The 72089-nt window shown below is 35.1% G+C and overlaps 7 protein-coding genes and 1 long non-coding RNA gene across 9 annotated transcripts; 6 read left to right on the forward strand and 2 right to left on the reverse strand.

Moving 5' to 3' along the window:
• Positions 1-1277: 1277 nt before the first annotated feature.
• Positions 1278-2456, forward strand: LOC111902005 (cytochrome c-type biogenesis protein CcmE homolog, mitochondrial). The gene has a single exon (XM_023897873.3). It carries the CDS (start codon positions 1401-1403, stop codon positions 2205-2207), a length of 807 nt encoding a protein of 268 aa, XP_023753641.1. The 5' UTR covers positions 1278-1400; the 3' UTR covers positions 2208-2456.
• Positions 2457-9133: 6677 nt separating this feature from the next.
• Positions 9134-11059, forward strand: LOC111902004 (uncharacterized). The gene has a single exon (XM_052766828.1). It carries the CDS (start codon positions 9394-9396, stop codon positions 10519-10521), a length of 1128 nt encoding a protein of 375 aa, XP_052622788.1. The 5' UTR covers positions 9134-9393; the 3' UTR covers positions 10522-11059.
• Positions 11060-13820: 2761 nt separating this feature from the next.
• On the forward strand, positions 13821-14673 carry LOC122195505 (uncharacterized). Its single transcript, XR_006185749.2, has 2 exons — positions 13821-14237; positions 14345-14673. It is a non-coding gene; the product is annotated as an uncharacterized LOC122195505 (long non-coding RNA).
• Positions 14674-14970: 297 nt separating this feature from the next.
• LOC111902012 (uncharacterized) lies at positions 14971-19624 on the reverse strand. The gene is made up of 5 exons (XM_023897883.3): positions 18663-19624; positions 16932-18556; positions 16699-16851; positions 16376-16625; positions 14971-16014 (listed from the first exon to the last, which is right to left on the reverse strand). Exons 1-5 carry the CDS (start codon positions 18730-18732, stop codon positions 15200-15202), a joined length of 2913 nt encoding a protein of 970 aa, XP_023753651.2. The 5' UTR covers positions 18733-19624; the 3' UTR covers positions 14971-15199.
• Positions 19618-21053, forward strand: LOC111902003 (uncharacterized). The gene has a single exon (XM_023897871.3). The coding sequence runs from the start codon at positions 19734-19736 to the stop codon at positions 20859-20861; it is 1128 nt and encodes a 375-aa protein (XP_023753639.1). The 5' UTR covers positions 19618-19733; the 3' UTR covers positions 20862-21053.
• Positions 21054-24777: 3724 nt separating this feature from the next.
• Positions 24778-26241, forward strand: LOC111902000 (transcription termination factor MTERF4, chloroplastic). The gene has a single exon (XM_023897869.3). The coding sequence runs from the start codon at positions 24876-24878 to the stop codon at positions 26019-26021; it is 1146 nt and encodes a 381-aa protein (XP_023753637.1). The 5' UTR covers positions 24778-24875; the 3' UTR covers positions 26022-26241.
• A 13674-nt stretch (positions 26242-39915) lies between these two features.
• LOC122195402 (uncharacterized) lies at positions 39916-42366 on the reverse strand. Its single transcript, XM_052766530.1, has 3 exons — positions 42293-42366; positions 41565-42186; positions 39916-40609 (listed from the first exon to the last, which is right to left on the reverse strand). Exons 1-3 carry the CDS (start codon positions 42364-42366, stop codon positions 40499-40501), a joined length of 807 nt encoding a protein of 268 aa, XP_052622490.1. The 3' UTR covers positions 39916-40498.
• Positions 42367-55408: 13042 nt separating this feature from the next.
• Positions 55409-57172, forward strand: LOC111901999 (uncharacterized). 2 transcript variants are annotated; one of them, XM_023897867.3, is made up of 2 exons: positions 55409-56685; positions 56797-57172. In XM_023897867.3, the coding sequence occupies exon 1, from the start codon at positions 55554-55556 to the stop codon at positions 56679-56681; it is 1128 nt and encodes a 375-aa protein (XP_023753635.1). In that variant the 5' UTR covers positions 55409-55553; the 3' UTR covers positions 56682-56685; positions 56797-57172. The 2 variants fall into 2 exon arrangements, with proteins under 2 accessions (XP_023753635.1, XP_023753636.1); XM_023897868.3 differs by having other exon boundaries at positions 56803-57172.
• The last annotated feature ends 14917 nt before the right edge of the window (positions 57173-72089 follow it).

Raw genomic sequence — 72089 nt, forward strand, 5'->3', positions numbered from 1 at the left:
TTGATAACAATATCAAGGCCCCATATAATTCTTTTCAAGTTTTGCATATTCATTCAAATAATTGGTAAGCATAATCGACTTTGATCTATGAAATGAAGCAAAATGTATTAAAATCAAGGTTGAAAAATGTTGATGATCAATGTTTCTTGTTGACTGATACAAAGTCGGAGTTGATCAAAGATGTGTATTTTCTGCTAAAGTTAAATCACTTGAAGCCTTTTTGAGTGAGGCTAATCTTGATAAGGTGGCTCGTAAGAAAGATATCAACATTAAGACGAAGCTTATTATGGATATAGTCAAACAACTCGACACATAGCATGAGCGTGGGGTAAATTTAGTGGCATTTTATGATTATAGTAAGATGTACTTTTATACCAAATGACAGATTACAATTCACTAACCCAAAGTGATTAAGAGAGAGTGATAGTGAGACAATGAGAGAAAGATAGGAGATTAGGGTGGGTGGGGTTCTTTGAAAATAATAATACAAAATCATTTAAAAAAATAAAATTACAATATATCAAAAAGACAAAACTTAGGCAAATTGGTCTTTTTACAAACATCTTTCTATTTTAATAAAATAATAGGCCTCATAATTAATGCATATATTAGGCCTCATAATTAATACATATATTATTTTTCTTTTGTCATGTGTCACCATATTATGTCTCATAATTAATGCATGCTACTTATCAACCAATTGATTTTCATTTTAAATTTTAAATTTTAAATTTCCCACTCTAATTACATTAAATTAATAACATTAGAATAAAAATTAATACAAATTATAAAGTGATATAATTTTACATATTTATTTAAATCAATGATTATAATTTTATATAACTAAAAAAAATCTCTTAATTAATAATTTATTAAAAATAAGTGATTAATAATTTTGAATTTTTACTATTAAAGTTTAATTAATTTTGTAACGGTGGTTCTCACGGATTATAAACTAGTTTAACAGTATATTTGTGATAATATTTTAGAAATGGACCAACCTTCACGACTAATGCACCTAGATGATAATCGTGGAAGAAAAAAAGACTTGGAATGAAATTGTCTAATCGAAACCACAAGGACATTTTATGTAATTTAGTGTTTTTCTTTTTAGTCTTTATTTTATGATATTTTTTAAACCTACAAATACAAATATTATAATCTACTACTAAAATAACTTCTAATACTAAAAAAGAAAAGAGCAACTCTCGAACGTTTGTCTTTACTTTATGATTTAATAAAAAAAAAAATCAGCTTAAAGTGAACCTAATAAGACCATTCTTTAGTTATATGAAAATACGCGGTAGAGGAAGTGTTGGATCTGTTATCGGCTGGGGGAGTAATTCCATCTCTCTCGATCTGATTCTAAAACCCTAGAAACTCCTACGCAATTTCAATCAATGGCTTCTCGGCTTAGCTGCAGATTCGTGTCTCGTCTTCTTCGCAATACCAACCCTAATATTCACCATTCAAATCCCCGTACAATCTTTACTACAATTCCCAATTCTCCATATCCACCTCTGATCTCACCTCTCTTCGAATCTAAACTTTCACCATCCGATCACCTCCGCTTGCTGTCCTCCGCCTCCCGTTTCTTTTCTACCGCCCGGCGCCACCCAACTCGCCCAACCAAAATAGACATCGGTGCCCGTGCTCGCCAAATGCAAAACCGGCGACTCTGGACCTACGCCATAACCTTCAGCTGCATCGCTGGATTCATCATCATCGTACTGAACCAATTCGAGGACCAATTAGTCTTCTACGTTACACCCACCGATGCTTTATCTAAATACGCAGAAAACCCTAACAAAAACAAGTTCCGTCTCGGTGGATTAGTCCTAGAAGGCAGCGTAGCTCATCCAGCGGCGTCCCATGAGATCGAGTTTGTTATTACCGATCTGATTACTGACATGTTGGTCAGATACGAGGGGCAAGTGCCTGATTTGTTTAGAGAAGGTCATTCGGTTGTTGTTGAAGGTTTTGTGAAGCCAATTACAGAACAAATCAAGAAGGAAGCCACAGAAAAGAGTGTATCTGGAAAGGCGAGAAGCGTTGAGTGTTATTTTTCTGCTAGTGAGGTGTTGGCGAAGCACGATGAGAAGTATATGCCTGCTGAGGTAGCTAATGCTATTGAGAAGAACAAGAAGAAGCTTGCCGAAGAAGCTACAAATCAGATTGAGGGACAAGAGGCAATTCCAACCTCATAGATTGATTCATCATTGGGTATGTGTCACTAATTCCGACATTTTTGCAAATTTATACAATTATACTGCAATTGAAGTATATTAATGAGGTTAAATTGTTAGTCACAACAAAGAGAGGGGTACATGAGGATTTTTGAATTAATTGTTGTAGATTTGATGATATTTACTGCTATTGTTTTGGGAATGGTATGTCTGCCATTGGATTTTGATAAAGCTGTTGAATAAGAAACATTCTTGAAAGTGTTTGATCTATATGCTAAGTTTAGTTAATTTTAAAAAAAAATGGCATTTGGGAAACTTAGCTAGCTGATGAATTATGATCCATATTACACAGTTTGGAAGTTGAACATATAAGAGTTCTGATAAGCTTTTGAATAAGAAAATAACATTCTTGAACTTATTTGATGGAAGACTGGTATGTTGGGGATGAATGCTATGTTTGGCTTGCAAATTGATGAATACTTGATTTTCAAAAATGGTGTTCTGAGGACTTAGTCGGCTGATGAACATTGATTCATGATATGTTTTTTTTAGTGATAAGGTAAAGCTTGAAGATAAGCTTTGTACTCTATAATATCTGGGTTCCTTCATATTTCCCTAAAAGCTATTGCAAAGTTGTTGTCGTTTTGAATAACTACGAATATAAAAGATTATGTAAATGATATAACAAAGAATTGCAATCACTCATTCAATCAATCAACAATGAAGGAAAGTTCTTCAAGGAGGAATCCAAGTAAACAGTCATTATAGATGCCAAATCTCATGTTACATATTTTGTAAAATAAATGGAATTTTGGATAATATTGCGGCACTAAAACTTTTGGTAAGTCAAGAAGGGTTATTTACCTTTTTAATTTAATTTCATTTCATTTTTAACTCCGTTAAACTCATAACAAATGTCATTGACTCGAAAATGAAAAGAAAATGGGAAAGAATTGGTAGGGAGAAGAGAATGAGAAACTTAATAGAAAATTAAAGTTGGTCATTCTAAAAAAAATTACACAAATAAATATGGTAAAAATGTTCACTTTTTTTTTTTTCCTAATTTTATTATATTTAAATACTGCAAAACCAGATATGTATCATTTTTTTTTATCAAGATCTGTGTATATTTTTGGTCCTAGATTTTACTCTATTTCTACAACTTTGGTCCCAAAACATTTTTTCTTTGCAATTTTGGTCTTTAATTTTGTGAATTTTGTAACATTCATCTACTTTTTGTTATTTAAAAACTAAAAGATGATTTTTAAAGCATTTATGTGTATTAGGCATAAAGGAAGTGTATTTTAGTCCTTTAAGTTTGTGTAATGAAATTGCTTCAAAAGGTTGTATGTTAAGCTAAGCTAAAACAAGCTTATAAACATTAATAAATGATGTATTTATGTCAAAATAAATATTAAAAGAGTAGAAATGATAACTTTTTAATTTGTTTCTTTACTAATTCAACTATTTTATGGTATACTAATTAATAGTAACAATTCAAATTGCCAAATAAACGATAAGTTAATAAACAAATTTTAAAAATTTATGAAATATTCATCAAATCTACAATATAAAACTTAATCAAACTAGAATAATACGTCGAAGAAATTTTCGATTAACATCCATGACAAAAAAACACCAACTATAATCGAACCGAAAAACTGAACTAATTTTCTTTAACCAAACTGCAAAAAATCCAAAAAAAAAACAATTTAATTAGCCTGAAAATCATTATGTTTTTTTTATCCAAAGTATGGTTTTATTATTATTATTATTATTATTATTATTATTATTTTTTTTTTTTATAAAATGGGAGACCGTAAGGTCGGACGCACTACCTCCTAATAAACCCTTTAAAGTAACTTGTAAACCCTAATTCACAATTCTTAAACATTGAACAACAACCTTACCCTAAACTATAAACGCTAAACCCAAAACATATTTGAATGTTAAAAAATATTTAAATTGATTAGCATAATTTTTACCACAACGTATTTTATTTTTCGTAACCCAAACCAAAAACACACTTTAATTTTTTATCCCGAAAAGATACTTATGTCAATTAAGTCCCGATCAGCATGTTTCATTTTGGTTTGGTATACATTAAAGAAATCGTTGAATTGATATTAATGTTTGGTCTTATTGTTCCAAAATCACTAATTGAAACTAATGTTTGGTGATACTTCCCAATATATTATGTCTTATTTTTAATATGACATGTTACTTAAAACAAAATAATCGTTGAATTGAAAGTAATTATTGTCTCCCGAATAGAAACTAATTGTTGAATCATAAATGTTTCAGAATAAATAATTTCCAAAATAAACTATTAGCACCCGTCGTTTACCGCGGATAAACGTCTATATTTATTTATTACTAGGTGTGAGCCCCATGTATTACATGAGTGTATTTAAAATAATTAAATATGTATAAACATTTGAGAAATTTGAATTTATAAGAAAAATGAGAAAAATATTGAATTACTAAAATTAAAGTGTTTTTTTTTTCTTTTAAATTTAAACAAATCATTTAAATAAAATAATCAAAACAAATTAATCACATTTTATTTTAAAATTTTAAAATTATAAGGAAAGTTCATTAATGAAATTGATATGCATTTATTATTAAATTTAAATACCATATGGAATTTAATAAAATAGGAAAACCACAAAATTACATATGAAATAAAAATTAATTCAAAATAACCATAAAATGACATGTGGTAAAATGAATGAGAGTGTGACAAGTGGCAAAAAAAACTTTCATTTATTAGAGAAGATTTTAGAGCGTAGTTAATAGATTTATTTTCAACTTTTGATGTCTCCAGATTTTCAATTTTTTTAACCTTTTTATCAACATTTTTTTTTATTGTTTTTAAACTTATTTACTTACGTGATTCACGTTTTCTTTAGATTTTTATACGACTTTTTATTTTCATTTTTTCACTTTTTTTTTATTTTAAATTTTCTTACTTACTTTTTTAAAATTCTCTTTAATTTTGTTTATAACGTTTCAAAATTTGTATTTATGTTTGTTCAAGTTTGTTTTTTATATTTATTTCACAAAAATTATTTATAATGTTTTTTACAAAATAACATTTCTAACTTGTAAAAAAGATTTTTTTTTTCAACCGATTTCATATTAACCTGTATAATTCAATTTATTATTTATTTACTGTTTACTAGAACTCCATTTTTTGTTAAATCTGAAATGTTTTTATGATATAACTATTTATAGATTTCGATTAGGATATTTAAAGAAAGGGGTTGACTAAATAGACACCCCATTTGGCTGATTAGACAACCCATAATGATTATATAATGATTATCTATTTTATTACACTTTTTTAAATGATATTTTATAATAGCTATTAACAAACATATTTTTTTTAATCTTATACTGTTATGCTTTTTTTGACAAACATTTTCGTTTTTTTTATAGTAACAATTTTTTGCTTTTTAACTTATTAATTTCCTTTACAAAAATAAAAGATTATTATAATTAAAATAATAATGTATTATTTATAAAATCATGAAAGTTCATGTTTTTAATAATTAAATATTGTTTTGTTTACCTCTTACACCTCATTTAAAAAAAACACCATTATTTTATCCTTACGTCATGATACATATTATGATTTAGTTTATACCCATTTTATATATTATTTTAAGAAATTTTTAATATATCATCGTGACAATTCAAAATTTTCATATTTCTTTTATATAAACTGGATAAGTAATTATTTTTAAATTAATTTATATTATATAAATAATTGCTTTTGTTTATAAAAATTAAATAATACATATAAGAAAAAAGCGATTGAAAATAAAGCATACTTGATTACAAACATTTTTAGTTTATATATAAAAAACTGATGGTAAAATAAATTCATCAAAAAAGATTTTTTTTTTTTATTAAAAAACATGCTAAGAAAAAATGAAGTAATTTTTTTCCGATAAATGACAAAAACGATTAAACACTTAAAACTAACCACTTTTTCTTTCTTTCAAACTAATGAAATTACTTATTGATTTTTTTTTATTGGATAATATTTGTTTTATTTGAATGAATATTTATTTAAAAAATATGTGTAAATATACATGAAAAATTGGTCCCCGTGGATATATGTACGATCAATGCATTTTCTATTAATAATATTATTAGTTCTCATTTAAATATGACAAAATTTCACAATTAGTCCCTGTGGTTTACAGAATATCGCACTTTGAGGACTTCCTAGCAAAAAGTCATGCGACTGGTCCTTGTGGTTTGTAAAATTACATGAAAGGTCCTCCTGCCGTTAAATCTAACTTTTCAGCAGTTAGATTTTAATGGAAAAGACTATTTTACCCTTGTACCAATATTGCAATACACTACAAACCTTAAGAACCATTCGTGTAATTTTATAAATTTAAAATTTTATGTATATATAAATTATAAATATAAATTTCGTATATATATAAATTTTATATATATATATATATATATATATATATATATATATATATATATATATATATATTCAATAACATGATAATTTTTTTTAATCTTTTTGACATTTTATTTTCAATTTTTAATTTAAAATTTTAGTTATTTATGGTTTTTTAAGAATTTTATTTATTTTGATTCAAGTAAATAAACTTAAGTTCGATAAACCATATCAAAATCTTTTTTTTTTTCTTACTTATGAAATAAAACGTTAATGTTTTTTTTGTTGTTACGGTTTATTTATTTAATAATTTATTTTTACTTTGAAGTTCTATAGTTAATATCGTTATCAACTTTACGTTTTCATTTATCATTATTATTATTTCAGCTTTTGTTGGTTTTTTTTAATATATACTTAGTTATTTATTATTCTTCTATTGTTTTTATTTATTTTGATTCAAATAATGAAAAATAGAAAAACAAAAAAAAATCAAAACCCAAATTTGTAAAATACTCTAATATATTAATACATTTTACACTTTTCATATTTTTTTTGGTGTTTTTCGCATTTTTTTTTATTAATTTTGGTTATTTATGGTTTTCGTAACTTTTTTTTTATTTTGATTTGTGTAATTAAAAAAGTTATGCTTATTTTCTTTATTTATATTTTTAAATATAACTATTTTATTTATGTGAATCAAAATAAAAAAAGCTACAAAAACCATAAATATCCAAAATTATAAAGAAACAAAAAAAAAATCAAACACCAAAATTGTAAAATACTCTAATATATTTTACACTATTTGGAAAAGATCAAAATAAAGTTATCAAGTTGATGAAAAATAAAACGGAACAACGAAAAAAATAAAAAATGAAATAATTAAAAAATAAAATTAGGAAATAATTAAAAAATAATATGAAAAAAAATAATACTAGAAAATTTAAAAAAATACGAAAAAACCAAAAAAAGATGAAAATGTAAGATGTATTAATATATTAGAGTATATTAGAATTTGGTGTTTGACTTTTTGTTTTTTGTTTTTTGTTTTTCTATTTTTCATTACTTGCATCAACATAAATAAAACCAATAGAAGAATAATAAATAATTAAAATTATAAAAAAATAGAAAACAAAAGGTCAAATAATGATAATAAATAAAAATATAACAAAATACCATAAATAACTAAAACTATAAAATAAAAATAAAAAACAAAATCTCCAAAAGATAAAAAGAAATTATCAAATTGTTGAACTTATATATATATATATATATATATATATATATATATATATATATATATATATATATATATATATATATATATAAAATTTATATTTATAATTTATATAAATACAAAATGCAAATTTATAATTTATATATATACATAAAATTTCAAATTTATAAAATTACACGAATGGTCCTTGAGGTTTGTAGTGTAATGCAACATTGGTACAAGGGGAAAGTAGTCTTTTCCATTAAAATCTAACAGCTGAAAAGTTACATTTAACGACATGAGGACCTTTCATGTAATTTTACAAACCACATGGACTAGTCGCGTGACTTTTTGCTAGGAAGTCCTCAAAGTGCGATATTCTGTAAACCATAGGGACCAATTGTGAAATTTTGTCTTTAAATATTTAATTTTTTTTTGTTTTTATTTCTTGGATTATAAATATATTAAAATATAGAAAGCAATGGTTATAAATAAGAGAAGACGATGTATTATTATTTGGTTATAACAAATAAAAATTAATTGAGAAGTAAATATATTAATAATTAATGTTATTACAATAAGTAATATTTAAATAATAATAATAATAATAGTATAATAATAATATTAAAAAATAGAAAAAATAATGATTGCTCACTTTTTAAATAATTGTTTTTCCAGAAAACAATGTAGTATAGAGGACTAAAAAAAGTTGATTTTGAATAGAGGTGTCTATAGGGGTGCTTATGAGTCGGTTTAGTTCGGATAATATGGAATTGTGAACCGTGAAGATAGAACGGGTATCTCACTTGCGGCGGCGGAGGTAGCTAGTAACAGGGATGAACATAATAATCGAAAAACCGAACCAAAACCAAATTAACTGATATAACTGAACCATTTTAAAAACCATTAGTTCGGTTTCTAATTTTTGTTAACCGATAATTAGCGGTTTGGTTATGGTTTTATAGGTTAACCGAATCATTATTAACCGAACCGTAAACTTTATATTTTAATATATAAAAATTATATAAAATAATATATTCAAACTTATTTAATACCCATTAAATTTTCAAAATATAATTATTAATCCTTACTTATCGGGAGATGAATGAACAATCAAACCATCAAAGGTGATCACGTAGATACACACAATCTTTCAATCATACATTGAAGAAAGTGTCCGGTTTAAAAATTAGTATAATACCAATCATTATTGGATTATATTTTCTTTTTTATTTTCGATTCGATCGGTTCAACCGGCTGGTTATTAATACATCAAAAACGCATATAAGAAGAATAATGTGTTATACTGTAAAATCATTATCCCATAATCTTTTTAGGTTATATGAAAATTATAAAAATAGGAAGTCCAGGGGATTTAAAAGTGAAGTTGAAAAACCCTTCTTCTAGTAGAGATGTTCATTAACCAGGGGTTTTGTTTTAGGGTTCTTCAAGTGAAAATCGATTTTACAGATTTTAGCACAAAATCCGAAACCTCAAATCGCATACAGGTCGTACCCTAAATCCACAGGTCAGTGATTTCATTATCCTTACGATTTCTATCCACAATGTTGAATCTCGCCCGCAGAAACTTAACATTTTCTTTGTTGAAAACAACATCGGTTCATAGACTGTTTCCTCGCTCATCATCTTCGTCACCAGCAGCATCAGATAGCTCGTTCAGAGTTTCTTACCTCATAGACTCATGCGGATTCCCTCCAGACAAGGCAATTTCAGCTTCCAAATACTTAAAGTTCAAAACCCCAGATCGAGCAGACTCCGTGATAGCACTTCTCAAGAATCAGGGGTTTACAGAAACCCAAATTTCTCAATTACTCCGAAAGAACCCTACGGCTCTCACATGTCATCCCGAAAAAAATCTTTTGCCTAAATTCGAGTTCTTAGCTTCTATAGGACTTTCGGAATCTGATATTATTAAGTTATTAAATGGAATACCCAACTTACTAGGTAAAAACTTGAAGAATTACATAGAACCTACCTATAGTTCACTTAGAAATCTGCTTCAATGCAAGGATAGAACACTTCGTGCAATCAGAAAGTGTGCCTTGGTCTTGGATGCGGATTTTCAAGCAAATATGATTCCAAATATGCAAATGCTGCATGATGTTGGGGTGCCTGGGTCCAAAATATTCCATCTATTGAATTACCAGCCTAGAAATTTTTTAGCTACTACAGAGCAGTTCAAAAAGGTGGTGGAGGAAATAGTGGAGATGGGTTTTGATCCTTTGAAAACAGCTTTCGTGTTAGGGATTCATACACTTATGTCAATGAGCAAGTCGACTAGGGAGAAGAAGATGGAGATTTATGAGAAATGGGGTTGGTCTAAAGCCCAGATCTTGGTAGCCTTTAGGAGTAGTCCAGTGTGTTTGATGATGTCGGAGGAGAAAATTGATAAAGTGATGGAGTTTCTTGTTAGCAAGATGGGGTTTGAGACATCACTTATTGCAAAGAATTCTGTTCTTGTTTCATTGAGTATGGAGAAAAGGATTATTCCGAGATGTTTGGTTTACCAATATTGTTTGGACAATGGATTGATGAATGATAAAAATTACTGTGGTATTGGTTGGTGGTTGAAGGGTACAGAGAATGCATTTATCGAGAGATTGAAAAGATATGAGCCAGAAGCTTCAAATGCTCTCAAATTCTATCAGGAAAAGTTGGATCATGCCAATTAAAGATTGTAATATGTTCTTTGAATTATTTATTCTTTTTCTTGCTATTGGAGTTATGGTGTGCATAAGTTTTAAGATGCCTCTTCTTGAAATTGTTGGTGTAAGTTGCAACCTGTAGCTCTTAAAAGCAAGCCTCAAACAAAGCAAGGCTATCCTCAGACATTGATTTTACAATTTGTGGAGTTTTGTCTTCAATATATGTATCAATATCATACATCATCTTCAACGAATTTGAAAGGTGTAAAGAGGTATTGACTTAATTTGTTGTTGTCAACTACACATGTTAAGGATACTGTGTATGCATGAGCAAATTATTTATTCTGATGCAGGCCAGCCAATTGCACTCTTTCTGGGTGATATATATCGGGGGAAGCTTGATTTAGCATCACCAATAGCTGTGAAGTTGATGATTATGATTATGTATGGATTGCAAATGTTCAGTCAAAACTAAAAACCTAAAAAACTAAAAAACCAAAGTCTTGTTTGATTGATTGACGACTTATAGCACATAAGAAGATATGGCCTTATTATTGGATGTCAATACCATGAAGGGTGTAAAGTAATCATGTTTTTCATTTTTATCATAGTCACCTATTATTTTTAAGAAATATTCAGAAAAGTCTCAAAATTTTGTAAAAATTAACGATTAAGTTCCATTTTTTTTCGAATAAAAAAATTTGAAGAAACCAGTTAGTTTATTAACTTTATCCCATTTGACCCAGGTAATCGTCTACGTGCCATGCCAAGTTGGAAGGTGTTGACATGCCAGCTGAAGTGTCATTTAATGTCACACCAATACATTATCTTTAAAAAAATCAGTTTTTGTGGGAGAAAAGAGGAGGTGTTCAAACTTAGGACCTCACATTCATAAAACACGCCCCTTACCATTTAGGCTAGAAAGTCTAACAATTTATCATTAACACTTAGGTATAATGTTAGTTAGCTCATTTCCTTATCCATATAAAAAAGGGTTTTTAATTGGGAAGTGATTTGTACACAATATTTTCTTGCCATATACAACAATTCATGCATTATATAGTTGTACAATACAATATTTTAAAACATCAATTGTTATGTACGGAGAAAAAATATTATATACGGATCAACTTCCTTTTTAATTAAGAGAAAAGAGACAAAGGGGGACTCAAATCAAGACCTCCCTCTCCCAAAATAAACCCTTAATCAACCGGGTTCCAGTGGCACTAGTTGTAAGACATTGGAGGGTTTCCATGACATCTTTATATTTTGTATGCATGACTTATGTGTTTTATGTAACTTTTATAGCTAATATGGATTATGTGATTATATGAATTGTATGGGGTATGTTTTGGGAAACTCACTAAGCATTAGCTTACAGTTTGTTGGATTGTTTCAGTACTTCTGAGCCTAAGGGCAAAGGCAAGACTTGATGGCGCGACATGCACTCTCTCAGACGTTTTTATGGGACACTTTGATATTTGAAATAAAAATGTTGATGTTATGAATTTGAAAATGATTGCACTTGAGATTTGGTGGTTTATTGGGAAATGTTTTGATTATTTAAAAATGAAAAATTTCTTTTGAAAATTTGGGTTGTTACATTGTGTCGTCAATACGTGAACTACACTGAAAACTTTTTATCGACAGAAGCTACAATAATCTCGACTGTCACTTTTTTTTTATCGCAGATGAATGAATTGTTCAATCGCAGGTGAGAGCAACACAAAAATATCAAATGTCGACACAAACCTTTTGTCGAGCACCTTAATGAGGAGGTCTTCGATTTCTCCCGATGATATCTTGCTCCTGTCGCAAGATTTTGATGGGCTATGATACTAATTCAAATCATAAAACACAAAACAAAGTGGAATAACTCTCCAAACTTTATTAAAAAAATATCACTCAAAACTCAAATTGGTTAAATCTGATACATAACTTTTATTCTATGAATGTATTTATAGGCCTAGACTACCAAACTTGTAGAATAAGACTAGGAAACAACTTTCCTTGTATAGGACCAAACCAACTTGCTTGAGCCCTACTCAATTGGTCTTCCTTGTGTCCTCATCGACTTAGGAATTCTAACATAAACCACTCACAACCATCTCACTGGACCAATCCCGAGGAAAATCACAACACTCAAGTTCCTCACGATTTTAAATCTATCTTGAAACTTCTTAAACGGGTCTTTTCCGGAGTCTCTCGAAAACCTCTCTAGTACGCTTAATATGTGCCGCAATCAATTATCGGTGAGATTTCGGTGTTATCTGGGTTGCTTAAGGTAATGGTTAGTCTATGACATTGAATGGGAATCCATTCCTGTGTGGGTTTTGTCCAAGCCAAATACCCCCACAGACTCAGGTTCTTCAATCAGTTTATCAGGCAAAACCAATGACGTTTAATTAGTTGTCGGATAATGTTTTTATTCATGTAGATTGACCGAAAAAAATAAAAGTTTGTGATCCTTAAGACCTTAACTGATTGCATCAATTAAGATGGTTGGAAGGGAAAAAGGTAGACACGAAAAGGTTAAGGATGATGTTAAGAATGATCATAGCAAAAAGGCGTAAGATTAACTTATTTCCTGTGATTTTGTAGTTATGGGCAATTTGGTCATTTTTTTATTCTTTTTCAGTTTTAACTACTTTAATATAGAAAAAATGATTATGAAATATTAAAAAAACAGATTTAGGTGTATATGATATTTTAAACGATTAAAAGGATAAAGTTGATATTTTTATTTTATATTGGAGAAATATAATATTTTAAAATTTAATAAGGACTACAAAATTCACTCTTACATTTTTACTTAGATTCGAGTAGACCTGAAAATGAGGCGGGTTTGGAACGAATCGATATTGATCCAAACCCATTAAACAATTGTCAAATGTTGATCCAAACTCGTTCCGTAACCCGCAGGGTTTTAAGTAATTAAACACATATCCTTATCCGCCAGATCAATGAATTTTCAACCTTTTACCCGACTCATTTACAATATTGAGATTAGGCAATAACTATGCATTACAACAAATATAACATGAATCACTAAAACTAGACAACATTCATTCCGAAACAAACTTCAATTATAACTGAATAAATAATGTTTCCAAAACAAAAAGATATCTACCATTGCAAACATGTATGAAAAAATGTAGACATCAAAATGCATCTTTAATAAACTTAAAGTTCAACATATCCACTCACTCACACATCACCATGGAAAAAAAAATAAACACCTATATATTAAATTATTCGAAGTAAAATTTTAAGTGACTTTTATAGTTAAAACAATATTTTTTTGTTTCCTTGAGGGTAGTAATCTTATGTAGTTACCAATGCATCTATGGCTTCACATATTTATTTTTAGAGAAAATTACACGGTTGGTCCCTATGGTTTGCTCTTACTTGCACGCTTCGTCCCTGGAAAGAATTTTTAACTCGGACAATCCCTATAACTTTATTTCGTTACCCGCCTAGTCCTTCAGTTAACTTTCCGTCTTATTTGGGGTTAGGAACTACTCACGTGAGTGGCACGCTGGGGGCATTTTTGTCCTTTCAACCCTACAACGGACTTAAAACTACTTCTCCTTCCTTCTTTTCTCAATCGGTGCTTCCAGTTCTCCTCTTCTACTCCATTTCTTTTGCTCGTGAAGATTGAAGATCCACAAAATTGATTATGGTGAAATGCAAGTGTGGAGCTGTAGGGATCATACGAACTGCAGGAACAAAGAGAAATCCTGGTAGGCCTTTTTATGCATGCCCTTTACAAGTATTGAGTTATCAATTTTTTTGGTAATTTCTAGGATGAACCCTAGTTTGTGCTAATCGAGGGTATTGAAAACTTCAGGGACCAAGAAGTGGATTTATTTCGTGGGTAGATGAAGAAAAGCATACGTATGAGGCTGAAAGCCAAAATCTTGAGCTTGAAATCCATAATGAAGAACTTCAAATCCAAAATCGTGACCTTGAAATCCAGAATGAAGAACTTGAAATCCAAAATCGGAACCTTAAAATGTTGTTAATTGTCAGTTGGATTTTGTTTTTTGGGATAATTGTTTACAAGTTGTAGTATTAGGTATTTCAGTAATGGTTTTTGGTTGAAGATAATCTAATGAAAGGGTAATATTAGCATGTTTGTATTGCTGCATTTTAATGAAATGGTATATTTAGGTACAATTAATAGTTGCACTTTGTTGTCTTATAAAAGATTACAATGGATTATTACCATCTTGTATTGCTGGAATTGGGAGAGAAAGGGTATCTATTGGTACAATTAATAGATGCAATGCAACTGTAATCTTTTGGTATTTTTCATTTAACATATGACAAAAAACATGCCAAATGAAATGACCAAAAAACATGCCAAATGAAATGACCAAAAAACATGCCAAATGATCCATTATATAACATTAAATGAAATGACCAAACACATGCCAAATGAAATGTCCAAAAACATGCCAAATGAAATGACCAAAAACATACCAATAATTGATCCATTAGATAACATTAAAACAAAAGCATTACATAAGAGTTTAACCAAAAACAAATGTCTAAGTACCAACTGCAATTGTTTTGGTGATACTAAACACAATACAGTTTAATCAAAATACAAACATCACATGACATAATAGTTTAACCACAATACAAACATCACATTACATAATAGCTTAACCAAAATAAGAGCATCACATGATAAAAGAGTTTACAATGGATCCTTCTCTTTTCCTTTCTTCTTCTGTTTTCCTTTCTCATTCTCTTTTCCTTTATCCTTCTCTTTTCCTTTCTCATTCTTCTTTTTTCCCTTTTTCCCAACAGTTGGTAACTGCCCTTTGCAAGCCCTGGCATTGTGTCCTTTGTTGTTACATTTGGTACATGTAACAGTTTTTTGTGCTCTAGAAACTGTATTCCCTTTGATAATATCCTCTTTTTCTGTAGTTGACTTCCTTCGTTTCTTTTTTGGTCTTCCTATTGGGACATGGTGTTTTGGAGGCAACAAAGTAGTTGGACAAGGTGACTTAATCCACAATCTTCTACCATTTATCGGATCCACTTTGAAAGAGTACATGTTCCTCCAGGTTGATAGCCAATAACATTCATGAACAAAGGTTTCTGGAATACCAATTGCACCATTATTTCTCCTCATGTCCCAGATTGCAGATACAGCATGTTTGCATGGCATTCCAGTTATTTCCCACTTCTTGCATGAACACGTTCGTTGATTCACATTCACTACACACTGATCTTGCCAAGGTCCACTCACTTGGTACTTCCCATTTCCACAAAATGATGCTGTATACTCCTCTGCCTGATCTTTGATCTTTTTCAATAGCTTGGTAGCTGTTGGAGTCAAAGGGCCTGTTGCTTTGTCAATTTCTTTTTCAACATTCACAATCCTCTTCATGATGTACTCCCGGATGAACTCTAAGCAATTGATAATTGGTGTGTCACGTCCGTCTATTATTTTGCTATTAAAGCACTCGCATATGTTGTTTATCACAATATCAGAATGTGCTCTCCCTATTAATTAATAGAATACATGTATAATTGGTTAGCAAACATTAGAGTATTGTTATGAACTCACTTAATTTAATGAGTAACCACAACAAGAACACAATGTAAAGAACAGAATGCAAAAGAAAATAATTCCAGGTTAACAGAAAAGATCGATATCTCAATTCCTATCCCACTACCCTCTTATACTATCAGTCATAACAACTAAATAATATAAAATACCCATAATGCCCCTGTACCAACAAGATGCTCTTTATTTGATGATTACCCCAAACTACCCTTTATCTAAAATAAGGTGACCAGAGTGGGTGCATAACAAGTATACAACAATAGTTATCATATATTATAATATATAACATGGTCAAACCTGTAAAATGAGAACGTGCCCAATGTTGAGGTGGTATTTGTTTAAGCCACTCATAACATTCTTGGTTTAATTTTCTAACTTCTTCCATTTCTTTTTCAAACTCTTGCACAGTATATGTTGTTGAACAATTCCAAAGCAGTTCTTTAAACTTATCCCCTCTCCAACGTGACCTCATATTTTCGTGTATGTGGCGAACACAATAATGGTGCTCTGCACAAGGAAACAAATCTGCAATGGCAGAACTTAAACCCTACAAGAAAGATACATTATGTCAATGATTTCTTTTCCTTTAGATATTAGTATTCAAAACACAAGAAAATAACCTTTTGCCTGTCTGATATAAATGTAAAATTTGAATTTGAAGCCAACCCTAGGTCATCACCCAAGTGAGTTAAAAACCATGTCCAAGAGTTCAGTGTCTCAGCTTCAACCACAGCATATGCTAAAGGATATATTCCATTATTCCCATCTAAAGCCTGTGCAATACAATCCAATAAATAAAAGTAAAAAATAAATCAAAATATATGGTTCAACCACAACATAAGAGAAAATGTACCACAACAGATAAAATTTGACCATGGAAAGGTCCTTTCATGAAAGCCCCGTCTACCCCAAGAAAATCCCTCTTCCCTGCTGCAAATCCTTGCTTCAAAGCACCAAGGCACACGTACACGCGTCTGAAGGTTCTTGTCTCAACATCAGGATTTGGTTCACTTTCGACATCAAGCTTGATAGTGGTGTCTGGGTTTTGAGTCTGCACTTCTAACAAATAATCTTGTAAGATCTTGTACTGAGTGGCATAATCACCCCTGATAATTTTTAAGGCTGCTTCTCTTGCCCTAAAGGCTTTCATCTTAGAAATATCTACTTTGTAGATACGTTGAAGTTGTTCCCTTAAAGCCTTGACTGGAATTTTTGGGTTTGCTTCCACCAGTTGTAGAATTTGCTTTGAAAGAAACTTGTAATCACAAGCCCTAACCTTTCTTGTTTGAAGACATTTATGTTCACTAACATATGTTTTAACTGTCCAATCCTTGTCGCGTTTCCACTTACTGGCTAAAAGAACCCAAGGACACTTACCTTCTTCATTGACTACTTCTTGACCGGTCCCACCACCTAGGCTTGTTATGGTTCCCCTGCATACAACCCTTACTTTGTTTTTATCATTCTTCTCAAAATCCAACTCCCTTCTTGTATCTATTGCATGTTGGTTAACCATATCTTTAAACTCCTTTGACGAATTAAATTTCTGATATAAATAGAAAGGCTCACTGACTTGAGCATTTTCGTTCTCATGCGCCCTTCTAATAGCTTTAATCTTTTTGTTTCTTTCTCCTTCGATCCCATCATCCGATGAAGAGTCGGACAAGAAAAGTTCCATATCTATAACTTCAAGGTCTGCTTCATTCCCATCTTCTGTAATTACATGATTCTTTCTTTTAGAAGCACCTCCAATCCACTCAACATCTGGGTCAACATTCAAGTGGAATTCTCTCATGTCAACTTCAACATCATCAATGATATTGTCTTCGTCTAGAAGAAAGTCACCATCTTGACTCTCACTATCATCACCACTGTTGATCTCATCACCACTGCTATTATCATCACTACTATGTTCAATTTCAGTTTCCATGATGTTTGCATTATCACTTACCATGTCCACCTTGTCAATTGAAGGCTCATTTCTAGTAGGTGAAACAGGAGGGTTGTTTCTATTAGGCTCAAATGTCAACACATCATTAGGCTCAACTTGTGTATCATGCCATTCCAAAAACAATCTTTTTGGGGTACAATCAATCTCAACTATACGTACCTTAGATGGGTTTGGTGACATCGAGTATGTGTGTAATTTCGTTTGCCCGTGCTCTGTATACACCTCTATTAGCTTATGTTGGCCAACATATTTTGCTAAATGCCTTACATCATCATCTGAAGCTAAAGCAAACAAGCCAAAATCCAAATCGCACAGTGGCCTTCGAAAATGATAGTACATCTCCACATGTAGATTTTCATCGATATACCCAAGTTTCACCATCATGTCATCAATATCGTGAACACAGAAAGTCTCGATGTCTATTAAGTCAACGTAATGTCTCTTTCCGTTTACATACTTCCTTCCAGGAAAATCAGTAAACTTTCCACCATGGTTTAATAGCATGCAAAACATGGTCGGATGATCACCTATTAAGGAAATGCCCCAAAAATTTTGATTAACATTTGATTAGGGTTGTAGGATTTCACGAAGAAAATGCAAATAAAAACGAGATTAGGGACTAGGCGGACTTACCATATTGAAGACGAACTTCTGCTTCACTGATCATCCGTCCTCGTGCTTCACTTAAATTCCAAACCGGCATTGTTGATTATTTGGAAAAGCATACAAAGTTTTAGCTAGCGACTAGGGTTTTCGTTTGAGAGAAGAAAGGGAATTCGTCTGACAAGTGTGTGTTTGTGTGTGTTTTGGTTTGACGATGATCGGAATCGTAAAACCATCGGTCTGTATTCTAAATGGCGCTAATATATTGTAGGGTTGAAAGGACAAAAATGCCCCCAGCGTGCCACTCACGTGAGTAGTTCCTAACCCCAAATAAGACGGAAAGTTAACTGAAGGACTAGGCGGGTAACGAAATAAAGTTATAGGGATTGTCCGAGTTAAAAATTCTTTCCAGGGACGAAGCGTGCAAGTAAGAGCAAACCATAGGGACCAACCATGTAATTTTCTCTTATTTTTATTAGGACTTGACTAGAATTCAGCTATTAGGATCAGGGAAGTGGAAATGAAACAACAGAACTCATTGAGTCTTGTACAAAATATGTACGGGTGATAAATATATAATATATAAATAATAAATATATATTTTAAAATTTTAAACGGGACGGGTTATAAACGGATCGGATCGATAGTGTTCCATACTCGACCTTTTTAATAAAATGGTTAACGGGTACGGGTCATTAACGAGTAAACAAATTATAATCCAAACTCATTAATTTTGCACGAGTTTCGAGTAGATCATGGTCAAACCCCCTTCCATTGTTAGGTTTAGATTCAAGTCTCATCATGAACATAAGTGAATTTAAAGTGTAGTGTATGAGTAGGTTAGATTGTCGTTTAAAAAAAATGTGCAAAGTTGAAAGGGGATGTTTGACTTATTTTTTTTAGAGACAAATTTTTTTTTGGAAAAATTAAAAAAAATGTTTTTTTTTTTCAAAAAAAAAAAAAATAAGCCAAACAATAAATTAGGGTTCTTCAACTGGAAACCGATCAGAGGGAAGAACAATCTCCACAAGCTTTAATCGCATACAAGTAACCTAAATCCACAGGTCAGTGATTCCTCCATCGTTACGATTTCTACTCGCAATGTTCAATCTCATCAGCAGAAACTTGTCCTTTTCTGCGTTCAAAGCAACGCCGGTTCATATACTGTTTCCTCGCTCATTATGTTCGTCAACAGCTGCATCAGATAACTCATTCACAGTTTCTTACCTGATTGACTCATGCGGATTCCCTCCCGACAAGGCGATTTCAGCTTCCAAATTCTTGAAGTTCAAAACCCCAGATAGAGCAGACTCTGTGATAGCATTTTTCAAGAATCAAGGGTTCACAGAAACCCAAATCTCTAATTTGGTTCGAAAGTTCCCTACGGCTCTCCGCTATCATCCCGAAAAAAACCTTTTGCCGAAATTTGAGTTCTTAGGCTCTATAGGTCTTTCGCATTCTGATATTTTTAAGTTATTTACTGGAAGACCCAACTTACTAGGTAGAAGCTTGAAGAATCATATAGAACCTACATATAATATACTTAGAGATTTGCTTCAATCCAACAATAGAACAGCTATTGCAATCAGGAGGTGTGCCTGGGTCTTGGATTTGAATTTCCATACAAATATGTTTGCAAATATGCAAATACTGCTTGATGTTGGTGTACCTGGATCAAAGATGTTGTATCTGTTAACTCACCAGCCTAGAGATTTTTTAGCTCCTACAGACCAGTTCAAAAAGGCAGTGGAGGAAGTAGTGGAGATGAGTTTTGATCCTTTGAAAATAACTTTTGTGTTAGCAGTTCATGCACTTAGGTCAATGAGCAAGTCCACTTGGGAAAAGAAGATGGAGACTTATGAGAAATGGGGTTGGTCTAAAGCCCAGATCTTGCTAGCTTTTAGGATTAATCCATGGTGTATGATGATGTCTGAGGAGAAAATTGATAAAGTGATGGAGTTTCTTGTTAATAAGATGGGGTTTGAGACATCCATTGTCTCAAAGAACTTTGCAATCTTTTCATTGAGTATGGAGAAAAGGATTATTCCAAGAAGTATGGTTTACCAATATTGTTTGGACAATGGATTGTTGAAGGATAAAAAAATTTGTGGTTTCAGTTGGTGGTTGCAGTGTTCGGATAATATATTCATCAAGAGATTGGAAAGATATGAGAAAGAAGCTCCAGGTGTTTTGAAGTTATATCAGGAAAAGTTAGATCATTGTAATTGAAGATGGTAATATGTTCCAACATAACATATAGAAGCTTCAGTAGTTGGATACTACCATTATCCATGTGCATGATTTAGATAATACAGATAATGAATAGAATGTATTCTTTTGATTCTCTTCTTCTTTTCAATGGATAAGTTTGTATCAAATGGTTCCTAATTCCGCCTTTGGGCCATTGAATAACTTATAGTATTTTTCTATTCTAAATTGGCATATATATATATATATATATATATATATATATATATATATATATATATATATATATATATATATATATATATATATATATATATATATATATATATATATATATATATATATATATAAGAGTTCCAAGTAGCATCGCATTGCTAGTTCAGACTAAGATTATAAAACCTTCAGAATAGTTGAATCTTTCATAGGAAAAGTTGTCATCTCTATCTTCAATCACCCAACCCCTCTGGTATACGATCTCAGCCCCTTGCATTTCATCATCCGTATCATAGTTAAGTGTCGTAAAAAATAACAAAAAGTAGATTGTTAGTTAAGTGTTCTAAAAAATCACAAAGTAAGTTACAAGAAAATACTATCAAAAGTTTTCAAGAGACACACCATTAAGGTTAGTGTTGGACAGTATAAATGCAAAGAAATATGCTTTAAATGAGACTGAAAGGACTAAATTCATAAGGAGTTACGGTTATGAGATTTTTAAGGTCTAATCCAAATTTTGAGATTAAAGGGGTCGTAAATCATTTTGAAGTATAAACCATTAGATCCCATTACAAAACCACAAAACTAATATTATAGTTTAACAACACTTTAACTAAATAATAGGATAAATTGCACAAAATACATTATATTTTCAATTTTTCACACACACAAACACACAAAAAAAAAAATGAATTATGTTGTTTTTTGATATAATTTAGTTACTAAGTTTCTAATTTTTGCAATGTTGAATACTTAACTAGTCAACCAAACGATGACATAACATTATTTGGTTATGTGGTACTGATGTAACATGATGACATGCCAAAATTAAATAAAAAGCGGCACAAAAGACATTAAGTTCTCACTTTTTTCAATTTCAATATTAAGTTTTCACTCTTTTTTTCAATTTTGACATTTTTTTTTGTTAAGAATCGAATATCATTTTTCAGTATCATCCATTGTTGACATTTAAAATAGTATGCATAATTTTTTTTTCTATATTTTTTAATTGCAATACAAGTTTTCTATATTTAAACCGTAGTTATATGTAAAAATGTCTATTATTATATAATAATTGTATTTTTCATTAAATACAAAATTTCGAATTATAGACTTTGCATAAAACCCAAAATAAGTTTTCTTGGATTATCCGAAAAGTGGTTTCATGTTAGTCCACAGTTGAAATTACCGATTTTGAAAAATGTTTTCATACTCAGTCCTTGAAATATCAAAGTTATAATTTATATTCCATAATACTTTATCTAACATAAAGTACAAATAAAATAAAATAAATCAACTAGACCATTTTCACAAGATACAAAATGTGAGATTACATATAATAATAATAATAATAATAATAATTTTCACGTCGTTATTCGTACCCACAACCCCGAAAAAACATGTCAAATCCATAAATCTTGGGACGCAACAATTTCTAATACCAACGAAGACGTTCCATGTTGACCACTTGCGTACTGGACTTTCCACGCCACGTGACAATTTCTCCGGTTCCAGTATGTGCAATCAATGCTTCTTAGCATACCCGGAAAACCATGTCTGTCTTAATGCGACGCATATAGTTGTTGTATATGATTCAACCTAAGTTTGTGCAAATAAATGTCATCGAAGGTTTCGACAACACCCCTTGTCAATCTATACAAACTTTCTCTTGCAGTTCTCTCAGACATTCTCATATAACCGTCAATCAAATCAGACGACTCACCCATTGCCATAAGCTTAATTGCAACAACACATTTCTGCAACCTTGTGAATCATCGCTTACCTCTAGCATCATATCTCATTTGGAAAATTCATACCTAAACGTATATTTAATATGTAAAAGCTATATTTGAAAAAAGCAATGTATTTAAATAATGTAAAAGCTATATTTGAAAGAAACAATACATGTTTTCCAATGCGTTGACTATACGAACAAAAACATTTTTCTGCAAACGAAACATTCTGTTGAAATCACGTGGCTGGTAGACACAATCATTCGTAAAATAATCGCGAACTAAACATATGTGCCCTTCTTCGCGATATCTGTTTAACACCGCACGCCTGGTTAATAAAGGAGCTGAATTTGGTTGTAGTAGCACGCTTGTGCAATACTCGTACATCATAGAGACAAACATATCATCATCATCAGTATCTTCGATTTTTTTTTTGTATTGTTTTGAAAGTATATGAAATAGAGAGAAAGTGGTGATTAAATTTATATGAAATAGAGAGAAAAGTGATGATTTTATAGGTAAATATTTTTTTTAAAGAATATTACTGTTTGTCAACGGTAAAATAAATAAATTGAAAAAATCGAAACGCGTTATCGTCCCTTACAATCATAATGAAGCACCACATAATGACTGGGGGCGGTGTTCCCGTGGTAACGTCGTGGATATAGTGCCACGTATGCAATAAGGCCGCTCCACGACTGAGAGCAAAGTTAAAAAGTAAATGTCAATAAATTAGGGGTTTTGTTTTTGGGTTCTTCAAGTGAAAACCGATTAGAGAAAATTACACGGATGGCCCCTGTGGTTGTGGTTAGGGGTTACTTGCACGCTTGGTCCCTAGAAAGATTTTTTAACTCGGACCGTCCCTAAAACTTTAATTTGTTACCCGCTCAGTCCCTCTATTAACTTCTTCGTTTGTTTAGCTGTTAGCATCCCCCACATCAGGGGCATTTTTGTCCTTTCATCTTTGGATGGGCTTAAATGTAAATTTCTTCACCCCATAAGTCGTGATCTGCTAAACTCCACCGGACCCCTCCCTTTTCCCTCTTTAGTCCGTTCAAGAAAGGTACTTCCCTTTCCGATTTCCCCTCCTTCGAGTTGCTTTTGGCGATAGGACTAGTGAACCAGGACAAGCTCGCCGGCAATCGACTGCCACTCTTCCTCCCTTGGCATTATCTGTTGTTGGATCATAAAAAAGGGGGAAACAACGAGGAGTTTGCCTCCACCCCTCGCCACTGCGGTCGGCGACAGCAGCCACCTGCTGCTTCCATTTTTTGACTGGTGTCGTCGATCAGTCACCACCAGATCCTCCCGATTGCTACTTTCTTCGTTCATATTCTGCCCTCGTCGTTGTTTCATCCGTTCGTCCCGATCGGAGCAGCACCCCTGAAGTTGCGATCTGCTAAACTCCACCGGACCCCTCCCCTTTTCCCTCTTCATTCCGTTCAGGCAAGGTAATTCCCTCTCCGATTTTCCCCTCCTTCGAGTTGCCGTCGACGACATGACTAGTGAACCAGAAGAAGCTCGTCGAAGATCGACTGCCACTCTTCCTCCCTTCGCATTACCTGTTGTCAGATCAGAAAAAAGGGGGAAACAACGAGGAGTCTGCCTCCACCCCTCGCTACCTCGGTCGGTGACATCAGCCACCCGTTGCTTCCATTTTTTGACCTGTGCCGTCGATCAGTCACCACCGGATCCTCCCGATTGCTACTTTCTTCGTTCATCTTTTTCCCTTATCGTTGTTTCATCCGATCGTCTCCGATCAAAAGCACCAATGAAGAAATTTACATTTAAGCTCATCCAAAGATGAAAGGACAAAATTGCCCCTGATGTGTGTGATGCTAACAGCTAAACAATCGGAGAAGTTAACAGAGGGATTGGAAGGGTAACAAATTAAAGTTGACGGCCTTGAGTTAAAAAATCTTTCTAGAAACCAAGCCGTGTGGAAGGAACCCGTAACCACAGGGACCATCCGTGCAATTTTCTCAGCCGATTAAAGTGAAAAACCAAAATCCTAAGCTTTAATCGCATACATGCCGTGCCCTAAATCAGCAGGTCAGTGATTCCTCCACCATTACGATTTCTACTCACAATGTTCAATCTCATCGGCAGAAACTTGACATTTTGTGTGTCCAAAAGGACCAAAACAACATCGTTTCATAGACTGTTTCCTCGGTTGTCATCTTCGTCACCAGCAGCAGCATCAGATAACTCATTCGCAGTTTCTTACCTCGTAGACTTATGCGGATTCCCTCCAGACAAGGCGATTTCAGCTTCCAAATATTTGAAGTTCAAAACGCCAGATCGAGCAGACTCCGTGATAGCATTTTTCAAGGATCAGGGGTTCACAGAAACGCAGATTTCTTACATGGTTGGAAAGTTCCCCCTGGCCCTCGCATGTCATCCCGAGAAAAACCTTTTGCCCAAATTTGAGTTTTTAAATTCTATAGGACTTTCGGATTCTGATATTATTAAGTTATTTACTGCAAGACCCAGCTTCCTAAGTAGAAGCTTGAAGCATCATGTAGAACCTACCGTTAGTTTCCTTAGAAATTTGTTTCAGTCCAACGATAGATTACTGATTGCAATCAGGAGGTGTGCCCTGATCTGGAATTCGAATTTCAAAGCAGATGTGATTCCAAACATGCAAATACTGTGCGATGTTGGTGTGCCCAGATTGCAGATGTTGAATCTATTAACTTATTATCCTAGAGATTTTTTAGTTACTACAGACCAGTTCAAAAAGGCTGTGGATGATGTTGTGGAGATGGGGTTTGATCCTTTGATCTCAAGTTTTATGGTAGCTGTTCATGCAGTTAGGTCAATGAGCAAGTCCACTTGGGAGAAGAAGATGGAGACTTATGAGAATTGGGGTTTGTCTAAAACCGAGATCTTATTAGCCTTTAGGATTAATCCATGGTGTATGAAAGCATCCAAGGAGAAAATTGATAAAGTGATGGATTATCTTGTTAATAAGATGGGGTTTGAGACAACTGTTATTGTAAAGAATCCTGGTATCATTTCAATGAGTTTGGAGAAGAGGATTATTCCAAGATGTTTGGTTTACAAATATTGTTTGGACAATGGATTGATGAAAGATAAAAATTGTTGTAGTTTCGGTTGGTGGTTGCAATGTTCGGAGGAAAAATTCATCAAGAGATTGGAAAGATATGAGAAAGAAGCTCCAGGTGTTTTGAAATTCTATCTGGAAAAGTTGAATCATGCGGATAGAAGATGAAATTCTATGTGTATTCGGAAAAAGAAAATTAAAATTTTTATTTTGTATTCTTTTAACCCTGATTTTTTTTTTTATAACTCCTGCTTAAAGTTGCATTGGCAAATGAAATTCTATGTGACTTTGGGTCGTTTTTTGTTGTAATGTAGATGCATGTATGTTGTTTGTTTTGGTATGCTCCTTTTTCGTTTATGGATGTAATGGATAGCTTATGGGTTTTGTATGTTCTGTCAAATCCTTGTAGCCAAGTGTGTCAAATCCATCCACGGTTATCCAAAAAAACGTCGAGACAATGACATGAATGAGGACATAACAGAATAATTAATTATCAATTTTTAGTAATCACTCAATCTGATGTTATCTTCTTCTTCAAAGCAGTTTCCCCCACTTTCCTTTGGCCTAGCTAGTGATTAAACACAATATTTTGGTTTACCAATTATTGATAAGCAACAAATGGTGTGTTTAAGTAACATTAGCCGATGCTTCTTTGATTCACAATTCCTCATAATCTTCCACCTCCAACCATTGCACCCATGTCTTCGATACCAGACGTTGGCGAGAGGATTAAAGAAAGTATGGTCATACTTTATGAAGAACAAGAACAAAATTAAGAACAACCCATGTTCCTTAATTCATTTCAATCTCAATAATGGGAAAAAAAAAAACCTCTTAACAATATGTATAATAGTTATAAAACTACTCCTAATTGATTATGGATTTATTCACATTTAGGAGATAAATCCTAAATAATGAAACAAATACTAACAATAATTAACTAATCTTTATTTTCCTTTCAAAGAAATGCAAGACCTTGTCTTTACAATCTGGGTTGAACCAAATTCAAAATGAATAATAGATAAAAGACTTAAACTAAATTAAAAGGACCAAATTCAAAATTAATAATAGGCGAGGTGGTATTTTCACCGTATGTAGGAACACCACATCATGAATGCGATGAGTGTGAAGTGCTTCAAGATGCGGATCTTCTTTCAAGTGTGGTTCTATTTTTTTTTTTCTCTTTTCTTTCTAGCTTTATCATTCATTTATACAATATAATGCCTTTGGGAAGTGAGGGTGGCAATTTATAGGGTTTTAAAGAGTAAGGAGAAAACCAGGTGACGTTCAGATGACAAAGTAAAGTGAAGTGTGAAATATGAGTACACCCTCCAGCCTAACAACAATAAATATTTCGTTTAAATCCATGTTTAATGCTTAATTGACATATTAATTGACATCTAGGATGTTACTCAAACATATAACCCCTTCAAATTAAATAAATTAGGCCTATAACTCTCATGAAGGATTTCCAATAGTTAAGTCATTCATCTAGAAGTAAGGCCTACAAAGAACACTGACCTTTATAGTCATATTCAATACGAGTACAATCTAATTGTTAAGTGAACCTTTTTTTTTCTGATCATAAGGCGGGGGTACTTCTTTTTTCCCTTCTAGAAAGAATGAAATACATTCAAGACCATCATTTTAATGAAACATGCTCCTCAAATTTAAGGATTCACGTGAGGGATCAGACCCTATTAAGTTGACTAACATTAACAAAGGCTTGATTGACATGTGCGACGAGGAGATGGAGATTTCAGAATAATCTACAAATAAGTAAGTAAAAGCTTGACTTACATGCTCAACTTAAGCTAGAAAAAACTAATAAAATCAAGCGTATGGAATGGTGGTGGAGGGGCTTGAGGCTTAAAAGTCAGAAGAGAACATTGTGCAAAGGGTACGCGACCATAAAACACTGTTCTCCTTTTTCTTTTTTTCTTCGCATTAGGAGTAGCTATAACTTTGCAATTGTACTCAGATCAAACATGGCAATGAGTGTCAGTGTGCTCTCTAGGCTTTACTTCTTGACGACTGATCTACATTCTCAACTGATGGAAATCATCCTATATGTCAACTAAGCATTAAATATGCCAACTAAGCAACCAGTTACTATAAGGTGTGACTTGAACAAAATATATATTGTGATGGTATCAGGTGTACAAAGGTTTTACTTCACTAGCATTTTTTATACTAACCAAACGTGAACGGTGTTTTTTTTAAAATATATGAAACTTAGTTACCTTTTTAAGACATTTTACCGATTGGGTAATATAAATTGATAATATTAACCTAATCAACTGCTTACCATGAGATGTAACTTAAATGATATTTTATATACATAAATCTTAATTTATTGATAATTTTTTGTAATTAAACTTAAATTTTAATTTTTTGAACAATTTTAAAACTTAATTAGTCTCATTTATTCCAACCGATTGTACGGCTTACTCGCATTCAAGCATTCAAGTCAAACCTTAAACAAATCTCATTCAAATTGGAGATGGTGTAAACCACCACAACGATCAAAACTATGGATGTCAAAAAGTCCAGTGGGATCCGGATCCCATATGAGGGATATTTGTTTAAAAAATCTGGACGAGGGCGGGGGAAAGGTTTATCTTCGTTTTAATTCCGAGGGTGGGGGCGGGGATGGGTAGTCCCATCCGGAACCCCGAATGGGGTCCCCATTAATATATTATTTACAATAACATATATTAATTATATAAATATAATAAATAATAACAATGATGGCTAGGAGCGGGCAACACGCTTGCGTGTTTTTTAGACGTGACAATCAAAAAGCGGCGTTATAACGACTTGTACACCGCCCCCATCTCATGTTATTTGATGTTTTGTTAAGAAATGTTATCATGACTATGAGAATTAACTAATCAAAAACCATTACCTCACTCTCTCTAACTCTCTTTGTATCTCTTAGACGGGAGGATATGAGAGGGATGTTTCCCTCACTTTTTGTGGGCCATACCCCCATTTTCCTCACTTTCCTTTCCCTCACCTAAAACCCAAGGAATGGGTGGGAAGCTTCCCTCACTATTTTTTTATTGTTTTTTAAAATATAATTCATACATATATTATACTCATTTTGTAGGGAATTAAAAACCATGAATTTTGTTATATTTTTAGTAGGTATATAATTTTATAAATATTAAAAAAGACAAAAAAAAAGGAAAAAAAAAACTGTCCAATAGCATGAAGAGAGAGAGTGCGGCACCCCCTCCCCCCACCTTTTCCCGCGGGTTGCTTCCCTCACTCAAGGGATGGTGTTCCAGAGTGAGGGACGCTTCCCTCACCCTTTTCCCGCTATGAGGCCGTCCGACCTTATTATAATATTTGTACACCAATTCTACATAAATCAATTTTTTTTTTGAATAGTGGAATTGCATTAAAACGAAACTAGCGAGACGCTAGACAAGTTACAACATACAAACAAGAGAGATAGGAGAATTACACCAGTCAAACCAATTTAAAGAACTAAACATCCCTCTATATTTCAACCAATTGAAAGAGATTAACTGGATATCATCGACTGTCTTCATTGGGCTGCTCCTGAAACTTTTGAAAATTAAAGCGTTTCTAGTCTTTTAAATGCTCCATAAAACCGAATATAGGAGGGCTCATAGCAATCTCTTCCTTTTCTTATTCAACACCAATGTCTTTACCACCCCCAACATGTCAGAAACATTCATAGGAGCAGATTTCAATAACATCGACCAGTTAGAGAACCAGCTCCAAACCTTTTTTTGCAAAAATACACTTAAAAAACAAATGCTCGACATCTTCTGGTTCAATACCACACAATACCAATACCACACAATACCACAAAGCGGGCAAAGATACGATGGCAAAGTCACAACTCTAACAAGAAGGTTGTCGGCAACTGGGATCCTATTTAAACATAAACGCCAAATAAAATCAATTCACTTTTAGAGGAGCCCAACCCTCCTAATGAAAAGGCAACGTGTTTGAGACCTCTTCCAGATTAGCCATCAACTTCCGCAAATTTTAAACTGTAAAACCACCCGTCTCGTTACCTTTCCAAACCTACGAATCATCTATGCTTGTCAACACCACACCAACAACTTTTTTGTTTAAATCTGATAAACTTGTTGCCTCCCTTCCTCTCCTTAGATTTCTCGACCACTACCCATGAATTCCATCTAGACCTCTGTTTTGAATTATGTTATTGACCATGCAATTTTTCTGCACTTCAATGCGATAAAGTTTTGGAAAAACATCTTTCAACACTACACCGTCACACCATTTATCCTTCCAAAAGTAGGTTCTATTTCCCACTCTAAGACTCCTTACAAACAAGTCTTCCAAGTTAATTCCCCAATGTTTCATATCTTCATTTAGCTTGGAAATAACAAGCCACACTCCCGGGAGACTAGCTTTGGCTAATGGCTTGCCATCAATACAAGAGACATTATGCCAAGCTTTAATGCAATTCGTCCAAAGACTATTCACTTCATATTTAAACCGCCACCACCACTTGATTAAAAGAGCCAAATTCAATGACCGGAGACTCCCAATACCAAGACCTCCTTTTCTTTTCGGTTTAGTCAAAGTGTTCCATGCTACCCAATTTATCTTCCTTTTATTTTCTTTTTCCCCCCATAAAAACTTTCTTCTAATACTTTCCAAATTGTCAATTATTTTTTTCGGCGCCTTGAAAAAAGAGAAATAAAATAACGGAAGACTACCCAAAACAGATTTAACAAGGGTAAGTCTTCCCCCAAACAAGAGAGTATTCGCCTTCCAATTCGATAATTTATTTTTAAATTTATCCACAATTGGTCTCCAGTGCTTGGTAAGTTTCATATTGACTCCTATCGGGAGCCCAAGATAGGTAAAAGGGAATTTATCGGGCTCACAACAAAGAATGTTAGCCAATCTACTAACCTCCATCTCTTGTACACCGATCCCAAACACTTTGCTTTTGTTGAGATTCACCTTCAACCCTGAAGCAGTATAAAAACATCTCAAAAGACGATTGAGATTAACAAAGTTCATCTCCGACCAGACATTGGTAACCTTTAGGGCTAATCCAAGGTGTATGATGAATTCAGAGGAGAAAATTGATAAAGTGATGGATTATCTCGTGAATAAGATGGGGTTTGAGGCATCTTGTTTCATTGAGTATGGAGAAAAGGATTATTCCAAGAAGTTTGGTTTACAAATATTGTTTGGACAATGGATTGATGGATGATAAAAATTACTATGGTTTCACCTCGTGGTTGACCTTATCTGAGAATATGTTCATGAAGAAGTTGGAAGGATATAAGATAAAAGCTCCAAGCGTTTTGAAATTCTATCAGGAAAAGTTAGATCAGGGGAATTGAAGAATGTAAGATGATCTAACACATAAAAGCTCCATTAGTCTAAGCCTTTATGTAAGCAATATAGGTTTGCAAAGGAAACTATGGAGATATTTGCTCCTCTTTCAATACACAAAGATCTATCCTCACAACTTCTAAAGTCCCTAAATGAGGCAACGGTCTACAAAAAAACCCTAAGTTTAAAGAAACTAGTAAATATCCTCACAATTATTTAACTAGGCTATATTGTAACATCCCGATATTCAGGTGCATCTCTTAAACCCTTCTTCTTTTCCAAGTTGTCAAGTTTAGCCCTTAAAAGAAAGTTATGGAAAATGAGTACGCTGGGCGTATTGAAGAGTACGCTGCACGTACTCATGCGCTTAAGTTGTCCGCGGACTCGCCTAGGTACGCTGGGCGTACCCAAGGTTATGTCGGGCGTAACCGGCCCAGATACAAAACCCTAATTGTGGCTTGAGCCCTTTATAAGGAATGTGATGGCCTTATTCGTAGCCACCATTTCATAGAATGAAACCCTAAGAAAGAGTCTACATTCGTTCTAAGCTTGTGGGGGTGTGTTTTGAGCTCGAAGTTCCTTTGTGTGTTTGTGAAGAAGGAGAAAGGACCTTGGTGGAAGATAGTCTTGGTGTGCAAGCCTTGGATCTGAGCTTTTCAGAGGGGGAAACATCACTTGGAGGTAAAAAGCTCAGAACTTTCCTCTTCATTTTTGGTTTTGTGTTTCATGGTCCAATTCCTTAGGGTTTTGTCCCAAGATGGAGACTTTTTGAGTAAATGGTCTCCATAAGCCTTGATCTGCCCCATTTCAGCTTTGGATGTGTTGTAGATGCATAAAAATCCAAACTTGGTCGTCATTATGGAGTCATGCATGAGTTATGGTCTTTATGAGACAAGGGGATAAGAGGTTGGAAGAAGTTATAACCTTTTAGCCATGCAAAGGCCTAAAGGTTTCGTCTTTATGGTTTAGAAGGCAGTAGAGTGCCTAGATCTGTGATTTGGACCGTTGTCTTAATCAATTCAGACCAAAACTTTGGAGAATGGGAAACTAGGACTTACGCTGGGCATAATCCCAGTACGCGCCGCGTAAGGGGTCGAGTCCCCCGATTCTGGTTAACCGGAGTACGCCCCGCGTACACGAGTTGGTACCCCCCGCGTACTGCTTGTTGTTGACTTTCGTTGATTTTTAGGGTCTTAGTCAACAGTTGGACTTTTGGGACCATTGAGGGGTAAAATGGTCTCTTATCCTTTTGAGAGGACATAGGAAGGGATTAGTCTAGCCTTGAGAGTCGTTAATGATTTGAAACAATTACTTTATGTGATTAGGCGGGGCTAGGTCGTTGTTTCGAGATTCAGGGATTAAGCACGTGAGTTACTAGACATCAGATGAGGTGAGTCTTCTCACTATACTGTACCTGGAAGGGTACCTATGTGTGACCGGAAGGTCTTAAATGCTATGAGATGTATGTGCTATATGCTGATATGTGATATGTATGTGTTATGTATGCTATGTATAATAAGGACCGGAAGGTCAAGATGATTTGGACCGGAAGGTCAAGATGACATGGACCAGAAGGTCAGGAGGTTACGGACTGGAAGGTCGATACGGGTAGGACCGGAAGGTCTACCGGGATTTGGGACGGAAGTCCCCTGAGACACTTAGACCGGAAGGTCCCACAGAGTTATGGCCTGGAAAGGCGTATGTGTTGTATGTGGTATTTTAGGGAACTCACTAAGCATTTATGCTTACCGTGTTATGTGATGTGTGTTTCAGGTACTAGCAAGGATTGCGGGAAGGCGTCAGCATGATATGTACACACTGATGAAGATCTATCCACTTGAGATTCTTGGATATGTTTTGTGATGATAACATGGGATACATTATGTTTTGATATTATCTTGTGAATAAAAGTATGTTTTAAAAATGAAAATTTGTTTTGAAAATTTACGTTGTTACATATATTTTTATCATTATTATGCCAAGTAGAAAAGAAACACAACCCTGATAAGTACCGCCAAATTTCCAATGCAGTTTGGTTGTTCCTTATTAATTCATTTTAATCTCAATAATTGTAAAATAAGCTTTTTATAATAGGATTTTTGTTTTTTTTATGCGTCCTAAGGACACATATAATAAGCATTAATTAAAATACTAGGTGTAAAACTCATGTATTACACGGGTTGATTAAAAAAATTAATATTAAGATGTAAAAATTATATATTTTTTAAAGTAATACTTTTAGATAAATAAAAAAAATGATAAATAAGTAAGTAATTTAAGAAAAAATTATGTTGAATATCAAGGTGTAACATAAAGAATTTTTAAGTAAACTATCAAAATAAATACACACAAAATGATAAATAAATAGGTAACTAATATACATTTGCTTTTAACTGTACAAAAAATGGTCTGTGATATTTTTATCAAAATTGACCGGTCAATATTTTTATAATAATACATAAAAAAATTATACAAAGGACACAAATCCACATGTTTATTAAAAAAGATAATTGATAAAATTCGGAGGTGTACATCGACATTACCCCTCCCCCCCCCCCCCCCCCCCCCATGCGTCAGATTGTGGATCGTAGTCACACTCATTTTATTTCCTTATTTTTGTGATTATGAACACATCTATCTTTGAAACTATTACCATCAGCTAAAAGTCAATAAGTAAAATAAAGGCACAAGTGCTAAAGTTAATTGATATTGATAGTGTATAATATAGTTAGATAAAAATCAAACAAATGATAGAAATAAACAATTTTTACTAAAGATAGTTAAGAAAACACACACAAAATATACAGATGCACTAAAGATAGAACACCATTGGATTCAATATTTGCTTAAAATAGAAACTAAAATGAAAATAAAGTTTGTTTTTAACTCTAAGACACCCTTTTTCGGTTCTGGTATTTCACGTTTTGAGTTTCATGTTATCCGTTTTTAGATATCTAGTAATCTATGATGGTAGTTATTGCAATTAAATTTGAATTTAAAAATTATTAATGTCAATTTCGCTTGAAATTCTATCAACCAATCTCAAAATCCAAATGATTTGTCAATCTTTTTTACGAACGCAAAAGCAATTTAAATTATTACATTATATTCTCAGCCTTCAGGTAGGAGTGAATGAACCATCATATCATTAAAATAATGTTCTATAGAGCTCCAATGGACCTATATATCCAACACCAATTTTATGTTAATATAAAAAGTCACGATTTTAATGGTGCAATATTCATACTTTATTTGTCCTTTATTGATATAAATATAGTGAAGAATTTTTTTATTTATAATAATTACGTTAAGAAAATCATATAATGAAAATGTAAACAAAGAGACATTTTACTACCTGAGATAGAATAAGAGGACCACTTAGACTCAGCATACAACCTTTTTGATTTTATCAAATCAACAATATATGTTGTGGATTTTTACATGGCAGCCTACAATAAAATAAACTAAATCATGATAGCAAAAAACTGGAAAAAGGAAAAAAAAAAGTCAGATGTATAATAAAAATTAATCAAATTATGAAATTCCTTCTAAGCTAATAAAAATTAATTTAAGGCATTAGTATAGAGTTGAAAAATAGAATTTCCTAATAATACATATTCATCAAATGCTTGAAAAGACATAAGATGTGATGAACAAATAGATTACTTTGCCACAAATCCATAAAAATTGTTGTTACTGTAAGGGCCCATCCCTTCATTGAATATGCAAATTAATGATTGAGAATTGTGTGCCATGGTAATTACGAAACATTGCTATATGATTCCCTTTTGAGGCATTTGTATATTCGACGAACGCATTTAACAAAGAATGATGTCATTGCAGCAGCAACCTGATTACATAAATTAATATGCGCTCCATTGACAACCAATATCGAATGTATCGACCATCCTTACACATTAGTTGACAATAAAGATACGAACCAAAATAAATAGTGATAATTAAGCCTACATTTTACCACTGTCATGAAATTAAGTAGTAATAAACACAAAAGCAAACATTTGAGCAAAAAATCAACGTCAAAATGGTTTTAAAAAATGTCAAAAACATATTAAACATTATAGAGAGATTGTCACAGTCAAAGACATACACTAGTTGCAGCCCGATGAAAATATAGATCATTCTTCTTTATTCATGTATGTTCTTGGGCATCATACCAACAATTAAAATCCATTAAAGGAAGTGAGCTAAACCATGAAATCATCTATTACCCGTACTTACCAAACAATAAATTTTGGTTATCAATACAATTAAAATCATAAAAATGTGATCGACATATAAGTTTTTTTTTTTATCTCAGGAGAACCTCCTAGCATTCTTTAATCGACAACATCACCCTTCATCCATTCTCTTTTGGTTATTCAATATCGAACTAAACAAAAACTAATAAGACCTTTAGGGTTATAATACCAGTATAAAGATTACAAATTTCTAAAAAAAGGACTCCAACCCCCAAGACTGAAACAATAGCAACACCACTAAGCCAACCACCAACAGTGAGAAAAGCGAACCAACCAGGGGCAAGAAAGTCAAGATAACGAAAACAACCAGGGACCACAAAAACCAATCTCCCCAAAGATTCTAGAGGCAAAATAAAAATGCCATGGACATAATACACAAAAACTCCAATGCATCCAGGGGTAAATTGGTCTAAAAAACATAAAAGTAACATTTTTTTTTTACAATAGATAGCTAGTTAGCTACAGAAGCAACATGCCTCCTACAGGAAAAGCCGCCTACTTTTTAAGAAATTGAGAGGGTAATGACAACAGCCGAGCAAAAAAATATACAACAGAAACCCTCCTTCCACACATAAATTGAAGTATCCAAGCCAATATATAACTTCAAGTAAAACCAAAAGCAATGACAAAACATCGACCCATCAGCAAATAACCAAAAGAAAGCATCAACCAAGTGGGGAGGAACACAAGAAGATTGACCAGCAAAACGTCACATCAGAAGCCACCAAGTAGGGGTAAAAAGGTCTAAAACTCCTTCATGAACTTCCCACGTCCACAAGCTCCATTCAAACAAACTAAGAATTGGAAACAAAGAAATGAATACAAAGAGTAACCAATGGAATTTAAACCTCGTGATAACCACATATGAATCCTCTTTAAATTGAACCATATTCCGGCTGCCAAACAAATGAATAGCATAATTGATTATGCAGACTGTGATTCTAGACCTACAACGTGGAAAGCGGACAAGGGCTGGAAGAGGAGAGAGCAATCAAATAAAAAACCTAGATGAAGAAGAAACATACTTGCTAATATCAAGGGTGTCATTTTATGAGTGTTGATTCGTATCATTGAAAAAAATTGCATCATTATGGCATTCTATATTTAAATTCATATAATGGGAAGATTTTGAATAAATGGAATAGTTGTGAATTTGGATTGTATCTAGGCTTGATTTGAGCCTAATCAAAGCTATAAAATTGTTGTGTACAATCCCTTAAATTTAGGAACTTACATGTAGCCTTCACAATAATTAATATAATGAGGTGGCATTTTATTGAAAATGAAAAACATAACAAAATGACATGTAGAATATTAATTACTCTAAAATTTTCATAAAATTACAAGTGTCCAATTGAATAGCAATTTGACAAATGTCAAAAAGGATTTTGATTTATTAGGGTAGATTAATTAATTAATTAGAAAAAATATTATCATAATTAAATGAGATAAGTATTAATTATGTGTAATTAAGTATAAAATAATTAATATTTATCTCATTTAATTCTTATAATATTTTTTATAATTAATACTTTAATTAATGCATATATATATATATATATATATATATATATATATATATATATATATATATATATATATATATATATATATATATATATATATATATGCCTTAGGACACATATCAAAAAATCTCATAATAGAATTATATATTCGTAGTTGGTTAGAAATTTATTAGGAGTAGAATCAGAGGATGTTTGTTAGTTGTTTTGAACTAAGCTATATTTTTCTTTTATTAAGCAAGTAAAAAGGAAACATAAAAGCCATTATAACCTCCTAATATTAATGACAAACTCTAGGAGTTGATGGTTTTCAATGTCACAAATCAAGTGGATAAATCATTATTAATACTATTTTAAAATGCGTTGGGGTTGGAGATGTTTTTAGACATATTGACATAAATTTTATGGTAGTATTATTTTTTGAAAAAAATGTGTTAGGTTGGAGATAAGTTTAGGCTTACCAATCCAACAAAAATCTATTTTTTTCCATAATTTTTCCATTTTTTTAAAATCCAACATTATTTGTGTTGCACGCACAATTTTTGTGTACATGAAATACTATAAAGTGTAGACTATATTACATCATAATGGTACAAACTTTCATGTGTCACTTTTGGTTTTTAAGTTATAGATTTATATATTTTTAGTTTATTTAACCATATAGCTATCTTTTAATACGACAATATTACCTTTAAATATTTGTTATATAATAAATCGATATCATATAATCATATATAATTCATTTTTTATACTTTGAATTTGTGTGGTATGAAAACAGTCCTCAATCTTATATTTTGGATTGTCAACCTTCCTATCCCACCTTACCATATTTGTTTCATAACGTGGTATATTGCTGTTGCTTATATTTTGAATTTATTTATGGTTTGAATATGTTTTTTAAAAACTTAAAACATAAAAGAATATATTAATTAACTTGAATTAATTATATTCAAAATTAGAATATTATGTTTAATTAATGGGACTTGGTAATAGTACAATTTATAAAGTCACTAAGTGTTAAACCCGTGTATTACACGGGTTGATTAAAAAAATATTAAATATTAAAATGTAACATTAAATATTTTTAAAAATAAAATTTCGAAATAATAAAAAGGAAGAAACATATTCATTGTAATTTATTGTCACATTTATTACAATAAATATAAATACTTTACATATATAAATATAAGTATTATATGGTTTTTTAATTTTAAAATTTGAAAAAACTCCATAAAATGATATGTGGATATTATTTATTCTAAAAATACTACAAAATGACAAGTGTCAAAATTAATAAGAGATTGACAAATGGCAAAATTGATCTTCATTTACCAGGTAAGATATTATAAAATCTATCTTCTCTAATAAACAAAACATTTAATCTGTCACATGTCCTTTTTCTACCATGCTAACCTGTCACGTGTAATTTTATGAGTAATTCTTATAAACATTAAATTAAATTAAAGTTAAATTGTAATCCCAATTTTTTTTCAACTTATTATATTTTTTTGGTTTCATATAACATTTAAATGTAAATTTAAAATTCCATGTTTTCTGGAAACAATAGTAATTCATGTTTGAATTGTTTGGTAACAAATGTTATCTTATTTTGACTATTTTCAAGATTTTAACGAGCAACATGAATTTCTTGGTCCCCATTTCTAATTGAGTTTACTATTCAACCTTTGGCAACTTCTTTTGCGAGGATTGTGCTCCCCAATTTCCTAGATTTTCCGGTCTATCAGCAAGATCGGCTTAAATAACGAAGGTAATCTCACTAAATCAACTCCTAATTCCCATCGGTTTCCACTGTCTTATTCTCTAGAAATCTCACGTTGAAGATTGAAAGTAGTCGGGAACGACGCATTAGAAACAAATCCAACCTCAAATGGATAGAAATAGATAATTGATTCCTCAAATTTTGTCACTATACCATCTCAATCAGATAAATTGTTTCCCAATTTTTTATTATTTAGGGTAATGTTTGATTTTGACTTTGGATTGGACTGCCAAACGGAAAATGACGGTATCCTGAGGCCTAGGACTAGGTGGAACATCGTTGTTTCATCCTCTCTGATTTATGAACCCTAATCCTATGGTAAGTAGGCCTGGCAATCGTGTCGTGTTCGGGTTGGCGTGTCGCGGGTTCGCGGGTTGGCGGGTCAAAATATGTCAACCCAAACACGACCCATTTAAATATACAGGTCACGGGTTGGCGGGTCACGGGTTGGTGGGTTTGGAACATAAATCCATATATGACCTGCCAACCCATTTATTTATACGGGTTCACAGGTTGGCGGGTTTGTGGGTCCAAATTTTAGACATTTAAGTATTAAACATCCAAATGAAAATTAAAAGCATTTATAGAAACATGCTACAGACTTAGTCTTATAGGTTACGACTTACGACCTTAGACCATCCACTTACGAGTCAAAATGTCAAAACAGTCAAATGATCTATGAATCAGTGGTATATATTATATAATACTTATTAAATATTAATAGTTGATACATAAATACATTTAAAAATAAAATAATTTTTTTTATTAAGAATATAAACGGGTTGGCAGGTCAACCCATTTATTTTTTAAGAAACCCATATATGACCCGTTTAATAAACGGGTTGGCGGGTTCGCGAGTTGGCGGGTTGAAAAACTCAACCCAAACCCATTTATTTCGTGTCGTGTCGCGGGTCGTGTCACGTGTCGTGTCAAGAATTGCCAGCCCTAATGGTAAGCACCATGTTTCAAGCTTTTCCCCCAACCAACATTAATCAAGCGAATCTTTGAGCCAACAGAAATCAAACATGAAACTGCCAGAGGTAAAAAAAATTATGTTTTCTTATTTTTGGATGACGTGTCTTTCAATTTCTCTATTTCTTTGTAGGAGATTTTCCATTGGGCTTTGTGTAACGTCCCAAAAATACAGGCCAAAAATTTCATTTTAATTAAGTTATTACATAAAACCATCAGTACAAAACATTCATAATAATATCTCATGTCAAAAGTGTGTCAATTATCAGGCATGTCATCATAAAATAATATCAAATATAATCCCAAAGACATCCTGTACGGAAAACATAGTGTGACGCGCTGCGATCGAGTCGGCTCATTTCCTTTGAAAATGAAGTATCTGAAACCAAAACTGGAAACCGTAAGCACGAAGCTTAGTGAGTTTCCCAGAGCATACCATACACACAATCCACATATCACATATCCTGTTAGCTATAAAAGCTACACACAAATCATATATCTTGGTAGCTATAAAAGCTACACACATATCACATAAGTCATGCATACATAAAACCTGTAATAATGCCATGGGCTACCCCACATGGTCTTACATCCAATGTCATGGGCTACCCCACATGGTCTTTACCTAGGACTGTGATGGGCTACCCCACATGGTCTTACATCCAATGCCATGGGCTCCCCCCAGGGTCTTCATGCAAAACACACAATCAAATATCATAACAAAACACAGAATGGATAACACGTATATCATAATCACATAATGGGCCGCCCTTGGTGCCTTAGACCCATGGGTATGGTGAGAAGACTTACCCACTGCTGAAGTCTCGCAGATAAAACTCCAGTGCTGGTTGACAGGTTCCCGAACTGTCAACATCAAACATAACCCAATTAATAATTGGGTTCCACTACATAACCATAAATACATACTTTGGATAATTACTACATTACCCCAAGGTTGGCTTTATTCAAGCCCAGAGCCCAAACCATAGACCCAAGGTCAACTAGAAATCAAAGCTCAACATATGGCCCAATTTTCCAAATTAGGCCCAAGCCTTTACATGGTCCTATTCTAAGGCCCAAAGATTATATAGTCATTAAAGGCCAAACTATGGCCCATCTATGGCCCAATTTTCCAAATTGGGCCCAAACCCCTTACATGGGCCTTACCCTAGACCTATTAAATTATTTTAGCCCATTTGCTTGTTCTTGGATGACCCATTATTATCCTAATCATCAAAGCCCAATAGAGAGGCCCAACAATAAACCCAAGTGAAATTAGGGTTTCACACAAAATGACGATTAGGGTTAAGTGTTTCTCACTTAATCCATTAAGTCCAATATTGCTTAGATTAATCTTTGCCACTGATTATTATTTAATATATCAAGTTATTAAATAATTCCCGCGTGTCCCGGTTAATTCCCCAAATTAGGGTTTTCTTGGCATTAGGGTTTTCCCAAACCCTAATTAGGGTTTTCAACCCAAATACTAGCTCATTTATCAATTTGTTTGGCTTTTAGGTCAATTAGGGTCCATTAGACCCATTAGGGTTTTCACTAAGCCCATTAGGCTTTGTTGGGCCCATTAGGGCTTACAAGGCCCATTAGGATTTCAAGCACCCCAAACGAATCAAACTCACGATGCAAGCACACCGCCACCCGACACGGCGGCCAGTGGCAGCAAGAGGCGGCAGCCACCACCTCACGGTGGTGGTTGGGGTTCCTTTCTTTCATTATTCCATTTTCTATTACATTTTACAAGGCTTTTGTCACAAAATAACACACACACACACTAAACTAGCATACATACACACATAACCACCTTGTGGTGGCCGGCGGCGACGAGTGGTAGCAGTAGGGTCTTCCTTCGGATCTCCAACCAAACAACCATTCTAGCAGCCTCATACCAACAAAACAATCGAACATAACACCATGGATCACTTATAGCCGTGAACGAGCTCAGCCACCCCTTATGGTGGCGTAAAACGACGACGAGGGTGAAATATGACGGCGGCGACACATGGCAGGTCCAACTGTAAACGGAAATGGAAGAGTGTTTACGGTGGGGAAAGTGGTGGCAGTCCACCACCGGAAACCATAACCATCGTAGCAACAGAAGAAGAGAAAGGCACAACGGTTTTGCTTGACATCGGCGACGAACCACACAAACATAAGGAGGGAGGGGGCGTGTCCGGTCATGGCGGCGGTCTTCGACGTTCTCGGGTTCACCGGCGGCTGTAACCACAACGGTGGCATCTCGGTGGTCTTCCAGCTTCAACAGGAAAAAAAGCAATGACTTGTGATGGGGCGTGAGATTGCGGCCACAAACAGGAGAGGCAAGGTGGGAGGTAGCGGCGCCGGAGTTGAGGACGAAGGGTGAAGAAGATGACGGCTGGACAAACACAACTAGGGTTAGGGAAACGTAAAGCTTATATACCCGACTCCTCAAAATTTAACCCATGTTGACACATTCGGTCCCTCATCTCAAAATTCATTTTCAAACATAGTCCTTATTTTACCATTTCAACCTCCAACATTGAAATCCCTTACAATTTAGGTCCAATATGCACCAAACAACCCCTTAGCCCCAAAATCTCTTCAAATGAAGTCCCAGAAGCTACCATTTAGTCCCTGGCTTCATAAACACTTACAAAATAAATCCTAACTTACATATTTAACCCCCAACTTCTAAAATTATGACAATTAGCTCTTCGAAACCATCCTTTTATATATAATTTTTTATTTTAGAGCTATAATTCGCTTATTAATTTATTTATTTATCTAATAAATAAACGGTGTGTTACACTTTGTGTTCCATATTTTACATTTTTATGGGTCTTTTTTGTTATTGATTGAGAAGTTTGGATTTAGAGGTATCTAGATTTAGGAGTTATTAGGAACTGACTATGTGGAAATTCAACTTGGTTTCTATTATTAGATATATGATTTTGTTGTTACTGAAAAATTTCGCATGTAGGGGTAATTGAATCAATAATTGATGGACATTGTGTCTTTGATAGTAGTAGATTACACCAAAATAGGAGATTAGGGATAGAAAAGGGCATTGTCCATGAGGCAGTCCACTGAAAACATAGTTCATGATTCAGTGTGCAGATCCACAATGTCATGTTTTACTACACATTACATGTGTTATTACACAATTAGATCCTACTGGAGAAATTCCACATGTTTCATCTTATTACATGTTCAAATAAAGGTTTCTTATTGGGTGAATCAATTATTTTTTATGTGGTGTGCATGAGCAGACATGGTGCATATTATTCAATGATAGTGTTCCATTCATAATGCAATTATTTTTTATGTGGTGTGCATGAGCAGACATGTCACTGCCGCAGTCTCTGCTAAAGTGAAGTTCGCCGTCACGAACTTCCACCAGTCCTTGGCTCCCAGACGGAGCTGGTTCAAAGCGAACCGTACCCTCAGGTGCTCCGGGCATGAACAAGTGTAGAAGCACCCCTCTATATCTGCGATCCACCTCATCGCAGCAATCGGATCCTGCGTCCCGTCGAACTCTGGTGGCTTCGTGTTGCTGAACTCTCGGAACAGCAATGAATCACCCCCCTGTGGCCTAGCAGCGGCCACAGCTGCGGTAGCTGCAGCGGTTGCAGCCTCAGTCAATGCGGCGTACCGCTCGTCGAACGTCTCCATAAGGGTGGTCTTGATAGACCCAAACATCTCCGGGATCTCGGCCCGGATCGCCGCCGCCACCTCCTCGTGGATCATCTGACGAATATCCTCGTCACTCACACCGCTCGTACTCGCCCCGTGCCGCGGTCTAACCATGATATCTCTGAAATACAACATAAAACTATCAGAGATTCTATCAAGTGTAATTGCACTCGATAACGCGACCCTACCCCATCCCCGACATCCAGGGATTCTTACTTGGGTCTCCCACTGACCCGGTGTCCTCGGTAGTACGGGCCCAATACTACCGACCACACCGCATCAGTGTTCATCCCAAGTCCTCCTCCCTAAACTTCGGATAGTGAGTACTCTACTTCTGATATGCACTATCTACCCGCATACTAGCAAAGCATCTCATATAAGCAAACTTTCCTAGACTAAGGCATCACAAATCAGGCCACTCTAGTCCTATCATGAGTACCTAGTCTTCTAGCATGCATAACAATTCATATCATATAATATTGTAAGGTATTTTTGGGGATCTTTACCGTTCGGGCGCTGGCTGATCGTACACACTGCTTCCTTCTTGCTTACCACAAAACCATTTACAAAAGTTTAAGCCTTTATTTGAAAAGTTTCCTCAAATCCTCGGTTTGAGTTCAGTTACCCCCGAAGGTGCACCCGAATCCCTCAAACCAAGGCTCTGATACCAATTGTAACAACTCAAATTTTTCAAACAAATTTTCATTTTTAAAACATAATATTTTCCATTAAAAACAAGGCATAAATAGTTTAATTATTCGGTCAATACAATTATTCAAACTCCCAAGATCCTAAAACAATCTTCAGTGTGTATCGATCATGCCGGCGCCTTCCCACGGTCCTCGCTAGTACCTGAAATACATACATACGCAACAACTGTAAGCATAAATGCTTAGTGAGTTCCCCAATATACACTTACACACATACGCCTTTCCAGGCCCTGACCTTCTGGTCCTCATTACAACGCCTTCCGGCCCATAACATAATCGCCTTCCGGCCCATAACATATTGCCTTCCGGCCCACATATCATACATAGCACATATAACACTTAACTTACCACATATAGCATACATATCCATATAACACTTAACTTACCACTTATAGCATACATATCACATAACATATTCGACCTTCCGGTCACACAGTCAAACCCTTCCGGGTACAGTATAGTGAGAAAACTCACCTCGTAAGTGCTGAAAGCTAGCAACTCCTGAAATCACTCGCGCACCAACCAACGAGCTACAATTCTCCTATAACATTACATAACTCATTAACACTCATATCATCTAAGTGTGACTATCCCTAAGAAGTCAGACTTAGGTCAACTCTGGTCAACGGTCAACGGTCAACTCGACTGGACTCGGCGAGTACCATGGCGACTCGGCGAGTCTAGTCGTCCTCACAGATTCCTGAATATTCCCTTTCTACTCGTCGAGTATACCTCTTGACTCGACGAGGTCCTCGTGGAAGAATCGCGGGGCCACCCCGACTCCACTCGCCGAGTCTGATGAACAACTCGGCGAGTCCCAGCACATCTTCAAGCTACTCGCCGAGTCTGAAGAACAACTCGGCGAGTCCATGCCATGCAGACGAGTAACTGCTTCCTGGGATAGGTCTCGTCCCGAAGTACACATGCATGGGACCTTCTGGACCTCTAAAGGTCCTAATACAAGACTATAATCGTGGGGTAACAAGGCATTACTTCATCAATTCACCAAATGGGTTCTATAAACCCTAATTTCATAAATACATCAAAATAACAGATTTGGTCCGAGTATTACCTGAAAACGCTCTCTCTGTGTCCCCCAATTCTCAGGACTCAATCCTCCTTGATATTCCTTTAGCCAAATCCCTCTTCTTCTTGCCTAACCAATTCTTCCAAGTTCCAAAGCTCTCTCCCTTGCTCTAGGCGTCCACAGCGATTAGGGTTCCTCTCAGTTGGCCAAAAGACTGAAAATGACGGCCTAAGAGGCGTTAAATACGATCCAAACTGAACGGTTAGGGTTTCTGCTGAACAGCGTCGACTCGCCGAGTCCATATCTGGACTCGTCGAGTCCAGTCGCGGACCCGCGACCAAGTCCGCGATCCTACTCGGCGAGTCTAGGCACCAACTCGCCGAGTCCCCTCTTAAATCACCCCAAAAACATAATTTTAATAATACCTGAGATTCCGGGCTGTTACAATTCTCCCCCACTTGGATTAGACTTCGCCCTCGAAGTCTCATTCTGCAAATAGTTCCGGATGCTGCTCCCGCATTTCACGCTCCGGTTCCCAAGTCATTTCTGATCCCTTACGGTGTTGCCATTGAACCAACACCAGAGGTACTTCCTTGTTCCTCAGAACCTTGATCTTCCGATCCCTGATAGCCACTGGTCTCTCCGCGTAATTCAGGCTCGCATCCACCTGAATATCCTCCAATGGAACCACTGCCGACTCATCGGCTATGCACTTCCTCAACTGCGACACATGAAAAGTGTCATGGATCTGACCCAACTCCGCTGGCAACTCCAACCGATAGGCTAGCCGGCCTACCCTTGCAACCACACGAAATGGCCCAATATACCGGGGCCCCAATTTGCCCCTCTTCCTGAATCGAATCACTCCTTTCCAAGGAGAGACCTTCAGGAGAACGTAGTCGCCGACTTGAAATTCAAGCTCGGATCGGCGCTTGTCTGCATAACTCTTCTGTCGGCTCTGGGCAGTCAATAATCTTTGTCTCACTTGTTGAATCTGTTCTGTCGTCTGGAGTATGATCTCCGTGCTGCCCATCACTCTCTGTCCCACCTCTCCCCAGCAAATGGGGGTCCGACACCTCCTACCATACAACAGCTCGAAAGGTGGCATACCAATGCTCGAATGATGGCTGTTGTTGTAGGAGAACTCTGCCAATGGTAAGTACGCATCCCAACTACCCCCGAAGTCTAACACACACGCTCGGAGCATGTCTTCCAGCGTCTGAATTGTCCGTTCGCTCTGACCGTCTGTCTGGGGATGGTATGCGGTACTAAAATGCAATTTAGTACCCAGCTCCTCATGGAATTTCTTCCAGAATCTGGAAGTAAAGCGCACATCACGGTCTGACACAATCGAGATCGGCACCCCGTGCCGAGACACCACCTCTCTCACGTATATCTCCGCCAATTTCTCCGCCGAAGAACTCTCACTGATGGCAAGGAAGTGTGCACTCTTTGTCAACCTATCCACGATCACCCAAATTGCGTCAACTCCCCTAGCAGTCCTCGGCAATTTGGTGATAAAATCCATAGTAATCTGTTCCCACTTCCACTCGGGGACCTCCAATGGTTGTAACTTGCCATGCGGTCTCTGGTGCTCAGCCTTAACCCTACGACAGGTCAAGCACCTCTCAACGAACCATGCCACTTCCCTCTTCATACAGGGCCACCAATATTCCTTCCTTAGATCCAAATACATCTTTGTAGCACCGGGATGGATCGAGAATTTCGATTTATGAGCCTCTTCCATCAACGTAATACGCGTACCGCCCACGAACGGCACCCAAATCCGACCCCGAAACGTCATAAGGCCTCGACCATCCTTGACAAACTCTGAGATTAACCCCACAACCCGCTCTTTCTTCTGCATTTCTGGTCGCACAGCCTCAGCCTGTGCCCTACGAATATCGTCCAATACAGGAGTCATCACGGTCAGTCTCAAGCACACATCTCGCAATGGAGTGCTCTCCGCCCTGCGGCTTAATGCATCGGCTACCACATTAGCCTTGCCTGGGTGGTACAGGATCTCACAATCATAATCCTTGACCACATCCAACCACCTCCTCTGACGCATATTTAGGTTGGGTTGATCCATCAAATACTTCAAACTCTTATGGTCCGTGTATATCGTACATCGAACCCCATACAAGTAGTGGCGCCAAATCTTGAGAGCGAACACTACTGCCCCCAGCTCTAAATCATGCGTGGGATATCTCGCCTCATGAGGCTTCAGCTGCCTCGATGCATAAGCTATCACATGACCCCTCTGCATCAACACTGCACCCAATCCCGAAATCGATGCGTCGCAATATACCACGAAATCTTCCATCCCTTCTGGGAGAGCTAATACCGGGGCTTCGCACAATCTCTGGCGAAGTGTCTCAAAGGAGGTCTGCTGCTCGGGCCCCCATGAGAACGTAACACCCTTCCGGGTCAATCTGGTGAGTGGCACTGCGATCTTGGAGAAATCCTTGATAAATCTCCGATAATACCCTGCCAACCCAAGGAAACTTCTAATCTCAGAGGGTGACTTCGGCACCTCCCAACTCATCACCGCCTCAACCTTGGCCGGATCAACCAATATCCTTTTCTGATTAACCACATGTCCTAGAAACTGGACCTCCCGCAACCAGAATTCACATTTGGAGAACTTTGCATAAAGTTTCTCCGACCTCAATACCTCAAGGACCTATCTCAAATGCTCCTCATGCTGCTCTCTCGATCTCGAATACACCAGAATGTCGTCGATAAATACGATCACCGACCGATCCAACATCGGCCTGCATACCCTGTTCATGAGATCCATGAACACAGCCGGTGCATTGGTGAGTCCAAAAGGCATCACCACAAACTCGTAATGCCCATATCGCGTCCTAAACGCTGTCTTCTGGACGTCTTCCTCCCGTACTCTCACCTGGTGGTAACCTGACCTCAGATCGATCTTGGAAAACCAAGATGCTCCCTGCAACTGATCGAATAAATCATCGATCCTCGGCAACGGGTAACGGTTCTTGACCGTTAACTTGTTCAATTCCCGGTAATCAATGCACATCCGGTGGGAACCATCCTTCTTTTTGACGAACAGAATAGGTGCTCCCCATGGCGAGCTGCTCGGCCGAATGAATCCCCTCCCCAGCAACTCCTGGAGTTGCGAGGACAACTCTTGCATCTCTGGAGGTGCAAGACGATAGGGCACTTTAGCAATAGGCGCTGCCCCCGGCACCAGATCGATACTAAACTCTACTTGCCTCACAGGCGGTACTCCCGGCAACTCCTCGGGGAAGACATCTGAAAATTCGCGCACCACCGGAACTTCCTCAACTGACTTCGGTTTCTCGGAAACCTCCCGCGTATCCGTCACATACGCCACAAAACCTTTACAGCCCTGCCGTAGACACTGCCTCGCCCTAGCGGCCGAACAAAAAGCTGATCCCGAACGGGTACCCTCGCCGTACACCGAAAGAACTCCCCCTCTAGGGTCTCGTATAGTCACCAACTGACGCTCACAGTCGATGACAGCGCCGAACCGGCTCAGCCAGTCCATACCCACGATGACACAGACATCCCCCATCGCGATAGGAATTAAATCAATTGGGAATCCAATCCCGAAAATCTCTAGTACACATCCCCGAAGGACCTCCGTAGCACAAATCACCTTCTCGTCAGCTATAGAAACTCTCAAAGGTCGACTCAACGACCCACGACTAACGCCGATATGCTGACTAAAGGCTAAGGACACAAAGGACCTACTCGCACCCGAGTCAAATAACACTAAGGCAGGCACAGAGTTCACAAGGAAAGTACCTACGCATGTAATAACATAAGCATAACATCTTGACATTAAAATAAATACATGAATTACAACATACCTGCCACAACATCGGGCGCAGCGCGGACCTCCTCCGCAGTCAGCTGAAAAGCTCTCCCACGAGCCCTCGGGGCCTCGACCTTCACCGGTCGAGTCTCAGTAGTCCTGGCAACAGGTGCAGATCCCTGACGAAGCTGAGGGCACTCGGCCTTCCAATGGCCGGTCTGGTTGCAATGAAAGCAAACCATAAATCCCTTGGGACACTCCCTAGCAATGTGCCCCTCCTTGCCACACTTGTAGCAAGCACCGGCTCGACACGCCCCATCATGACCCTTACCGCACTTTACGCAAGTGCGGTTCTTCGAACCTCCCGTCCTCGAATCGGCGGACTTGATCCGCTTGGCTGCCGGCTGAGACTGAGCCGGTCGCCGGTCTGCCTGCTGAGACTCGGCCTCCTCCCTGGCCTGAGTCTCTAACTCGATCTCACGCTTCCTGGCATTCGCCTGAAGCTCAGTAAAAGTATGGTAAGTGGAGTTTGACACAAACTCCCGGATCTCCCTCCTCAAAACACCCAAGTACCGGCTCATCCGAGCCTGCTCTGTGGCCACTAGCTCAGGGAAAAACATCGCCCTCTCGTGGAACTTCCGCGTGATCGCCGCCACCGAATCAGTACCCTGCTTGAGGGCTAAGAACTCCTGAACCAATCGTTCCCGCTCCACCGGGGGAACGTACTCATCCCTGAACATGGTAGTGAATCCCTCCCATGTCACTGCCGCAGTCTCTGCTAAAGTGAAGTTCGCCGTCACGAACTTCCACCAGTCCTTGGCTCCCAGACGGAGCTGGTTCAAAGCGAACCGTACCCTCAGGTGCTCCGGGCATGAACAAGTGTAGAAGCACCCCTCTATATCTGCGATCCACCTCATCGCAGCAATCGGATCCTGCGTCCCGTCGAACTCTGGTGGCTTCGTGTTGCTGAACTCTCGGAACAGCAATGAATCACCCCCCTGTGGCCTAGCAGCGGCCACAGCTGCGGTAGCTGCAGCGGTTGCAGCCTCAGTCAATGCGGCGTACCGCTCGTCGAACGTCTCCATAAGGGTGGTCTTGATAGACCCAAACATCTCCGGGATCTCGGCCCGGATCGCCGCCGCCACCTCCTCGTGGATCATCTGACGAATATCCTCGTCACTCACACCGCTCGTACTCGCCCCGTGCCGCGGTCTAACCATGATATCTCTGAAATACAACATAAAACTATCAGAGATTCTATCAAGTGTAATTGCACTCGATAACGCGACCCTACCCCGTCCCCGACATCCAGGGATTCTTACTTGGGTCTCCCACTGACCCGGTGTCCTCGGTAGTACGGGCCCAATACTACCGACCACACCGCATCAGTGTTCATCCCAAGTCCTCCTCCCTAAACTTCGGATAGTGAGTACTCTACTTCTGATATGCACTATCTACCCGCATACTAGCAAAGCATCTCATATAAGCAAACTTTCCTAGACTAAGGCATCACAAATCAGGCCACTCTAGTCCTATCATGAGTACCTAGTCTTCTAGCATGCATAACAATTCATATCATATAATATTGTAAGGTATTTTTGGGGATCTTTACCGTTCGGGCGCTGGCTGATCGTACACACTGCTTCCTTCTTGCTTACCACAAAACCATTTACAAAAGTTTATGCCTTTATTTGAAAAGTTTCCTCAAATCCTCGGTTTGAGTTCAGTTACCCCCGAAGGTGCACCCGAATCCCTCAAACCAAGGCTCTGATACCAATTGTAACAACTCAAATTTTTCAAACAAATTTTCATTTTTAAAACATAATATTTTCCATTAAAAACAAGGCATAAATAGTTTAATTATTCGGTCAATACAATTATTCAAACTCCCAAGATCCTAAAACAATCTTCAGTGTGTATCGATCATGCCGGCGCCTTCCCACGGTCCTCGCTAGTACTTGAAATACATACATATGCAACAACTGTAAGCATAAATGCTTAGTGAGTTCCCCAATATACACTTACACACATACGCCTTTCCAGGCCCTGACCTTCTGGTCCTCATTACAACGCCTTCCGGCCCATAACATAATCGCCTTCCGGCCCATAACATATTGCCTTCCGGCCCACATATCATACATAGCACATATAACACTTAACTTACCACATATAGCATACATATCCATATAACACTTAACTTACCACTTATAGCATACATATCACATAACATATTCGACCTTCCGGTCACACAGTCAAACCCTTCCGGGTACAGTATAGTGAGAAAACTCACCTCGTAAGTGCTGAAAGCTAGCAACTCCTGAAATCACTCGCGCACCAACCAACGAGCTACAATTCTCCTATAACATTACATAACTCATTAACACTCATATCATCTAAGTGTGACTATCCCTAAGAAGTCAGACTTAGGTCAACTCTGGTCAACGGTCAACGGTCAACTCGACTGGACTCGGCGAGTACCATGGCGACTCGGCGAGTCTAGTCGTCCTCACAGATTCCTGAATATTCCCTTTCTACTCGTCGAGTATACCTCTTGACTCGACGAGGTCCTCGTGGAAGAATCGCGGGGCCACCCCGACTCCACTCGCCGAGTCTGATGAACAACTCGGCGAGTCCCAGCACATCTTCAAGCTACTCGCCGAGTCTGAAGAACAACTCGGCGAGTCCATGCCATGCAGACGAGTAACTGCTTCCTGGGATAGGTCTCGTCCCGAAGTGCACATGCATGGGACCTTCTGGACCTCTAAAGGTCCTAATACAAGACTATAATCGTGGGGTAACAAGGCATTACTTCATCAATTCACCAAATGGGTTCTATAAACCCTAATTTCATAAATACATCAAAATAACAGATTTGGTCCGAGTATTACCTGAAAACGCTCTCTCTGTGTCCCCCAATTCTCAGGACTCAATCCTCCTTGATATTCCTTTAGCCAAATCCCTCTTCTTCTTGCCTAACCAATTCTTCCAAGTTCCAAAGCTCTCTCCCTTGCTCTAGGCGTCCACAGCGATTAGGGTTCCTCTCAGTTGGCCAAAAGACTGAAAATGACGGCCTAAGAGGCGTTAAATACGATCCAAACTGAACGGTTAGGGTTTCTGCTGAACAGCGTCGACTCGCCGAGTCCATATCTGGACTCGTCGAGTCCAGTCGCGGACCCGCGACCAAGTCCGCGATCCTACTCGGCGAGTCTAGGCACCAACTCGCCAAGTCCCCTCTTAAATCACCCCAAAAACATAATTTTAATAATACCTGAGATTCCGGGCTGTTACAGTGGGGGCCCTGGCTCCTCAAGTCCAGGATGAAGAGCATGGATATCGGTTGTATGTTCAAACACTTTTCAAGCCATTATTTGATATTTTGCATATTCATAGAAGTAATTTAAAATTAGGCTCCAGTTGTAACTATATTAATTTTCATGTTTTAAATCATTATAGTTGGGTTGGTTTATAAATATTTGATTTTTCATGACCGGTTTAAATTAAAAATAGTGTTTTTCTTTGTTGTCCATGGTTTCCATGAGTTTTAACCTAGTAAAGATATAAACAAAGGCAAGAAAAGTATCAAATTACATAAGTTGTTTTTGTATATTGAGATAAGCTAAAAAACGACTAATATCATAAAAGTCCTATAATTTTGCCACTAAATTGGAAAAAGCACCAATTTTAATTTTTCGTTGACTGTAGACATGATATTTTCATGGAATTATCACTTGAGAGTTAATACCCGGTGACAAGCAAGTAACTTGTTCTATTCGGTCACTACTAACCAGTGGCGGAGCTACATGGGGCGTTGGGGGTACTACTACATCCCTAAAAAAATTGTTTTATACATAAAAAAATTATATATAAACATACTCTATGTTATTGTATCCCCAACTAAAAAGATTGTATCATGTTTTTTAATTCCCGTGTAGGATAACTACATAGAATATATATTGACAATATTTGTACCCCATATAAAAATTCTTGGCTCCGCCACTGCCACTAACCTATTCCCTAGCGATCACCTTGCACGAATCATCACTAATAAAGGGTTTCATGCATTTGAGAAGGGTTTGACGCTGAGAAGGGTTTCATAGTCTCCAATTTCACATTTTGAAGCTCTGAAGGTGAAGTAAGATGGAGTAGAAAGGTTGTATGGAAACAGGAAATTGATGCTTCTAAGAGTGGTTATCTTCGTCTATGGAGTATGGAGTTCCAAGTTTGAACTAACAAGTTGTTTTTATGAAACAAAGGCTTCTACTTCTGGAACTAAAAAGCCTAAAAGGCCTAAACTCCCTAAGAAGACATACCTTCCAGACACCGACTCCGATGATGAATCATTTGAGTTTAACTTCTTGGACTTTTCTGAAGAAACTTTCAAAGCCCCCTCAAAACTATGTGATGATCCTTTTCTTAACTTATTGTGTGACGAAAACATATTAATGAGGAGTATTTATGGAATGGTAGATGATGGAGACATTCCTAGTGGCCAACAAAATGAGCATGCCCACTTAAATGAGGATGATGAAGATATTGGTGTCGAGTATAGGTTGCACGATCCCAATGTTGAATGGAAAGAGATGAGCCCCGATTAGGAGACTGTTATGTAGGTTTATGGAGAAGTTAAAGAAAGAGAGATTGAAGAAAGAGAGTTTGAGGAAAAAGAGATTGAAGAAAGAGAGTTTGAGGAAAGAGAGATTGAAGAAAGAGAAGTTGAGGAAGGAGAAGTTGAAGAAGGAGAAGTTGAAGAAGGAGAAGCTGAGGAAGGAGAAATTGAAGAAAGAGAGGCTGGGGAAGAAGAAGTTGAAGAGAGAGAGAGAGGTTGGAGCAAGAGTGATACCCTTGGGTCCTGGTTCTTACAATATCCATTAGGAGAAAAAAAGGACCACCTCTAAAAGAATTAGGAAGCTGAAGCTTAGGAAAATGGTGCAAGATGCTGATCGTGGTGGTTCTACCAAAACCCCTTGGGTTTTAGATTAAGAAGTTGTGTTTAAGGGTTGAATGGGTAAAATAGGCATTAATAAATAGGTTGCCCTTTTTGTAAACATCTACTTTTGGTACACTTGTCTTTTGGTAACAAGCTTAAATTCTTGTCCATAATGTTTGGTAGAATTGGAAATTTGGTTCTAATTAGGTTACATGGTATGGTAATGGTTGGTGGGAAGCTTTGTAAAGTACATTCCCCGTTTTGGGTTGTTAACTGATATTGACATTTGGGAAGCTTTGTAAACTACATGGTATGATTGTTGAGTTGTCAATATATATGCCTTGATCACTATAATTGTTGTTACCTTCCATGTTTTGGTTAGTTTGTTAAGTAGGTTGCTATTAAATTTTCAAGATTTTGTCATTTTTATTCATATGTATATGTTAAAGGTATTGCCATTACTAAGACATAATACACTGTTATCATTAAGACATAATAACTTGTTATCATTGTCATATCTTACTACACCAAAATATTACCATACATAACACATGCATCAACTTACTGTCTAACTTGACCAAAATACCCTTACACCTAAACTAATACTACCATTCCACTTGAAACTAACTAATGCCCACAACTTCACAGTGCTTTAACCACAATATTGTGAACCATAAACTCTATCACAATCACCACCACCAAAAGCATGATCATCATAAGTAGCACCACCTTCAACATGTTTAAAATATTCACTTGATTTGCTTTGTTGTTCTTGGCCTCCTCCGAAAGTTTCAAAATCTCCATTCCAAATGTTTTATTGTTCTTAACCTCCTCCAAATCCATATGGAACTTCCACATAGTTTCCTTGTAGTAAGTGTTTGGCAGTGGATCAAGTCATAAAAAAATCGCATTTTTTTGGAGTCCTGCTCAACAACCATTTCTTCACACCGGTTCAACAAGACCACAAAAAGAAGTAGGAAACTTGATATTACCTGATAGTTTAGACACCCCTTGAATTTCCTCCATGTATTATCGACAATTTTAAAAATCGAGAATGTCGCAGGTTCATACCAACAATACCTTAAAGCTCATTCTTTGTACCATTGTGTGTGCATGTTAGAGGAGCTTACCATCTTGCTGGATTGACGTTGGAGAGAAGAATGAAACAAAACCTAGCTAACAACCGACCTTCAACGTTCGTCTTTGCTTTTGTCACCTGCTGAGACCGGCACTTTGCCCTTTTGCCATAATTTTATGAAAAAATCATGTCCACAGTAAACAACAAATTAAATTCATGGATTTTTTTCAATTTAGTGCAAAAAAAACATGAGATTTAGTGATATTAATCCAAAAAAATTACTTAATATATCTTTAGATTTGAAAATTGGTGTAATGATTAAAAAAAAACACTATTTGCAGAATTCACGGAGATGTTTTACCAAGTGAAGTAGAAAAGAATTTCCCTGGCAAGCGATGTTGAAAACCCATTTTTAGCAAGTGAGACTGAAAGCGGAACGTTTTGTTTTAGGGTTTTTTTCAAGTGAAACCCGATCGTAGATAGAGCGCAAAATCCAGAAGCGTAAATCGCATCAATCCTCAATCCACAGGTCAATGATCTCTCTCCATCATAACGATTTCTACTTGCAATGTTTAATCTTGTCGGCAGAAACTTGACATTTTCTGTGTTCAAAACAACATCGGTTCATAGATTATTTCCTCGCACATCATATTCGTCACAAGCAGCATCAGATAACTCATTCACAGTTTCTTACCTCATAGACTCATGCGGATTCCCTCCAGACAAGGCGATTTCAGCTTCGAAATGCCTAAGCATCCAAACCCCAGATCGAGCAGACTCCGTGATAGCGTTTTTCAAGAAGCAAGGCTTCACAGAAACCCAAATATCTCATTTAGTGCGAAAATTTCCCAGGGCTCTCGCATGTAATCCCCAAATAAACCTTTTTCCCAAATTTGAGTTCTTACGTTCTGTAGGACTTTCAGATTCTGATATTGTCAAGATACTAATTGCAAGACCCAAATTCCTTCGTAAAAGCTTGAAGAATAGCATAGAACCTACCTTTAACTTACTTAGAGATTTACTCCAATCCAATGAAAAAACTCTTGTTGCAATCAGGAGGTGTGCGTGGGTCTTGGATTTGGATTCCCGAGCAAATGTGATTCCAAATATGCAATTATTGCGTGATGTTGGTGTGCCTGGATCAAAGATGCTGTATGTATTAACTTACCACCCTAGAGATATTTCAGATACTAAAGAACAGTTCAAAAAGGCAGTGGAAGAAGTTGTGGAAATGGGCGTTGATCCTTTGAAAACAAATTTCATGTCAGCTGTTCACGCACTTAGGTCAATAAGCAAGTCCAATTTGGAGAAGAAGATGGGGACTTATGAGAAATGGGGTTTGTCTAAAGCGCAGATCTTGCTAGCTTTTAGGACTAATCCATGGTGTATGATGAAATCGGAGGAGAAAATCAATAAAGTGATGGATTATCTTGTTAATAAGATGGGGTTTGAGGCATCCATTGTTGCAAATAATTCTGTGCTCATTTCCTTGAGTATGAAGAAGAGGATTATTCCTAGATGTTTGGTTTACCAATATTGTTTGGACAATGGATTGATAGAAGGTACGAATGAATGTGGTTTCTGCTGGTGGTTGAAGTCTTCTGATAATATATTTATGAAGAGATTGGAAAGATATGAGACAAAAGCTCCAGGTGTTCTACAATTCTATCGAGAAAAGTTGGATCATGTGAATTGAGATGGTAATCTGTTCTAACTTTTTTGTAATTGTTGTTGATTCCATTAACATGTTACACATTATTGAATTCCTTATAAATGGAACACAGATGAAACTTAACCTCTTCTAAATAAAGTTTCAGGTACCTAGGTTGAACATGTGCTAAATTTGGTTACATTTTTCCTAAAAGAAGATAAAAGCATGTTGCTATTGTTTGCATTTAACCAATGAAAGTTGACGAACAATCGGTACAACCTACAAAAAATCATATTGCAGCAAACCCTAATTGCTTTTGAAGAACAACTAATTCAGAGCAACAATGAATTTTTTAAAAAATCACTGATTTCAAGAACCTACAACAAATCATGAAGAAGATATTGTAATTCCTAAACAGAATTTGTACAATCTTTTAGGTAAGGATTGTAATTTCATATATTTGTTTCTCCGAACTCATTTCCACACATGTGACAACGCATACACCTCAAAATAAAAGAAAATTGGTTTTAAATTAATTATTATTTGTTGTGTTGTGTACTTGTGTTCAAAAGATTAACTATAAACAGTTTAAACTGTTTGGGGCATGAAGAAACCCTAAGCATCAAGGAACAAATGGATCAAAATCCACTCGTCGTTGCCTTTTTCAACCTTTTTTTCACAAGGAGAACCTGTAAAAATCTACAAGAAACCCCATAAATTGATGCTTGGAACCTGCAACGTTATCGATGGATGCCCCTTTTGTTTTCTCTTTTCCACCTCTTCTTAAGTGCATCTTTGTCATCAATAAAATGAATTGATATAAATAAGGGGGAGGAGTTGATCTTTTTTATGCCACAAATTTCATGTCTTTTATGGTCCCCCATTAGCCATTGCGTATGAATCTTGTAATGGATATGTGGGCTAGTACCAGACTCATGAGTACTTTATACAATGGCTATTCTATCCACCTTTTACTAGCTTTAAACTTTGCATCTTATGGCTATTCTTCCTACCTTGGATTTATCATATTATATTTCTATCGTCTGAAAACTTTTGTTATAAACATACTCCGATGGTTAGACCTTTTAAAAAAGCTTTTTCTTAGAAACTAAGTTGGTGTTTGTTTATTTTGGTTCCTATATTTTGGATTTAATTGGTTTGTTGGTTTTGATTGAGGGTATGTTTTTAGTGTTATAGATGATTCAAATGCCTTAGTTATTCATCTTTCTCCCCCTACGATGGGATAATGAAATTGCCATTGACCATGATGAAGAAGACAAGAAAGAGGGGGTGAGTCTACAAATTAAGCGATGTGAATTTTGAATATACTATTAATAAACAATAATAAACTAATAAATACCAAGGATAATTATGAATATGTAGAAAAAAAAGGTAAATACATTAAAAGGGTAGAATAGTCAATTTTATATGTCTAGGAACCAACCACACATGAAATTGAAACTACATGGACCATCCGTGTAATGAAAACAAAATGTTAGGACAAAACTTATGAATTTGGGAAATCAAAGGGTCCATTTATATAATTTTAGCTCACAAAAATATATCATGGAAAATCAACAAACATATTACCAAGTACCAACCAAACCAAAAATATTGATAACCAATATGTTTGGTTGGTAGTACCATACCAATTGACTAATCATGGTACGGTAGTGATACAAAGTTTTCAATACCACGGTAATACGGTACCAACCAATTTAATATATATATATATATATATATATATATATATATATATATATATATATATATATATATATATATATATATATATAACTTTTAGTATGTTTAGTGTTCAAGATTTTAAGAGCTTTGATATCAGCATTACCATATTAGCAAAATGTTTAAACTTTAAATTAATGTTGGCATATCCATTTTCCTCCGCTCTCATGTTAGAAATTAATAAAACCCTTTTGGATCAAATTTTCAATTGCAACAATTACAAAACTCTTATTCACAAAACCTTCATTCATGTTTTACAATGCTTAAGAACATAGAAATCCCCATTTAAAAAACCATTATACATGTTGGTATATACCATTACCAACATGTACCAACTGAAACTTATTGGTAGCCAAATAAGTTGATACCAACTATACTTGATACAGTGATAGAATTTTTTTTGTACCAACTATAATTGGTATGGTGCACGGTTTAGAAAAAAATGACCGGTACTGTACCAATTATGCCCCTACTTTATTCCTTAGTTAGGGTATTTACTTTGACATATTTTGTATACTATATAATTTATAGCATGTTTTCTAAACATTTAAATTTCTTTTTGTATAAGTTAAAATAACAAAACTTTATGCACGAAGATGATATCATTTTAATGTTATTCATTGACTTTTTTTTTATTACCATGTGGACATTTTATTGTGTTTGTTGTGATACAATGATATGCATAATGGTGGTGGTTAGATCTTTCAATAAATACAACGTTCTCTAACTCCCGTGAGAATGTAGTAAATACAACATTCCCCGACTCCCATGAGAATGTATGAGTAGTTAACTAGTTTCTTGATTAGTTATAAATACAAAATTCCCCGACTCCCATGAATGTAGTAAGGGAAGGTAAGATGGTATACATCCAAAGTTGTTTCCAAATAATTAGTTATAAATAGATGGTTAAATTAGTAGGCATGAACAAGAAGATTGTTGATTGTAAGAGTTAAATATTTTATTTTTTATTATATCAATTTACACATAAAGAGGGAGATATACAAGAAAAGCAATGGCAATTACAAATCAAGCCTATGGAAGAGAAACCCAAAAAAACATCATATCTTGTTCGAAGCTCACAATAGAAGTAGTAAATGACAAACTTACACTCGAGACATTTAAATATCATTTGGTATTGTAAGTAAATGCCACACATAGTACTACACTGACCATCTAAGATGGTACCTTGAGCAAATAAAAGAGGGTGCTAGCCGTGTTAAAGATGCCTCCAAACTTTATATTAACAAAATAAGAAGTGCTTCTCCAACGTAAATGGTAGTTATTTGTTTCGCACTCAACTATTAAAGGAGCACAAGCAATATGTACAGACTAACACAATTTTTACAATGATAGAAAGATGCATGAGGATTCAAATCCTCCTTACAAATTTCATAAACGTATTCACTCTTATGGTTCTCAATCGGGAGGTAACTTAGGTCCATGGGATGCTTTTCAAACTTGTGCTTAATTCTCTCAGATAACAACAAAGCACATTCAAGATGTATATTAATATCGCAAATGTTGTAGCGGAAGAAAAGCTGAGGAAAATGATCATAAGCATTTATATAGAAAGGATCATTACCAATATGTCTAATATGTCTAAGACACATATGATAGTTACTTGAAGGAGATTGTTTTTGAACTATTGAAAGAAGGTGTTTACAGTAAGCTTTATGTGTGATTTGTTTAGGTATAAACCCACATGTAACATCAACATAGTATTTACATTTGTCACAACAATATACAAATCCATTGAAAGACAAATGACAAACAACACAAACAAACACTCCGAAAAAGGAGTGACATTTGAGTAGATAAGAAGAAGGGTGTGTTGTAGGTGGCATGGATGGTTTTCTATTTCTATGGGCAATCAAATGCACTGCTCGTGGAGAGCAAAGTCGCAACCCTGATCATCATTAGCACATCTGTAAAATGGCATGGTGGACACGATTGGTCTCAGACATCCATTGCATAGCAGTTGTGTATTTTTCATTGGGTTATGACACTTTAATAACCATGCATTAATCTTTGAGGATTTGTCATTGTATTGTGTCTGATCAACAAGAATTAGAGGGTGTTGATGGCTAATGTGTTTTAAGTTTACTATATCACTTGTGTGTGTTGTTGATCTTCCACTTTCTCGGAAAAACAAGTGTTTTGGTACGCTATATGTTTCGTCAAGGAATGGGAGATGAAGAAGACGAGGACAATCAACATCTTTGTAATTTTTTATGGTTTTACCAACGCTTGATAAATTGGAAATGGAATAACAAGGTTGGCTAGTATGTCTCATATAAAGCCACACATAATAATTCATTCAAACAAAAGTAGTTGATCAAATGATTTATTTACCAACAGACAAGAAGATGGACATGAATAGCTTTCCTCTTGATGTTGCGCAATCCACATGGGCATAGTACATATATTCATCGCATTTGTAAATCCAAAGACCCACCTTACCAATAAAATAACCATTGCATACTCTGCATCTAGGATGATGTTTATCTCTTTCATTTGTTACCGAGAAGGAATATGAAACAGTAAGTGGATGAGTATGATAAAAAGTACCATTTGTTCTCTGTTGGATGAGCAATTTTTCTGGTAGGAAAGCCATTAACTATGTATGGTGAAACCGCAGTGCAAATGGTACTACATTGATAGAAGTTGTCTTATTGTCTTTTTCCCGCACTAAAATCACATAAAATGGGCTTAGGGATATCACATATTAGCAAGTGTGGGTGGCAAAAATGGTGTATTATATTTTTTCCTACTTCGACGACACAATTTACATCAATGGGGAAGATCACATCCATAATAATAGCAACACATTTCATGATATTTATGTTTTGTGCTTACAAATACGACATACCTAATTATAAAACGTCAATCACTTATGGATGATAGGATATGGGTGTAATGGATGGTCTAACCTTGTGGAGAGCTCAACATAAAATTTGCGAAGTGAGAAATCACATGATGAATCTTCCATAGCCATTCATTTATAGTAGTAATAGTGGTACATGTTGATTACTTGGCTGTACCTACTACATATAACTTGAGAAAACCCTTCTTTCTTAACTCGATCATCATCATCGTCTTCCTCCTTTTCTTCATAATGTGGATATTCTAGCTGCAAATCAACAAGCCTTAGTGGATGATCATGTTCATGTACTTCAAATACCTCCATTATATATATATATATATATATATATATATATATATATATATATATATATATATATTTTCTGATAATGATGTTAGACTATCTTATTTATAAAAAGTAAAAAGAATATATGTGTGGCAAGTTCACGAAACCGAATGAGATTTTTTGTCTTATGCATATTTGTTTATCTTTTTTTTTTAATATTCACTTGTCCTTTTCCATATAAACAATCAATGTTATTACAAGTGGTTTCTCATTAAATAAATTTGTTTTGAGTAATTTACCAATCAAGTTTTCCAATTTATGAAAAGAAATCTCCAGAAAAGTCCTAATATTTTATCCTAATTTACGAAAAAAACCAAAACTAAAATTTGTTTATGAAAAAACATGAATTACCAATAAAAATGATGATTTGACCCATTTTTCTCACTTTACCAGTTTCATTATTTACTTAATTCCATTAAAGTCTCATTATTTTACCATAATTTATGAAAAGTCCTAAACTAAAAGTTAGCAATGAATTGGTCCTTTTTCTCCATATAACATATATTTTACCGATTGTATTGTTGACCTGGACGCCTAGTCATTAAATAAGTTGATAATATGGATACGATAGGTTATATAATGCTATGTTTACCATAAAATTTGATATCAGTCTCATCAGCTCATTTATGATTATGTATCCAGGCCAACAATGAAACCGGTAAAATGTGTGCTTCCGGGAAAAAATGGCGGGAAATGAGTTGATATCTGATGAGATGGATATACCGTGTTGCATAAGATTAAATAGACAACTTGAAATGTTTTATAAACTTAAAAAATAACGTACTTGTTGCTAGTTTATGTAATTATTGCACTCTTCGTTAGATGCATTTTATATTTCAAAAAATATATAATACATGAAGATATCAAGTTTTATGGTAAACATAACATTATATAACACAACATATCCATCTCATCAACTCATTTAATGACTAGGCGTCCAAGTCAGCTATGAAACGGGTAAAATATATGTTAATGTGAGAAAATTGTTAAATCATCACTAAATTTTAATTAGCTATGAAACGAACTATTTTATCTTTTCTTTTATTCATATTTTTAAGCACAAAGATGTAAATACATTACAAGAGAATGTCTCGTAACAGTTTCTATAACCTTTTTTCATAGTATAAATAAGATAAAATGACATAAATGGTCTATATGTTTGGGAAAACATATCGGGTTTGGTCTTTATGAGTAATTTCTTAAAAGGATGGTCTTTAAATTGGAGAACCTTGTAGGAACGGTCATTATGGCTAATTATGTTGGTTAAGGTTGCATTAAGTCTAAACATTTGCTCATAAAATGACAAGTATACTAGGGATGAAAGTGGGTCCAAACCCGAACTGGATGGACCCGGACCGGGAAAACCCGGAACCGGTTAACGAGATTTTGTAGAACCAGAAACCGGACCGGTATATAAGAATTGGTTCCGGTTTGGTTCCGGGTATGGTACCGGGTAAAGTGGGTCTAGAACCGGAAAACCCGGAAACATCAAAGTGGGTAGGTTAGAATAGGATAAAGTGAGTTTAGAACCGGAAAACTCAGATAAACCGGATTTTTTTTGGTAATTACTTACTATTTAGTGGGTTGAACTTTGAAAATTTTTATATTGATATCCCGACTTTGGGGGACAGTAACTCATTGAATATGAAACCAAAATTGACATAATTATAGTCTAAAATCATGTACAAACTCTAAACACTCTGAAAAAACCCGCATGTCAATCCGACTTTAAACGAATGAGATATGCACGTGTTAACATTTTCACAAAATGCAAAGTACGAAAACGATTAGCTGAAAAGTTGAAAATTTTCAGTCTTGATATCCCTACTTCAGGGGACTGTAAATCATTGAGTATTAAGCCAAAAATGACAAAATTATAGTCTAAACTCATGTACAAACTATAAACTACAAGTTGGAAAAAACCACATGTCAATCCGACTTCAAACGAATTAGATATGCATGTTTTAAAACTTTCATAAAATACAAAAAAACTGAAAAACTAAAAACTTTCAGCTTTGATATCTCGACTTTGGGGGACTGTAAGTCAATGAATACAAAACTAAAAATGACAAATTTATAGTCTAAAATCATGTACAAACTCTAAACTACACTTTGAAAAAAACCGCATGTCAATCGGAGTTGAAACGAATGAGATATACATATTTTAAACGTTTCACAAAAAGAGGTTCCGGCCCTAATAGTGGTTCCAGTTCCTAACACCGGTTCTGGTTTTTAGACCCGGTTTACCCGTACCTGATTAACCCAAACCCTAATTATCCAGAACCCGGATAAAGCCAATTTTTAAGTCTGGAACCGGAACCGGTTCTATATATTCCAGTTCTAACGGTTCCGGTTCCGATCCGATTTTCCAGTTCTAAATCTCATCCCTAAAATATACCCATCTCTCTCTCTCTCTCTCTCTCTCTCACACACACACACACACACACACAGAGTACAAGAAAATTTCGATTTAGCTTTGAAAATTTTTCATAACAAAAAGCTGAAATTTCATAGATAAACCTGAATAACTACTAAATTTCTATGGAATTTCTCAATAAAAGTCCATAACTATTATATTTCTTTTAACAAAAATTTTAGCTATAAAAATATAGTTGCATAGTAATTTTACTACGATTTTATTCGCAATAAAAATTATTGTCGTTTTTATTAAACTATATTCAACTATCACTTATATAATTATCTTTCAATCTATCCGGAACCTACCATAATATAATGATCCAAAATTTCAGAAAAGTTTAAATTTGGTTATTATCTGATGAATTTGTTTCAAATAGATGTTACTGAATTTCTTATAAGTGGAGAACAAAAATGAAACTTATAACGTGTTAGACACACAACGTTTGAGAGCTGTTGGCTTCTAGTTTTTAAAAAAACATTCGTAAAAAAACGACATGAAGAAATTTTCAACAAAACGTTTCAAAATCAAACGATACCGGCTAACCCGTAGTTTTATCGAACAATACATTGACCTCCAAAATAAATTTTGAGGAACGGCGTCTAACCAAAATTGATATAGCCATTTTTTTCGTTAATAGTATATATGATAAATTGTGTTTTTTTCTTAAAATATACATTTTATTATATAAAATGTCTCAAAATACATTTTATTAATGTGAAATCGTAAATATAAATTGAATACATATATTTGGGGTTTTGTTTTAGGGCTCTTCAAATGAAAAACGATCATACAGAAAGCACAAAATCCTGAGATTTAATCGCATACAAATGGTGCCCTCAATTCCTCAAATGAAAGGTCAGTGATTTCTCCATCATAGCGAATTTTACTTACAATGTTGAATCTCGTCCGCAGAAACTTGGCATTTTCTTTATTCAAAACAACATCGGTTCATAGACTGTTTCCTCGCACATCATGTTCGTCAGCAGCAGCAGCATCAGATAATTCATTCACAGTTTCTTACCTCATAGACTCATGTGGATTCCCTCTGGACAAGGCGATTTCAGCTTCCAAAAAGTTAAACATCAAAACCCCAGATCGAGCAGACTCTGTCATAGCATTTTTCAAGAATCAAGGCTTCACAGAAACCCAAATCGGTCTTTTGGTTCGAAAATTCCCTACGGCGCTCACATGTAAACCAGAAAAAAACCTTTTACCCAAATTTGAGTTTTTATGTTCTATAGGACTTTCAGAATCTGATATTGTTAAGTTATTAACTGCAAATCCTAGGCTCCTAGGTAGAAGCTTAAAGAATCACATAGAACCTTCCTTAAATATACTCAGAGATTTGCTTCAATCCAATGATAAAGCTCTTATTGCAATCAGGAAGTTTCCATGGTACTTGGGTCTTGATTACCAAGCAAATTTGGCTCCAAATATAGAATTATTGCGAGATGTTGGTGTTCCAGGATCAAATATGTTGTATGTATTAACTCACCTACCTAAATATTTTGTAGTTAGTCCAGAATTGTTCAAAAAGACTGTGGAGGAAGTTGTGGAGATGGGTTTTGATCCTTTGAGACCGAATTTCATGTTAGCAATTAGCGTTGTTAGGTCACTACGCAAGTCCACTTGGGAGAAGAAGATGGAGACTTATGAGAAATGGGGTTGGTCTAAAGCTCAGATCTTGCAAGCCTTTAGGACTTATCCATGGTTTATGAAGAAATCAAAGGAGAAAATCAATCAAGTGATGGATTTTAATGTTAATAAGATGGGGTTTGAGACATCCTTTGTTGCAAAGAATGCTATGCTCCTTTCATATAGTTTGGAGAAAAGGACTGTTCCTAGATGTTTGGTTTACCTATATTGTTTGGACAATGGCTTGTTGAAAGATAAAAATGGTTTCAGTTGGTGGTTGAAGTGTAAGGAGGAAAAATTCATCAAGAGATTGGAAAGATATGAGAAAGAAGCTCCAGGTGTTTTGAAATTCTATCAAGAAAAGTTACTTGGATCATGCAAATTGAAAATGGTATCTTAAAAGTTGTCTAGGTGTAAGGTGCCTCTTCTTGATGTGCTTGCATATTTTTGAAAGTTAGCATTAACATAATAGCATGTGCATTCACCTGATTTGTAAAAAGAAAATTAACATTTGTCTTACTTGTTCTTTCAATATTACAAGCATGACCATATGCTTTATATGTTTAGAATCCTTGCTTAAAGTCTCGTTAGTAACTTTTCTTGTAGATTCCATGATAGCGGAAGGATAACGGATAATATAGTTGGATTTCATGAGGAATGAAGAACAAAATTAAGAACAACATTTATTCATTTATTCATTAGTTTATCTCAAATATCAATATTTATCGGACAAATATCGAAAAAAACTAAATCAATAATTCTGGTGACAATAAATATAAACCCTATTTATAATAGTCCTAAACCTAATCCCAACTGAGTAAGGATCTATCTATTTTAGGAGGTAAATCCTAAAATAAAGAAACAATGCCATTCAATGGTTACTATATACGTCGTGAAATATGATAGACGTCTTCTACATTGTCAGTCTTGGATGCCTGAGTCGACTTCGATGATGGTGTAACAACCTCACTTTGATCTAAACAAACAATTGTATTCTCGTATTTTGTACCTTCATATATGTTATGAATGTTGTTTGGATGGAATAAAGCCATATATATATATATATATATATATATATATATATATATATATATATATATATATATATATATATATATATAAAAGATCAAATGAGAACAAAAAAAGATTAAGAACCCTAAGAACATCTAGTTTTAGCTTATAATTAAGATTATATTTGTCATTTCTAAATTAGATATTTATAAATCTTGTAAATGGTATTTTGTCCATCTATTGTTAAAAGATAATGACATTATTGTAGATAAAAAGAACTTTAATCCCATTCTCACAAACAAATTGCTACACCTAAAACATAAAACACCGGATCAAAAAATTAGAATTACAAAACTTCATTCTCCCTCTCTCTCACCAAACATCACTTCATTCTCCCTCCTATCTCCGACGACTTTCCGTTGCCACCAACCGCCGACCTTCGGTGCCGCCATCTACCTCTGGCGGAAACAACCTCTACCACCGCATCTTTACCACTCTTATGACCTTGATCTAGTGACATGTCTTCATCTCGCCTTAATTTTTTTCTCTCGATCTCCATGAAACACCACCAGATCTGGTCCAGGTCCTCCTCCACCAACCATCAAAGTTTGTCTTCAAACTCTAAAAACTTTGGTTTTCGTCAGATTTGTAGTGGTTTAGTCCAGATCTATGATCTTCGATGGTAAATCTACGATGTACAATGACAGGTCTACGAGTTTTACCTATAAATCTATCATTTACTCCTCCAGATCTACATGCTCCGGTGAGATTGAGTGACCAAATCTTGCTCTAGTGACACTTCTTCATTTTTTTTCTTGATCCCCATGAAACACCACCATATTTGTTTAGGTCTGGTTCACTATCTCCTTTACCAACCATCGTTGCATGTTGTTAACCTCTAAAATCCTTCGTTTTCATCAGATCTGAAGTCGTTCGGTTCAAATCTAAGTTCTCCGGCAATAGATCTATGATCTCCAACGACATATCTATGATTTTCACCTCTAGATATATGATTTATGCCTCCAAATCTACGAGCTCTGACGAGATTGACGAACCAGATCTGACACCGTCGTCAACTGTCACCACCGTTGCTGCCTTGTCGCTCCGATGAAGCACCACCAACTCACCTCCATGTCTTTCTCTATAATCTTCACTGAAACACCACCAAATCTACAACATGTATGTTGATTTTGATTTTATTGTTTTTTCTTATGTTAAATTGTGAATTTGATGTTTTAATTTCTCTTTTGTTGTTTACTATTGTTATTATTTGTTTATCTGATATTAAATTGTGAATTCATTATTATTAAGTTGTGAATTCACTACTATTAAGTTATGACTCCAAGCTTTTTTTTATGTGTTATAATATTTGCAAAAATGTTAAGTTTTGATCTGCTGTAATTAAGTTGTGAATTGAAGTTTATTTTTTTATTTTTTTATAATATTACCTAAATGGTATTCATAGCTTATGCTTTATGGTTTTTATATTATGAATTGAGTTTAGAATGTGTCTTATTATGTTAGAGTTTTCTAAAAAAAAGGTCTTTTAAGTTGTAATTGTTATGTTTTAATGTTTCACTTATTATTTAGTTATGTTAATGCTAGTTTTAAGTATTATTAATAAAAAAATGTAAGTTTTAATTTGAGAATACATAAATTTTTATAAGTTAAAAGCTATGAATGCATGATTTTTATATATTTTAAAGTACAAATACATGATGTTTTATAAGTTTTAAGCTATGAATGCAAAAAATTTATACAAATATGATTGTTTAAATGAAAGACATAAGTTTTAAGCTTTGAATGCATAATTTTTATAAGTTTTAATTTGTGAATGCATGATTTTCTTATATGTATCTAACCGTTTCAATGAAAAACATAAATTTTAAACTATGAATGTTGTGAATACATGATTTTTTTTTAAGTTTTGTATTTTCTTATGCTATTATTTTCTCAATAATATTAATTTAGGGTTTTAAAATCATGAGTTGTAATGTTTTAATGTCTCGTTTATTGTTTAATTATATTAATGTTAGTTTTAACTATTATTAGTAAGAAAATATATGTTTTAACTGTGAAAATATTATTTCTTTTATAACTTTAAAGCCGTGAATACATGCTTTTTTATAAGTTTTAAGTTGCGGATACATGATTTTGATACATATTTGATTGTTTCAATGAAATACATAAACTTTAAGTTGTGAATGCATGAGTTTTTTTATAAGTTTTAAGTTGTTAATGCATTTTTTTTACATATACCTGATTACTTAAATGAAAAACATAAGTTTTAAGTTGTAAATGCATGATTTATTATGTTTTTATATAATTTAGATAAGGTATGTAAAATTTAAATTGTGAATATTTTTGTAAATAAAATTTAAAATAATCATTAGCCTATAGATATGAATGTATAAATGTAAGTTTTAATTTGACAATATGATTGTCAATATATAACTTTTGTGCATTAAACTATGAATTTATTATATTAACCTATCAATTTTGTGTTCTAAAAGTAAACTGTGAATTAAATATATTAAGTTGTGAATTAAATGTATTAAACTATGAATTTTTTATGATTTTTGAGTTAAAATATGACTAATTTATGTATGAATGTTTGTATTATTTTTATGAATATATTTATTTTTGTGTTATATAAATATATAAGAATATATTAGTTTTTATACTTATTTTGCATTAGACTCTTAATTAGTAAATTAATTGGTTTATTAAATTGTGAACATAATATTTAAGCTACGAATCCATGATTTTGTATACAGATCAGGTTTGGAAACAATGATGGTTAATAAAATTGCACATGTAGTTTGTGGCATTGTGTGGTAGTTGGTAGTGGTGGTAGAGTTTGGGTGTGACTTATTTGAATTTGTGATTTATTATATAATTGATTGTATTATGTTGTGAATTTTATGTATTAAACTAAAACAGATTGTATTAAGTTGTATATATTATATAAATTTTGTTTTAAAATATGAATGACTGTATGCATGACAATATTAAACTACATATTAGTGAATTAATATGTTTATTAAACTGTACATATGATATTTTAAATTGTGAATATATTTTCTAAACGAACGGAGAAAATTAAAATTTTCAAGGTATAATTTTATTTTCTTTTGTTAAATTTTTTATATTTGGCTGGAAAAATGAAATGGTATGTGTTAAAAATATTTCCAAAGAAATAAGAGTTATAATGTTTGTTCTATTAAGTTGTGAATACTATGGGTGAGCAAACCCGAACCAAGAAACCGAGAAACCGACAAAAACCGATGAAACTGAAACCAAAAAAACCGAAACCGAATCAAAACCGACGATGTGGGTTTTAAATTTGTAAAAACCGATTTTCCGAGTGCGGTTTCGGTTTTGCCCCCAGAAACCGACCCAACAACCCGAGAAACTGACCCCTCTTTAAAATCGAAAAACCGACCCAGCAAACCCGCAAACCCGATGCTTTTTACTGATTATTTTGTCTTTATATATATATATATATATATATATATATATATATATATATATATATATATATTAAAAAAATAAAAATAAATAAAAAAGGCCTAGGTCATTGACTCCCGTTTTTGTTTCGCCCTACTCGCCCTCGGTACTTAGTCTCACACTCACAGTCTCGCATTCGGCATTCCCCATCGGCGCATCCCACTGAACTGAAGACGAGTAGACAACTGAAGAGTGAAGCCAAGGTCCTCCGTCCTTCGGCGCTTAGCCGCTCGCACACATCCGAGGCTCCGACGGACCCCAAACTTCCGGCGCCACCAATCCGAGGTTCGTTCCTCTGATTTCGTTTTTTTTTCTGATTTCCCTTGTTGTGCTTATGTTTTGAAATCTGAATGTTGTGTTCATGTAGAATCACTAGAATGTAATGATGTGAGATGATGAACTAATATAGAGGCCATTTTTTCAATGATTAGAATAAATATGTAGGCCATTTTTTTTTTCTGATTTATGTTTTTTTTGTCGATTTGACAATTTGCCATTGAAGAATTATGGCGATTTGGCAATGTGTCTCTGATTTCGTGACTTTGTTTTTTTTCTGATTTCGTTTTTTTTTTCTGATTGGGTCCGTGACTTCGCTCCAAGTATTTAAGAATTCTGGAAATCTTGCTGAAATCTTATTACTCTTAGTCTCTTATTATGTTTACTTGCTATCAAAATAATCAAGGGTTTTTGTTAGATTTTGCCTGAAATCTTGCTGTGAAATGATGATAAATATTGCTTAAATATTGTAATATTATTCTAAAAGCTGTGAATCTTATGGTTTGCTGTGAAATGTTGATGAATATTGCTGAATTGAAGCTTCTTATTTCCTGAAATCTTTTGGTTTACATATGGATTGTTGATTTTTTTTTCTATGTAGATGGAAAGGTCTCAACTAGATGCACAAACTCTTGATGTTGATGCTCCACAAACTGTTGATGTTGATCTTGATGTTGATGAAGGAGATGATGAAGAAGTTGCAGATAGTAAGGGTGGTGGTCATAGAGTATCTTGGGTATGGCAACATTTTGATCGAGATGCCGTAAAGAAGGGTGCTAAGAAAGTGAAATGCCCATATTGTTCAACAATGATGTGTGCAAATTCAAAGAAAAATGGTACGAGTGCAATGGGAAATCATTTAAGACTTTATTGTCCAACGTCTCCTTTTTACGACCCTAAATACAAAGTTGGTGATACGAAAAAACAAGATGTGTTATTTGGAGTATTGCTTGGAGTTGATTTATGGTAAGAATTCTACCAAAACAAAAACTATTCTAGAGCATGTCAACAAAACACTAGAAGACTTGTTTCAACACTTCAAGAACAAGACGGAGAGAGAAAGATGTGAAAAGACAAGGAGTGCATCGTCTTCTACACCTAGTTATTTTGATTTTGGGCATGGAGTTGATATGGAAGACGATTTTGAAAGGTTTATGGAACAACGTGGGCATGGGGTTAATAAAACAGAGCTTGAGATTTATTTATTAGATGGGATGGAAAAGCGAGTGGAGGATTTCCAGATTTTGGGGTGGTGGAAATCTAATTCAACAAAGTTTCCTGTACTTTCTGAGGTGGAGAAACTTGTTTTAGGAATGCCAATCTCTACAGTTGCATCAGAGTCCGCATTCAGTACTGGCGGGAGGGTGATTGATGAAAGTAGAAGCTCCCTTACACATGTGACTGCCGAAGCTTTGATTTGCGCACAAGATTGGATACGGGACACCCCAATTGATATCCAGTTTAAAAATATGACGACTTTATATATGGAAGAGACGCGAGAGAAGTTGGTGCCAATAGAAACCGGTAAATATTTTACTATTTTTTACATAATTATAAGTTTGTAATTATATATGTTTATTATTAATTAATTACATACTATTGTTTTGTACGTTTGTGTTTGTAGAGGAATTGGGGTGTGGTCAAGGGAGTT

This window comes from Lactuca sativa, chromosome 8 (assembly GCF_002870075.4).
Source record: "Lactuca sativa cultivar Salinas chromosome 8, Lsat_Salinas_v11, whole genome shotgun sequence".
Classification (NCBI taxonomy): Eukaryota; Viridiplantae; Streptophyta; class Magnoliopsida; order Asterales; family Asteraceae; genus Lactuca; species Lactuca sativa.

Bases quoted from the DNA above. Each gene is read 5' to 3' on its own strand.
- LOC111902005 (XM_023897873.3), top strand. From the start codon at position 1,401: ATGGCTTCTCGGCTTAGCTGCAGATTCGTGTCTCGTCTTCTTCGCAAT.
- LOC111902004 (XM_052766828.1), top strand. From the start codon at position 9,394: ATGTTGAATCTCGCCCGCAGAAACTTAACATTTTCTTTGTTGAAAACA.
- LOC111902012 (XM_023897883.3), bottom strand. From the start codon at position 18,732: ATGCCGGTTTGGAATTTAAGTGAAGCACGAGGACGGATGATCAGTGAA. The intron at 16,626-16,698 runs GTTATTTTCTTG...TCTTTCTTGTAG, and splicing joins TTATATCAGACAGGCAAAAG to GGTTTAAGTTCTGCCATTGC. The intron at 16,015-16,375 runs GTTTGACCATGT...ATTAATTAATAG, and splicing joins GGCACGTTCTCATTTTACAG to GGAGAGCACATTCTGATATT.
- LOC111902003 (XM_023897871.3), top strand. From the start codon at position 19,734: ATGTTCAATCTCATCAGCAGAAACTTGTCCTTTTCTGCGTTCAAAGCA.
- LOC111902000 (XM_023897869.3), top strand. From the start codon at position 24,876: ATGTTCAATCTCATCGGCAGAAACTTGACATTTTGTGTGTCCAAAAGG.
- LOC122195402 (XM_052766530.1), bottom strand. From the start codon at position 42,366: ATGGTAGCTTCTGGGACTTCATTTGAAGAGATTTTGGGGCTAAGGGGT. The intron at 42,187-42,292 runs GTAAGGGATTTC...TTAAATTTTGAG, and splicing joins GTGCATATTGGACCTAAATT to GAGTCGGGTATATAAGCTTT. The intron at 40,610-41,564 runs GTGGTTATGTGT...TGATGTTGACAG, and splicing joins TCGCCGCCGGCCACCACAAG to TTCGGGAACCTGTCAACCAG.
- LOC111901999 (XM_023897867.3), top strand. From the start codon at position 55,554: ATGTTTAATCTTGTCGGCAGAAACTTGACATTTTCTGTGTTCAAAACA.